Source organism: Protopterus annectens, chromosome 2.part2 (assembly GCF_019279795.1).
Source record: "Protopterus annectens isolate FY-2018-M chromosome 2.part2, PAN1.0, whole genome shotgun sequence".
NCBI classification, from domain to species: Eukaryota; Metazoa; Chordata; order Ceratodontiformes; family Protopteridae; genus Protopterus; species Protopterus annectens.
This window is the reverse complement of record NC_056730.1, coordinates 50,882,635-50,954,723: the sequence shown is the minus strand read 5'-3', so window position 1 is coordinate 50,954,723 and position 72,089 is coordinate 50,882,635.

Below are 72,089 nucleotides of genomic sequence, written 5' to 3'. Positions count from 1 at the left end.
GCTGTAGTGTTTAATAAGGAGTCATACAAAAATCCTTGACTCCCCCTGACACCATGTCTGTGATACAAATAGGGCACTACCTTCAGCAATACCTGTCATGTCTTCACTTCAAAGATCTCGGGAAAAATAGCAGGGAATTGATGCCCAAATCAGATCTCACATGGATTATCCTATTTGCAATGGCATACAACCTAGAGAACTGCATTTGTGAGAAAGAATTAAATGTATGTATTATTTCTCCAATGTTCAATGTAGATGTGAAACATGGGAGCAAGACTTGTACATTTGTGCTGATTATTATATATACGTTCCACAGTGACTCAAGCTCATACTGGTTAATGCTGATATCTTAGTTACATTTTGAATGATAGTCTCCCACCCATGGGCATGCACTCTGAGGTGATTTATAGCATTCATAACATTACCAATGTGGCAAATAAATATGAAATCAGCTGAATAATATTGTTTTTCTCTTTTACCTTATGTGCATTTTGTGTCAGTACTGCACAATGCCTTAGTGTCACATAAAAAGAAAAAATAGTGAGTGATATCAATTTGAAATCAAACTCATGACAAAAAGGAACATGGACTTTTGAATTTGGTGTAGTAACTTTTAATGCCATAGATGAACTGACATTCCACAGGTGTAAGTTGAGGGCTGCAAATTTGTACATGAGTGAACATATACATACTTCTGATAGCCCTATAAATGTTCCCCTATTGGAGTAATAATTTTAGACAAATATGCTTTTATGTGAAAATTTTTCTCTTTGCATTAATTTTTATAATGTCTTCAATGCTTTCTGATGCATGCAGAAGCTAAGCTTATTTGTGCATTAGATGGCAAGGTCTTTGTGTGTGCATTATACTTTTTTGAGTTTTTTAAGTAGTACATGAAATGCCAGGTGTCTACAGTCATTTGTGAACAGTGGCAATTCTCCATGCCAGCTGTTCTACATAGAATAAGAAACACTGGAGTTGTTTTCCATGTTAGTGATGTGCTGATGTTTTAACTGACATCATAATTGTTTTATGGGAGAGAAAATACTGCAAAAAGGGCCACACCGAATGCACAGGAATGGATGTTCTCCCCAGTATATTCCAGGACAATGTACACTTGATCAATGTAAATATATGCCACTGAAGAAGTGTTTACATGTTTTGAAAGCTGTGTAGCTGTGCTCATCATTTTGAAATAAAATACTAGCTTTCTAGTTTTCTTTCCTCATGGTATTGTACACGTACTATTGTGCTCATCATTTTGAAATAAAATACTAGCTTTCTAGTTTTCTTTCCTCATAGTATTGTACACGTACTATTTATTCCACATCATGCACACATAATTGTGTTATTAGTATCATTAGTGATGTGAGCAGTGCAGGTGACACAGGTCATATCATTAAGTTTAGCAGCCATAGTATACAATTCTTTTGGAACATTAACATTAGACATTCCATGTGTATTTCAGATTAAAATAAATAAAAAATGAGCACACAAATTATGCCACATAAAAGTGCACTATCACTAATGTGGATTCAATCCCTGCACCTCTTGTACTGTTATTGAGGACTTACTTTATACATACATGGAACCATTCAGAAAGTTATACCACAGTTATATTTTTTTTCATTTAGTTGCTGTCCAAATTGCTAAATAAGGTATACTCTTTTTTTCCAACTGATAGTGAAGTGCTCGCGCATGCAAAATTAAATTTTGATTTTTTTTTTACCATAAGATGGGAACTGTCATTCAAGAAAGAGCAGCAGTGGTGGTTACCACTGTGCAATGACAACTTTCATGCAAAGAACGAAGAACAAAAATAAAGGTGTTTCTGAGAAATCAGTGTAATAAGTTCTCAAGCATGCTGTCTTATGCATGTAATATGTTTACAGTAAGGATCCTTATTTTCACATACACAGCACTTTTGAAAAGATTTTAACTCTGCAACTTTGCGATTATAATTCGACACTGGCAAAATGAGCATGTTGTACCACCTGAACATTTAAGTGAAAAAGGAGAATGTTCAGCACATGTTCTTACATCCTATTCTAGAATTTACATTTTTGTGCACTATATCCCTGTTATCAATCTGTTGTGATTTTTCCTGTCACAGTACAGTTGTGTGACTGTGATCATTGGAGAAATGAGGATAATAAAAAATATGAGGTGCAAACAACTGTCTGCAAGATAGGAGTTTCTGATAACAGTTGTGCATCACTTCATTGCACTACATCTGCACAAGGAATGCCTTAAAGGTTACCATAAGTATAAACCACTCTTTTTCTGTTGTAAATATGCTGTAGGTTTCATCCATATTGTTAACGATCTTATTTCCTTATGTGAACAGGCATCTCTTCTTCTTAGAAAAATGTTAAAAAAATTGTTTATATGGGTTTATACAAGTAAATATAGCAAACTTTATTTCCAATCATTTTTTCAATGACACATCCTCTCCAAGTGTCCTTCTCATTAGCAGAGGTTCCAAACAAATCATTGTTGAACCAGTACTGATAATGAGGCACACTTGCAGGGCATTACAATTTTAATACCCACTCTCGTACTGCTCATGTATGTTAACGCTCAGGTGTGTTACTGTTCAGGTATGTTACTGTTCAGGTGTGTTACTGCTCCGGTGTGTGCACTTCATTATGTAGGAACCAACACCATATTTATCTGTGCAGCATGTTGAGCAAATTGAGTAATACAAAAATGATAATATGTTTGGAGCTAAATAACATATTCCATGAGCCCAGAGGGTTTAATCCATATCAAATAAGCAGGACATGGGGCTGTGGGCCTTCATCATGCTAGGGAAGACTGCTTGGGTTCCCAAGTGCTGCCAAACAAATTGTTGGCAGTTTTGATTAGCAATACATAGGATACTGTCTAAAATCGTTCAAGGTATGCATTCTTTCAATCAACTACTGCTTCCTAGTGTATGTTAATAAATTATTTGCAATGAGTGCTGTGCAGCCTGGAAGTGTTTTTGAAATAACTTTCTATTCCAGTTATCTTAATTGTCCTTCATTGGTGGTCAGGCGATAAATAACATTCATGTGCTAAGTGTTGTTGATTATTATTGTAACATTCTTAAAAGTTCAGAAACATGCCTGGCTTGTATAAGTGATGTAGGTTTTTCTAACATTAGCTACTATCTCTCTGCTTATTCTGTTTTTTTTTTCTGTTTAGAAGTTTTATATATTCTTGAATGCAGTATTTTATAACATTTATTCAGGGAGGATTAATGGATATGGGATATTAAAGGGCTTGCATTGCTGTTTAAACAATTTTTTATGATTGTAGTCACTGATTACATACTGGCAGCAGTGTGGTGCAGCAGTTAGTGTTGCTGCCTCACAGCAGGAGGTTCTCCGGTTCGATCATTGGCTGGGGTGCCTTCTGTGCAGAGTCTGCATGTTGTCATGTGGGTTTCCTCTGGGTGCTCTGGTTTACTCCCACATCCGAAAGCCATGCTGTAGTTGGATTGGACACTCTAAATTGGCCCTAGGTATGAGTGTGTGCCTTTTGTAGAAGGTTGGGTGCCAGGCTGGCAACTTGACACTGTAAAACTCCACTGCCAACCATGAGTGGACAGGTGATCTGCTGTGGCGACCCCTAACCGGGAAAAGCCAAAAGAAGAATAGTCACTAACTACATACTGATATATGTTGATTCATGAACATAAGAGCCTGAACTACCTTCCCCCATGTGTTGTGTTTATCTAATATAAATGTTTTTCTTCTTTCAATACAAGGGTGTGGTTCCAAAATGCAAAATAAGGGGTCTTCTTCAAGGAAACCTTTCTTCTCATATGTTGTGAATGAGGTCATAATTCAAGCCCTCCATCTCTGTGGTGCACTGCTCCTAAATACACATTCCACTGATAAATGTCTTTCTGTGAATGTGTCTGGTGGCAGGTGGCCCATCATATCAATGCTATGGGTGGCCGTGGCTATGAGTACCATATATTCCAACATGGGGATCCTGACATGATTAGGAAGTTTACATGACAAAATAAAGGTTGTCTAGTGGCAGTGGAGGATTACTGGGGGTGGGTTGTCTACTGAACCACCACTCACAGAGATGGAGGAGTTCCTGTCAGTTGAGAGGAGTGTCAAGGTGTTGTGCAGGATGTAGGGGCAGAGATGGATGAAAACTAAAAGATGCTCACTACTGATGCCCCAGGCATGCCATTCAAATTTATAATATATCTACCTTTACAATTTCTATTAAGTTGTGCACTTATAATACCTCTATCAACTAAAATGGTGTCATGATGCATTTGGTGATGAGGTACAATAGCCATCTGCACATGGTGCAATCATAGTTTTTTGTATTAATTATATAGGTTCATAGGTGTGTACTAGGCTAATGGCCCTGGGGCTTTACAAGCCTAGCCCCTAGGATTACCCTGGCATTGTGCCACTCGACCTTAGTTCCCAGTGCCTCTGTTGAGTAAAGCCACTGGAATGATCCCTGGGATGAATTTTCTATTTCCCATCCACTTATGAAGATTTCTCTTGAAGAGGGCTAGTGAGGTGCTTTGCATGGCATATATGGGAAGTCTATTCCATAGCATGGGCAGTCTCTGGGTTATGAACCTGTCTGTCCAGCATGTTCTGTTGATTGTGGTAATGAGGTTGAGGTCTCTGGAGCATATGGTGTGGAGGGATTGGGATTTCTTTAGATGTAGCATTTCTAACAGAGCTGGGTCAGACATGGATTTGTAAGTCAAGCAGAGAGCGCCTCTAAGTAGGCGATATGAGACAGAGAATAGTTGGAATTTTTTTAGTCTGTCCATATAGGACAGATGCTTAAGGCCTAAGATCCTCTTTGTGAGGTATTTTTGTGGCCTCTCCAGTTCTTGCAGTTGTTTAGTGAGGTACATGCCAAATGGGACATTGTACTTAATGATTGGCCTAATGAGGGAAGAGTAGAGGGAGACAATGACCTCTTTCTTCCTGGATGCAAAACCCCTAGTAATGAGATGTGCCACATAGAAGGGCTTTCTGACCACAGTGGCAATGTGGTAGTCAAAAGAGAGGTTGCTGTCAACCTGTGTTCCCAGATCTCTTATAACGCCCTCTGTGTTCTGTGAGCCACCATCAATGCGGTAATTCATGGGAACTGGATTTTTCCCAAAGGGGATGACGACACATTTTTTAGCATTGATCTTAAGGTCATGGTTCTGACACCAATTGTTGGTCTCAGTGAGACCTTTCTGTAAGATGTCAACATCACTCAGGGAGTTAATAATAGCTCCCAACTTGCAATCATCTGCGAACTTTGTCAGTCAGAGTCCCTTCTTGTTGGCCTGCACTTCAGAGAAGTAGATACCAAACAGGAGAGAACTCAGGACCAAACCCTGTGGGACTCCACTCATGACTGGTTGGCAGTCTAACTTGGAGTCAGCTACTTTCACACTGTGGGTTCTACCTGTGAGCCATAAAGCTGGAACAACAGGAACCAAACCAAAAAACGAAAACAACTGGAACAAGTTCCACCAGGATTTATTAAAACAAGAAAATCTCTTTCTCTGACGTCTCGGCCAAAGCCTTCAAGGAGAATGAAACACTTACATAAAACAGCAGTTTATATACACCAGCAGTAAAGAATAATTAACCAATTAATCAATTGAAACAACAATTCAACAGGCTAATACTCTCCAATTGAGCTCTTCATTTAGCCCAAAAGGAAACATGGTTTTCAATTTTAAAATATATACAGTTTCCTTATGCACTAACACAGTTTTAACATCAGTATTATTGAACATAGAGACACAAACTTGTTCTAAAACAGTTCCTTTTAAACCATCAATACATTTATTATGAGCTTCTAAAAAATGTTTTGCAACTGGGCTGTCTTCTTTCCCATTTTTGATGTCTCTTAAATGCTCTAAAAATCTTACTTTAAAAGCCCTCTACCTGTGAGCCAGTTTGCAACCCACATAGTGTCCTACTTTCTGAGATTATAGCATTTGTATGTGCTACTGCTATCTTATGGCCTAGGCATTACATTATTTATGTTTCTATTTCTTTTATTTTTCTGAATTTCTGGGTGTATTTACAAGGGGAGTATTGTCAGGGAGTAGCGCTCTCTCCCTCTGCCTGATGTTGAAGGAATGCTAGACTCTGATGATGATGACGGTGATGAACAGGAAGAGTCCAGGACTGCTGAGGGTAGGTCTGAAATGGAAATTGTGGCTCCCACATCCTCGCTCCATGGTATGGACACAGACATTATGCCTATGCATATGCATGACACAAACCTAACAGAGAGTGGATAGGTTGACATGGACGAGGTTGACCAAGGTTGTGAGGTTACTACATTTGCTGAGATGGTGGAATCTCCCCCTAACCTTTGTGAGGGTGAAGCACCATAGTGGAATGTTGGTAGAGGTGCTTAATGAAGGTATGCTTATCGCCTTCATCCTGAGATTTGTGTATCATTAGTTGCTACCCAACGTATGTGCAAAGCCATCATTCAGGCACAGATATGTTCCACCAGAGCCTTGGAAGAGATAATTAGACAACTGCTTGTCATGTATTATAACTTATGGCACTGCATAAACCCTCTATGTGATTCTTTGGACAGGATAAATGACACACTAGACCATTCAGCGTCTGTTAAAAAACATCTACTGGGGTTGGGGCATCATCCATGAGGACGGTCTGCTGATACATTGACAGATGTCAGCTGATGTGGATATGGATGTGCCAGATCCTGCTCTCACAGTGGTACAATTTGCACTGCTACATTGGTGATGGATGTGTCCACACTCAGACATGTTGGCTGTTTATGTGGTCATATGAACCTATAGGAAATTCACCCCAGGGATCACGTCAGTCACCCTGCTTGACAGGGGTCCAGGAAAGTAAATAGTGTGGGAAGAAATAGCCAGGGAATTGTTATGGCTAGGCTTGTATAGGCCCTAGGGCCAATAGCCTAGTACCAACCTATGAACCTAGTTACAGATGTAGTTGTGATGACAGCTGATCCAGCAGACATCATTCACATTCAGGTAGCACTCTGACATTGAACCAGAGTTATGGAACTAGCAGTGCAACTATAGGCAGAGTTGGCTCATGCGTTTAGGGGAATGAAAGACGACCATGATCCTCTATCATACACAGCTCGCACCTATCCAGGATGCTAGGGTGTAGTTCTAACACAAATGCTGTGGCTGTGTCCTTGCAGACTCACACACAGTACAGCTCATTTTGACCATGACACCTCACACACACACACACACACACACACACACACACACACACACACACACACACACACACACACACACACACACACACACACACACACACACACACACACACACACACACACACACACACATTTCACAATAGACTTCACTAATTGTGAAGATACTGACCCTGAGAGTACATGATTGGTCTAATCTCTTATACTAACAAGTAATTCCTCTCTGTCAGACTTGGCATCCTGAGACCCCACCACCCTGACTCAGCAAATGATGAGAGCTGTGCCCTTACCTCTGCACAGTCCGTGATTGAGGGTTGGCTGTGTCTGTTGCACAGAGTGTTTGTTTAGTCAGAGGTCATGTTTTCATTTGGATACATACTCATTTTAATTTTGTTTAATCTGCTTTAGTTGTGTAGGACAGCTTGCATACCCCACTTGTGCACCAGATGATGAGTATGGCCTGACCTCTGGAGGCATGACTGACCTGGGTTGCTTATGTCTGATGCAGAAAGTGAACAGGTAATAGATGGTTTAAGAAAAATGCTTCTTTGTACTGTATGACTGCAATTTGTCATCTGTGTCTTTATTTGCTTGCATTCTGTATTCAGAGTTGTATTGATATCTTGATCATCCATCTGTGCAGATGACGCTGAAATTGCTCACCCCCCTGTGGGGTCATTTGACAAGGACTGATTATGCTTGATGCACAGTTTGACAATGAAATGCATAAGAAAGTCATAAGAGTGTTGTGTTTAAATGCATTATCATTGGTGTCTCTATCTGCTGGCTATCTCAGTCATTGTTATGATATTCCTGTAAAAACATAATTTGCTTCCACTTACTGCTAACTTCTGTTCATGTACTGTAGTATCTCTTCATTAAAAGTTCATCACTCACCTTTACTACTGCTCCTGAGAACATCCTAGCCTGGGTTTACTTATGACTGTTGCTCACATTAGGCAGCTATTCCATGGGTAAGCAAAGACTGGTTTGGTTTTATGGCTCAGTGTTACTGTTCGTAGCTTCTTAGCTCCTAATGTTACTAAGTGGTGACAGCATGTGCAATTTGCTGCCTCATAGCCAGTGCTGTGTCATATTATGCACACCTTTGTCTGCCATGATTGTCCTTTGCTGATGGTTCCTCACATCTGACTCCTCATCTGTGTTGGCTACTGCTACATGTGCTGCAGTCTCTATCCTGGGAAACCTTGCTGGAGCTGTTTTCTAAGTATAATATCATAACACAGCACATGCAGTCAATGTTTTGGTGGTGGTGATAGGGTCATATTGCAGGCCACATCTTTATATATCCAGACAGAGGAACCATGCTTTGAGCAGCCCAAATACACAGTGTATGATATTTCCAGTCTGTACATGTGCAGTGTTCTAAACTTGCTCAGTGGGGCTGAGTAGGTTTCAACTGGAGTTATGATACAAGGTTCTAATACAGATCCTGTATCCTACACTAGATGTCCTTATGGGAAGTCACCCCTTGCAAAACTTAGGTATGCCATATGTAAGAGTCATGAAAACTGCTTGGTTGTCCTGCACAGATATTATAGGTGACACCATGTGCATTACATACTACTTAATTGTTGATGGAGTGATGCCCATTTCTGTTCACATACCACCTTCTAGATTACTAGGTGGGTCTTTTTTCAATGTGGGTGAAATCTATGGCTTACAATACTTCAGGAAAATGGAGTACGGCATATAAATTTTGTATTATGGTAGTTTTCTCCTCCAGGGTACATGGAAACTGGACATGCTCCCCCACACACTGAAGCATTGCATTGTGGAACTAGTAGAATAATATTGAGGCAGAAGCCAGTGAAATCCATTCTGTAGCCATTGTAGGTTGCTGAAAGGTTCCTGTAGCTACCTTAGTATCCACTGGGTCAGATTCTCCACAATTCTCCTGGGGTATTTGATGGGGTTAGCAGATGTCTGTAATTTCCTCTGTGGTGTCTCTGTCTACCCTGCAGCTCTCTAATATTTCAGTTTCCTGCAGGCCATGGTAGGTCAGTCATGGTCTAAAAACCCTACACTTTCTACTTTAATGTCTGTAGTAGCAGCCGCAGCACCTTGTTTGAGAGCCTGTTGCAGATGTAGATTTATAATGGCCACAGTAACCTTAGCATTTTTTTAAATTTTCCTGTGGCTGTATGCCGGCATATGCTGGAATTCAGAACTAAAGCGAGTGCAATGTGCTTGTGCTTATTTAATAGATTTCAGTCACTCTATAATGTTTTTTCACTTTATTTGCATACTGCATGTGGGTTATATGGTCATTAGCATATTCTACTGCTAACCTGAGTTCTGTAGCCAGCTGCAACATGCACCACTACTTTTTGAATCACAAACTGCTTACCATGCGCATATGCTTAGCGAGATAAGTGTCATGAGCAAGTGTTTATGAATCCCAGCCTAAATTTTTTCGTTTACTTTAGACAAAAGACAAAACAATTCTGCATTATCACTTATCAATCACAATATAAGTATAATGACTGCAGCCAATAATGATAAGCATTTTGGAACACTGCTAGCCTTTTCACTTATTTGTGTATTCATTACTTCCCACAAAGAATGCACATTAATTGCATTCACATTGCAAACTGAATGTTGAGTAATATAGACATATACTCTTATGAGGTCACATGCTAATGAAATAGCCACCATGCCTAGCAAGGATACTGAAGTTGGATTCACAAAATGTAGTAGTTTTGAACATAAAGTTACTATTTAAGCACTGTGATGAAAGGAAGTGTAACATTGACCGTCACTCACACCCACACAAAGTAATTCTACTGAAAATATGCTATAATCATGATTATTACAAAGTATCAACTATCCTCCAGATTGATTTATATTATTCAATGTTATCTTAAATATCTTTATAGGTAACAAATAATTTAAAATAGAGAAGGCAGGATAGATGATGTAAAACGCCAGACAATGCAGTGATGTGTAACTACTACTTCTTAACCTAGAATGTGAGTTAAAAAGATAAACTGTTTAACTGTATAAAATTTATATTAGATTACATGCTCAGCCTTTTGGTTACTTACACACAGAAAAAAAATCAGTTTAAGAATTCTCATAAGCCACAAAGAACATAGTTACATATAATAATTAAGCCTGGTGCTATATTCTTAAAAAGGCTACATTGTAGTCAACACATGTCTTGCAGATACTTACTCAGTAAAACAGCTAAATAATTACTGGGTACTTGTCACATGACAGCATTTGAAAAGGTATCTGCTATTCATTTTTGTCATGATTTTTCAAGTAGTAATGGAAGCAAATACCATTAGATTAAAAGATTGTTTAATACAAATTTGAACACTCTTAACAAATATTTAACTAGAGCTGATTCAGTACTGTATCAGTTGTCAATTTTGCATTGACATACTTCTACTACTGCTAATAATACTAATGTATTTTACATATTTACATGCACTTCACCACCATTTGGTGCATGTTTTTCTTTTATTGGCATAACTGCTTCTGGAGTTATTACTAATTGAAGCAGATTTAATTAATTGATTAAATTTTTCCATTTATCTATGGAGAATTTCATGGGATACATGGTATCTCTCTGGAGGTATTTCAGTAAGTGCTATTTATTTGTAGTAAAATTCACTGAACACTGCTTCCAATGAATGTAAATGTATTTTTTGCCCAGGTGGGTGGTACCACATGGTATATATCAATTCTATGGTCATGCAACAGTGGGCGAATATGCAAAAATCCATTAACACTGAAATAAGTTTCAGCAGGTTTACTTTGCATAAACATCATTCACCTTAAGACCCTTAATTGAACTCTTAGGATTTGGGTTCATTGCAGCAAAGTACATCTTAGTAGTTTCTAATACTTTTTTTTACTACATTAAGCAATTGCTATAGTCTTTCAGATGAAACCTTTTTTACTATGTTGCTTATCAATTAATTTACAACAAGGTATTCTGACCACCCAAAGTCTTACAACAAGTTGCAATCTTGCATTGCATTAAATACCATCCCTTTTCTGGCATTAGTTTGTACTTAGGAACACCAGAACAATACTATGTAAGAGCTCATGGGGACCAGAGGATACCTAAGCAAATGTACCATTAAGTGTTCAGAATTAAACGTTCTTGCTTCCTTTTTCAAACTGTCCTCCCAAACTAAGCTAGACCCGCCATGATAACCCTGGTGAAACTTTGTATGTACCCATTCACTAATCAAGACCAGTATTAAAGATAACAAAAGTATTGCCTTTTTGACCAGTTGCAAATGCTGGGAATACATTAAATCAGAAACTTGTCACTCTAATGAGTCTTGTTTATTTCTTTGTGTGTAGATGTAGGTCCTTAGTTTGTGTACTGGCAGAGCCACTGGCTTTTTGAAGAAATATGAGGTCAAATATGAATGGGTTTTTCATTACTTTAAATACAATACACACATCACCTTGGACCAACCATATAGTTCAATCAAAACAAGAAATTACCCCCTAAATTTTTTTTGCTTAATGTTAACTGTATAACTGATTATGCAAATCATATTAAAATGTTATTTATATATATATATATATATATATATATATATATATATATATATATATATATAGACAGATAGATATATGGTACAGTTAAGACAATTTTAAGCCCAAGTTGAAAGACCTACTAAACACATGGAAATGATTTGACATTTAATGAATTTAAGGGATTACTATTTTGAATGAAACTGACAACAGCTGTTTATGTGAACAGACACGGTTTGTTACTATTTAATAATAGTCTTAAGCATTTTTATGGGGGGGGTTGTTTAGCTTTTTTTGTCTAGAATGCTATCATTTTATTGGAGGTATTAGCCAAAAGTCACAGTTCTGTTTTTAGTTGGGGAACAGTTTCTGTTGGGTATGTTTTGTCCCTCTGTTCATGATCATAAGATGGCTATTATCCTTTACAAAGGTATGCATTTTCTCATTTAATGGCAATAGACTATATTCGCTATAGGATAATACATTGATTTACAGTATTGAATAAAATTTCATGTATTACAGTTCTTTATAAGACATGCACAAGTCCCAGGAGAAACACCATAAACACAAAGGGCAAGATTACAAGATTTTAGCATACATTTTCAGTTTTTAACTAGACAGCCCCAAGGGTCGTCAGTTCTTATGACTGTTACAGGTCAGGTTTCATGAATTAGTAAAATACGTGACAAAACATCTGGTGCTATTGCTATGACTGTAATTAGATACAGTGACTAAATGGTTTCTCTAAAACATTTGTACCTGTGTTCAGGGGTGAAATTCAGAATAATAAGGACACTACAAACCAAGAATTAGATGTTAAGCAAAGAAATCTAAACTTATGGGGGAATTCCTCCATAATAACCTAGAGAATATAATGTAACTTTATAACCTAGAAATCAACTGATACAAAACAGTTTAAACTACAAGCCAAAAGATAAAATTTATAGTATGTGAGGACATGATATCTTCAGTAATTACTGCAGAAACACAAATCCAAATGAAACAAGAATGAATTGAGACAAGGTGTGAAAGCAAACCAATAACTCTTGAAAACACAACCACCAACACTGCAATGAAAAAAATCTACTGCAAACATGGCACTAATTAGTGTGTATATATATATATATATATATATATATATATATATATATATATATATATGCAGATATCTATCTATCCATCTATCTATCTATCTATCTATCTATCTATCTATTTATCTATCTATCTATGTATCTATCTATCTAATCTATATATCTATCACTGCTAATGTTGACAGCTTTCCTGCCTGCTCTGCCTGCCAAGTTTGACTGACAGGAAAGCTGTTGACAGTAGTGTGACAGTACTACAATGCTGGGTTTGGGGAATTTGTACATTCCCCTGTATTGTGTAACTTTGCTGTTGGTTTATATAATTAGCCTGGGTGTAGGAGGTGCACCCCAATATGGGGCCTCAGAGTGGCTCAACCCCCTCCAAAAACATTGTTTTTAACTGGCATCTCTTAGATTATGGCTTGCTCCCCTCTGAAAACATTGCTTTTAAGTGTTAGGCTCTGAGATTGTATCTTAGCATGCACTGCATGAGATAGATTTTTTTTTATGTGTCACATATTTATTTATTTTGACTTTGATACCAGGTAACTGACTTGGTCCAAAGTGTGTTTTTAGACATGAATCTGACCAAAAGGCAGTAACAATTTATCAGAATAAAATTTACAAAACAGATTACCTTCCATGTTACATGTTTTTCTTCCATGATGATTTACGTAAGTATTTATTTAGTTTGACATTGATAATGGGGAAGCGACCTGGTCCAAAGCCCATTTTCAGACATGAATCTGGGCAAGAGGTAACAACAACTTTTCAGAACAAACATATACAAAACAGATTACCTTTCAAATTACATTTCTAAACATCATTTACTTTCAGGTTGCTTTATAACCAACATATGTAGTGGAATACCTAGTATAGATCTGTGTTTACATGAACATTTACACAAACTACTGCATTCTGTACAGTGATAGCAGTACTAATACAAGTCAATGACTCTTGTAATTGTGATTTTGCTGTATTATATGCAGGAATGCCAGCACTATATATTTATACTTATGTGTCTTACATAGTTGTCTCTGTGATTCACTTTGAATACATGTTAAGTACTATTAGATATTTAGTATGATAGCTTAGTTATCTGTTCCTTAAATCTAACCTGGTTCCCTTTTTAAAAAGTGTGCTTATATTTGGCAGTGTAATATGCCATCTAAAAACTTTCAAAAAAGGCTTATTTTTTTTCTTTTGTTTGGCAGAGTATTTCAGTCACAGGAGCAGTTTTGTTACTGTTACTGTTGGTGTATATGGAATGTTGTTTAAAGGGGGGCTAACATTTTGGAACTTGTAAGTTAGAATATTTAGTAGAAATGTGCTGTTGACTCAAGTGGTAACCATTTGTTTTTCTTAATGGTATTGCAGTGATCTACTCTTACATGATAAATTAATCTGAGTATTTTGTTTTAGGTTGTTTGAGGGTAACAACATTTTATTGGAATTTAGACTCATTAGTGATAGACCATACTCAAGATGTTAAATGGCATCATTTTTGTCTATTGAAGCTGAAGCTTCAGTAATTAATAATAATAATAATAATAATAATAATAATAATAATAATAATAATCATAATAACGTTGTTAATCAGATAGGCCTACTGGACACACAGTCCCTTTTCAGTGGTGACCTGAGAATAATGTCTTGTTAGGTGACTTTCTCAGAGTCACACAGTTGGCAATTAATGGCTGAAGTAATGAAACCCTGAATCACAGCTTTAACCTCTTTTTCAACTGCCATATCAAAACAAAGGTTGGACATTCTGTGAGTTACTTTTATTGATTTAGGAATCTGTCAACCTACTGTTATCTATCATAGTTATGAGATATCATTGTATTCATGCTTGATCCTTAATGTTTAGAGGTTGAGCTTGTAAAAGTCTCATATAAGAACCTAATGTCATGGCTGCAGATTTTGGGGTATTAAGTTAGATAATTAGATTACAATCAGTTCCATATCTGGAATAAATCCTTTTGTAACTATTTTTTAAAATAGTAGATAATTTATGTTCTTATGGGAATACAATATTATCCGAATATACTGTACAGCTGATATGTGGGAGATCCTAAGTTGGACTACTGATAAATAGTGTGAATAGCATAGACCCAGCAATGTGCACTGTGGGTACCCTTTTGGTGAACACCCTTTCACTAAGGTACATTCTCAAGTTGTTCTACAAAGGTCCTGTTGTTGCAGTAGTTTTGGAACCATTGTATAATTTCTTAAACAAATGCAGTTTTGCCATCCATTGATGTAGTAGCTGGTAATCCATTTGCTGAAAGGCACAAATAACATCCAGTAAAATGACACTATTAAACATCTATTTTGCATATAGCCATAGATGTGGTTAGTTAAAGAAGAGCTATGTCTGAATCCATGCTGTTTTTCTGTGTGTCTATCATATTTCTTGGTATAGTCAAAAATCTGCTTTTCCAGAAATTTCACTATAGGAGATGAGATGGTATTTGACTTCTTGTTTTTATTTGCAAAACTACCCTAAATGTAAGTTATATTTTTGCCCTGTCATAGAATATTTCCTCTTCTGGTAAATTACTGATGATTACAATCAGTCAATAATGCCAGACTTTAGAGTTTCATTCTTTGCATTGTTCATAAATGCATGTAAACAAAAAACCTGTTCCTCAATTAACTATTTAAATAAATTGAAGTAATATTTACAGATTTCCATAGTTTTAGATTAGTGTGGCTTTGTCCAGAATGCTTGAGCAAAGAAGCTGAAAGGTATGCAGTAAATACATTATCAGCATTCATAAATGAATACCAGAACTGCATTCTTGCACTGTCCCAACCAGTTTTATTGTGCTACCTGACAGCTTGTGCCCAGGGCAGCTGCCAACTTTGGTCCACCCTAGTAATGGTTTCGCTCAGAGATTCTGATTTCTGTGCTGAACAAATGACACTGTTGTGTTATTCAGCGCAGGAATACTTAGTGGTCTCCTTTGTGATATCATATTGTGTCTCCTCCAAAGAATGGGCTTCCATTTCTCCTTCTCTTCTTTCTTGTAAGAAGTTCAACAAATGATGAGTCATTTGACCTTGATTTACTTTGTATAGATTTCATTGGTGTTACTTATGTGTTCTTCAAGTTTTCTGGCAACACCTACATTTGCCAATATCTAGAATAAGATACTCACAAAACACAGTTCAACAGGCAACTTTATCATTTGGGAGTTCATTTTTTACCATTGAAAATTCATATATTGTGATTGCCAATCACTGAATAGTGACCTATGACATGTTTTCACACTTACCACCAATACCAAAATAATCCATAATGTATCAGAAAATTGAAATGAACTTAAAGCCATCAACTTAGAAGTGCTATGCTAGTTATATATGCCTCAAGTGCCAGATAATTGCTAGAAAACTTTGTAAATCATAATGTGAAAGACAGTTGTTAAAAGTGCTTTTCAGAGGTCTCCCACATAACCACCAAGACTTTCCCTTGGCTGTTCCATTGACCTGCTCCTTCCTTCAGGGTGAAAGCCCTTCATTCCATTCACTGAATACCATACAGGGAACACGGCATTGACATCTGTGTCCAGGAACAGTATTTTCTCTTTTTTTGGCCATACTTTCCACTGCTCATGTTTGTAGGTATCCAGAAGGCAAACGAGCAATGGATCACTACATCGGGGTGTCACCTCCTTTACAAATAGCTTCACCCTCATTAGCACTACCCATATGAGACAAGCAGCTTCTGTGATTTTTGTTTAGTCTCCACCAGAGAATCCAATGCATAGTATGTGACCCACGAATGTGCTCACACTCCCGCACCAGGAGAGAGTCCAGCAGGAATAGTTTTGTCACTCCCATATTCCTGTGTCAGTGCTTGGGACACTAATGATGCATAGGTAACATGGAGAATAGTCAGGGCTTTATCCCTTTACATTAATGGTGCTGCTACTTTGGCATCCAGTGTTGCAGTACTGTGCATAACTGTGTTAGTACACATATTTCCTAACTGCCATTATTCTGGGTATCTGTCTTTCTCTTACAACATTCCTCTCTCTCTCTCATCCCACAACTCTCCTTACATTTGGTTTAATTTACCTGCAGACTACACACCTGTACAGGTGACTTCTCCTTTTGTTTGACTGGTTTTGACTTTGTGTTGTTTCTTCTCTCCAATCTTTGTCATACCATATTTACATTCTGTAGAACTCAAGGGACTGACAATCCCTTTGCCTGTTAAATAGTGAACTGATTTTTTTATCAGCAAATTTAATGTGACTTGTTATCCTCATGTTAACCAAGACAAAGTCTTTAGCTGTGTGCCCATTAGCAATAGTAGTTTGTGCAGTTTCTAATTCAGAACATGTATTTCTAGAAGGTATTCTGTAGCATTATTTATCTCACTTCTAGTTATGTGCAGATATAGTATTGTTTTAATGAAAGCCTTAGCATTGTTTGCTTCCAGTGTACTTCTTAATATGCTAATATTCCCAAAAATAACCACACACTAAACACTTTTTTCTTCTTTGACAGTCTGAAATTCTTTTTATCTTATTAATAACTGCTATTGTTATATCTGAGGTTGTTAAGACATATTCCACTCTTCTGTTATGATTTCTGTTTTAAGGCAGATCTATGATTTTATTTTACTTTAAATTTTTGGCAGGGGGTATTTATAACAGTAATATGATTATTTTCTGACAGCAGCCAGAATATTCTTTATAAACTTCGTCAATGAGTCAGTCTCTAATGTTGCTCTTGTTTTTGCAACTACCACTATGTAGAGCTCCAAAATATAGAATAATCGTTCATCTCTTCTCTAAAAATAACATATTCCTTTAGTCTTCCAGCTGTTATTGTGATATTTTGGAATTTGTTGGGATCTATGCAATCAGTAGACATGAACACGTTTTTCTAGTTTTAACTATCCATCATTCAAATAGCTGATTTCTCCACATTACCAAAAAATGTCGTAGAATAGATGGCAAATTTAGTAATGTGGTTCATAACATTCAAACAATGTGTGTCAATCATTTTACAAAGTATAAAATTACCTGTGAAATCTAGCAAAGTATCTTAACACTTCATTCTACAAATTTGAATTTGACAAATACACGGCAATTAGTGTTGCAGGCAGATTTTTTTTGAACATGTATTCATATGATTTGACACAGGGCTGCTGTATTAAAAATCAACATTCCGAAAAATACTACACTTAATCAGTTATAATGTATTAAAAAATTGATCAAAAACATTTGTTTGTTTCTATGACTAAACAACTTAATGTGATCTAATATGAAGCTTTTCCCAATTTATCATTGCAAAAGCAAAAACCAATGACAAAGCTTCTGTTTAAAAGGCAAATATTTTCTAAGTATGAACCGATGAAAAAATCTTAAAGTTTTGTGCCTCTTGAGGTTAAAATTTTAACTGTGCTTTTCAAGGAGTTGAAGATATTTCCCTTAAATATTTATAAATTGTAGACAGAAGGAGGCATACTCGTGTCTGCCTGTTCATACACCGTCAGACTGCAGATGCCCCACTGCTTCATCCTTCCTCTCCTGCATAGCTACAGGCATTTCATCTCTTCTAGCCCTTCTTAAATGCTACAGTGGATCTGAACTCCAGCACTCGCCTCTTTCAGTATATAATATTTCCTAATATCCAGTCCAAACTTTGATCTATCATTTACTGCCTCCATGGCATAGAGGAACAAAACCATGGCTATGACTCAGTTGATCTGGGTATGATTAATACAATAGGAGTTGAAGAATTGAAACAGTAAGGTTAGGAGTCAGCAAGCAATGCCTGCTCACCCATCTTGTAGGGAAGACATACCCCAGGATTCAGAAAAGTTGATTTTCTGTTCAAGAACAGTCTAAGAGTACCTACACAGAAAATGGTCACCGTGCGATTCAGGATAGTGCCGTTTTTTTGTGCACAAGCAGCCCTACACTGTTCTACCATGGAAAACCATGTAGCATGCAAATTACCTCATTTGCTGTTGAAAATCATGCAAATGAGGTGATTTAGCAATTCACCAAGCTGCCAAGTCTCCATGCTAGAACAGTGTCAGTACAGAAATGTATTTGGAAAATAACTTGAGTACATTTCTGACGAAACGGAGGCATGACAGCTCATGAAAAAGCATGTATTATGTACATTAGACATGTCAATGGGCAAATATAAGGCCATTGGCATTAATGATAGATTAATTATTATGAAAATTAAACTTTTTTTGTTTTTTGGCTTATCTTGGCCATTTAAGCATAGGGCAGCGGAGCGCAAACGGGATTGTGCCGAAAATAAAAAAAAAATAAATTTTAAGTTAAATCTGCATTTTGCCATTATAGTCAATGGCATGCAGAATGTAAGCAATAACAGGAAGCACTGGTTCTCAAGGGGAAAGGGTGCGTTTTAGTGCAGTAACTAATGAACTACACACTGGGATATGCAAATGAGGGGAGTTATACCTAATCACATATTTCTTCAAAGTATCAGCTTGTACCTAACCGTGTAGTTGCAGCAATACAACAGTGCAAGTCTAAGAGCTGGATGACTTCATAAGGGGTGTATCATGCTTGCTATAAACTCATTGGAGCTCTGTCACCTGTGTTTGCCCTTAGCTAAGCACAGCTAAGGAAGATGTGCCTGAGCACTGTGTACATAGCCTAAACACTGTGCGCTCCACGCACCGGGTTTTAAACATAAACAAAAAACAAAGAGGAAATGGCATCACTGTTTAAATTTTAGCACTGGGTATGCGCAGTTCACCTCGGGGCTTAAATAAGGAGGAACTGGGAAGGGGAAACAGCAGTAGGAAGGCAATCATGGAGAACTAGAATAGCTGGCAGGTGGAATTATTAAACTCAGCCAATTATACATGCAGTAGCCCAGCACACTACTATAAACTATACAAACACCTTTCAGACTGTTTTTTCCCACAAACTCTACACCAGTGGTGTACACAGATGGGGGATTTTTAACTGGTAATACTAACTAAAATGTTAGAGGCTGCTGCTGATTTACTCCATCAATATGTGCTAGAGACTGAAGGTGGTGAGGAGGAGAATGCTGACAACTGACCCACAGTGAGGAGGAGGAGAAGAGTGTACAGACCCAGGGTAACCTACAAGGGCCTACATGAGCTGGAGATAGTGGAGCACTATAGGGTGGACAGGGACATTCTACAGCAAATCATTGAGCTGTGCCGGCCATGCCTCACACACAGAACTAACAGAGGAGAATCCATCCCAGTGGATACTAAGGTATGTGTAGGCTTAAGAATACTAGCCACAGGTACCTTCCAAAGACTAACTGGGGATATCATGGGGGTCTCACAGGCATCAGCATCCAGGGTACTCCACCAGTTCCTGGATGCCATGACACAACATGCCAATGAGCACATAGATTTCCCCAATACCCATGAGGCATTGACCAGACATGTGCGTTTCTTCCACCATATAGCAGAATACCCTGAGGTAGTTGGTGCTATAGACTGCATGCACATCCACATCAAATCACCACCCAGTGAGCAGGGTAGAGTCTACATAAACCGCAAGGGCTTCCCCTCCATCAACTTCCAGGTCATGTGAGATGCCCAGGGCATTATCATGAATGTGTGTTCTATCACAACTCCTACATTTGGCATTGCACACACACCCGAACAAGAACTCCATAATGAGGCAGATGCACAAACCAAGATCATTGTAGAGCATGTGTTTAGGATGCTCAAGTCACATTTCCGCTGCCTTAACATATCCAGTGGAGCCTTGCAGTACTCTCTACCTACATGTACACAAATGTTCATAGTATGTGCCATGCTACACAATATGATCCTGTGGAAACAGATGCAGCAGGGACAGCATGGGGCAGGGCCACACAACCCCCCACCATTGCCAAGGCCAGCAGAGGCACAGAGGGACTCGGAGGAGGAATTTCCTGAGCCTGCCCCTGTAGGCAGAAGGAAGCATGTCCAGTATGCCCAGGCCTTGGCAAAGAGGCAACGCATAGCACACACACACTGACACTGTAGGGACCCAGGGATTGATACCTCTCTCTGACTTGCACATACAGAAAAAGGGATGCCAAACATGACACTACCTGTGCTCTACCATGTATAGGGAGTATACTATGTGCATCTGACATAGTCAGCCCTCCAGCATCCTCCTAAGTACTGGCCCAGCAACAAGGTAAGTCACCCTTCCTATAAATTACTGAATGGAATAGCATGTTCTGATACTTGTATGTATGATATGGATACAAGCATGCAAGGGAATTGGGTGGCTGAATGGGATAGCAGCAGACAGCTGACATCTATATGGGACAGCAGGAAATTCATAACAAATACTGGTGTCAACACACTAGGCAGTACTACACAAGGTGACAACACCCGCCACAGTACATGTGATGGCCCAAATAATTATGGGTGTCAATAGGTCACACACATGGATGTCAATGAGGGTCACACACCCACCAACAGCCTCACCCAGCAGGACAGGTGTAGATGACCATGAAGAAAGGCCGGGCTAAGCCCCCCAAATTATGGCAATGGTGAACATTCCCCCACCAGACCTACACAGACATACTACAACAGGTCTGGCAGTTGCATTTTAATTCTGAAGGGTAAGAATTCTGAAACTGAAGTTTATGCCATTAAAATCTGACATGTGTACTCTACTGATATGCTTCCTTTCTGCATGGTAGGTCACAATAAAATATGAAATGGAAGCCAACAGAGTAACCAAAATACCAGTACAGTCATTGCAAATGTTTAAAGTCTTCAGTTGTGCACCCCCCACCCACAATCCCATGCAGAAATATAGTAACATGTAATTTTGAGGAGTAATATCACTGGACCACAGATTGCCAGAGCTGTCCCAATCTAGAATGTTGCATGTGTACAATATGCAGGGGTAAGTGTGGTAAGTTTGTTGTGTTTAATATTGCCTGGAAGTGGTCAGCATGTGGGCCTGGATGGTTGTGTCTCAGGGGCCTAGGTACAGTACAGTGGTCGACAGGGCCATGTTCCAACAACTTCAGAGCCAAGCACACTGCTTCTTAGCTACACCTATGTCAGCAGTTGTACATATTCACTGTCCAGATGTCAATATCTGTCACCGTTGGAAAGCTGGACATGCCATGAATGGGGACACATAACATAGAAACAGTACACAGGTGGAAGTAACCTACACAGAATGCATATAAAATAACTGTCAACTGCACACAACTTTGGAATTATGCATAGAGGTTAGCATCACATTAGTTGTCCCTCTAGTATGGAATACGGGTAGTCTGGCCAATCAGTGGCAGACCACAAAAGGCACAGTTATAAAGTAATGACAGGCTGCCCATGTCCACACACAAGCCAGCATAAGGGGAATGTCCCATATATATTTGTGAGTCAGGTGCCAGTAGATTCCATATCACACATGCACCCAGCTCACCCCGCCATCAGCCACAGGTTTATCACAGGTCATATCCTTGCTGTAGGTAATGAGTACAGCATGAACCCATCTCTGTATGGGAATACATACATGATACTGCATGCTGAATAGGTGTCCCATGCAGGTGTGTCCCTAGCTGTAAGAAGCAAACCAACCACATCCAGATTTGTGGATAAGTATGAACAGGAAGGATTGACAGAAACACCTCAACCACTTACCACTGTCACCCCAGGGTAAAACCCCAGGGTAATCCACTGGCTTGCAGCCTGGGAATGTATGACTGACAGAATGCACTGGCCTGCTACAGATGGCCTACAGCACTCTCAAATGGCCTAGAGTCCTCTGGTAAAGGCCCATGCCTCACCCATAGTGCCAATGTACAGAATGTCAAGGGGTACTAACTAACAACCTAACACAGTAAACAGAAAACAAATGCAATGCCATGCTGACAAATGCCAGTAACATGCCTCCCCATGTCATACTGCAAGAAGTGTGGACCAGGCCATAAATACTACTGGGATAAAGGCCCAGCTATAGGGATACATCAGAGATATTACATTCATAATGTTAGAAAGAGGAGAGAATAATGCGGGGGGGGGGGTATGCAGGAGCATGGATGTCATGGAGTGTGTGAAGTTTGAAACTCCAGTGTCTGCTCATATGGGTCTATATTATAGTACTGAAGTTTTTAAACTTCAAATGCTATAATATCGACCAGTTTTTGTCAAAAACTCAAAATAGCAAAGCCACGGAACTTCAAAATCTAGGATAAGATTTTGGTTATCCGTTCCATGGCGTTACTATTTACTCTAATGTGGGGGGAAGGTTATGGACCCGGGTGAGGTAAGTATGCGAAAGAAGGTTACAGACCGGGTTAAGGTAAGTGTGGGAACAGATCATGGTAAGGTGAGTGTGTGATAGCTAGGGACATTAGGGTTAGGGAGCAGGTAGGTAGGAGTGTAGGGTTAGAATTATGGTTTTGTTAAGTGTATGTGTGTGGTTTATTTATTTTGGTTGTCTGTTTCTGTTTCAGAACAGCAATTTATTTCATTGGGAAAAAATTTGCTGTCCTGTATGTTCGATATTTTGTGGTTTAGATATGATGAAATAGCATTCGCTATTTAAATCATACGATAGGGTAATATAAACATGCCCATACTAACCCCTGACTGCAAACCCAGGAATGAATTGCCACACAACTGCTTGTAAATCATAATGTGAAGGTAAACTGACTAGATATATGAGTCCTGCCTCTGGATAACCTGGATGTATCTGTACAGCTGAGAGGTATGGCCCCAGCAGGATATGGCCATTCCATTAAGCTGAGAAAAGTACAAGAAGGGGATCCCCAGCCAGCATACTACTAAGGTACTGGACCATTTACACAGAACCAGCAGTCTATTGTCTGTAGCTACCCCTCCACAATGGCAGTAGTGTACCAGAATGTGTAGTCTATATACCTGAGAATATTGGTCTCAGCTTCAGTCATCTTGTATTTCCCTGGTAAATAACTGTGCAAAGAATGATATCTGTCAGTAGTTGATGAAATGATACATCACAGTGTAAAACAGTACATATGTCAGAAAATCTATGCCATGATGCCCATGGCCTGGCCCAGCAATCAAGGAGCCTCAATCCTCACCACTAACATGAGTGATGGGTGTTCATATAGGGAAAGGATAATAAATACACACACAGTAAAGTACAATTTCCCTTAAGAGCACACAGCAATCACAGTGAGTCTGGGGATGGTTTCTCCCCTTTCTTTCCAGGTCCCCAATAAGACTCCCCACTGGCACAGCTATAGGGTCCAGATCTCAGTCTAGTGGGCAAGCTGAAACCTCCAGCACCCCCTCTGTCCAACAAGTGCTTCGTGTCCCTGCCCAAGTAGCTGACACACACAAACTTTGAGATGAGTTATATACAACCACACAGACACTTCTGGGGAAGGCTGGCACAGGTTCTCTAGCTGTGCCTCTTTTCTGCCCAGTCTAAAAGGAAGTACCCGCTGCCACCAACCACTAATATCAGCTATTTAAAGGCCCTTCTGAAAGGCTGTCCAATTATTACTGTGCAATATTATTATCCAAATGGTAAGTGTGACTGAACAGTCAAGGCTTATTAGAGTGACTTGGTATAGTATCACTATATACATGCAATGTACTCTAGAGCTTAAATTAACTCTACATAAAACAGCCACAGTTAAAATGTTTAAAAATATTTAATAATAAATTATAAAAACATAAGACAATACTTTTTACTACACAGTGCTAGTCAAGAGTTCAGAGATCAGAGAGAAATACTTAAAATAGTACCATATAAAAGTTCTGACATCAACACAGAAAAACATTTAGTCTAATCTTCCTAATTCCTAGTTATTTCTAAGGGAAAACAAAGTTCTAAAATAAACTTACATAAAGAACAAAGCAGTGCTGGTGATGTTGGATGTTCTCAAGACAAAAATGCTCTGAGCTCTCTGATTCTTTCTCTTTAAATTGGTAACAAAGAGCTGCTTCACACTTCTCTTGTATTGCCAGGCTAACAGAAACTACATTTACATTCTTTACACCTGGTCATTAGCCAGAGCAATAAAGGACATTTATACATGCAAATTCTAACTATTGACTCTGGTCTTAAAACTAAAGGTAGGATGCCCCCTCTAGTCATATTGGCTGCAAATTTTGACATCAAAGACAGTCATGAAATGCTTGACTTAGCTTTCTTACAGCAGAGTGCACTGTTATTACATTTTTGCAGTTCACTATCCAATACAGTCTTTTCACATTTAAGAGAACAAGCCTGTGGCTTACATTAATATTTACAAATGACAGAATTATCTGCAGAATTCTATCTGGCTAGGCTAGCAGCCTTCAGCTATCTTCACATATGTTACAACCAACCATGTCACACAAGCAGCACAGACAGCAATATTTACAGTATCCCACATATGTTACACCCATTGTGTCTCCATATTGGCAACCTATCTACAGATATCCTGCAGAAACAGGTTGCTAGGTGTAGCTGCAGCACACAAAACCCTGAAGTGGAGCCCAACTTTCACTGGAATGGATGCACACACTCAATATAGAAGGTCAGACTGGGCATGCTCCTACACTTAGAACAATGAATCCCATGTCTGACAACACAGTGGACTATAGATATCTGTTATTCACAGATGTCTGCGCACACACACAGACCAAATTGTACACCACTGATACTTCACACGCACACACATTGGATAGGAATACTCACACATATCTAAGGCCAACGTAATATAATATGTCAAAAATACACACAGACGTGGGGAAGAGAGAGACAGACAGCGACAGTGAGAATCCCATTATGAGGCATTTCCCATCCAGTACACATCCCATTGGCCTATATCACAGTCCTGCAAATATCATTCACCTTAGAAGTACCTGCTGGCAACCCTCAACCATGTAAGCTCAGTAGTGCATGTGGTAAATGCATAACATAAACGTCTGAAAACATAGTTAGATAGAGGTTTGAACCTCACTACTGGCAAATGTAAATGTGTGTGTAGGGTAAAGTATTTTATGAAATCACTCACCCACTACATCACCCAATGCCTGTGTTTACAAGGGCTGGTGATGTTCCTCACCTTAGAAGTACCTTGGGACAGCATCCATCCTCTAAGCTTCGTGGCATATGCAATAAATGTGTAATGCTGTAGAAGCAATACATAGATAGGGGTTTGAAACTGAGTACTGGCAAGTGTTTGTGTGTGTCTTTGTCTGTCATCAGTATCCTGTATGGGTATTGGGGTGATTTTGTAATAACAGGATCCATGGAGGGTGGGTTTTGCTAAATTATTATATTGATGATCTAGTATATGTCCTAATGTCCACATTACAAGGCCAACAGTTGTCAAACACCGTAGAGGTTGGTGTATTCCATCCACAGCCCTTAATGTGTAGTGCCATGTGCAATGACTATGTGACAGTATGGAATAGTTAACAATATAGGCAACCTTTCTAATACACAGAGACCACTCTCCACCCAGGAATCATACACAGACTCACTTGGCTAGGCATCAACCACTATATCAGTAGTTCTTTTGCAAGCTGCCTCACAGATAGTACCCATGGTGTGATTGCAGTGAACTCCATGTCAAACCAATGACCAGACATGACTGGTGTCACACAGAGTATGGACACATATCCTCTCATGTTTGGGATCTACCCTTCTGAGGTGCAGGAGAACACAAAGGCACCCTGGCTGAAAATGTTTGCATACAACAGTAAGGTGGATAATAGCATCCCCAATCCATGTGATGTTGACATCATGCACAAAGGCCACTTGACACCTATGACTATTGTTAGAACCCTGGACATTACCTCAATGCCAAGAGATGTGCCACCATTACCTTTGAGAACACCATGGCTCACATGAAGTAATACATTGGTGGTAGTCCACTGAACAGTAACATTGTTATAACAGAATGGGGAGCACAGGTAGACAGTCAGCTGCTTGTTGACCACAACAGCGCCACTGATATCAGAAAGCACATTGATGTGTTACATCTCCTGACTAAGTGTGTGTTATCCAGCAAGTAAAAGAACATGGTCCCCCTGTACCATCCCTCAGTAGCCCAATCAATGTGTACAGTGGTCCTTTTGCCATGTTCTCCACTGGACTCCTGCAACAACTGTAGAATCTGTAAACGTATCCCACAAAGGGAATACCATGCCTTTTACACATGCCCTGTATGGACAGACTCCAATAACTCAAATCATTCCCTGTATCATACTGTCTATGTAGGTGCAATCACTACCTCTTTTACACAGCCATGTCTCACCAAACTAGGTCAGGAATGCTACATCTGAAGATACCAATCTGTCCACACAACATGCCCCAGAGACCTCAAGCACACTTCCACAATTAAAAGAACATGCCTGTGGGACAGGAGGACAACCCAGACACTGTCCATGTTATGGAATACAAATCACATACATTTGAGGCAGTGTACATCACTGGCCACCCACAATAGAAATCTGGATGAGTGGCTGGGGAATACAATACCTACCGCTGGGGACCACTCCAGTGACTATACTCCTGAGCCACACTGGGGACTACTGACATGTGGCCTGATGCCAGGGTATTACCTTAGGCTAGCCTTGTAGAGCCTTCAGGCCCATTTACCTACTACACACCTATGAAGCAACAAACCTATGGATCTCAGTACTGGCAAGTGAGAATGTGTGTGTGTGTGTGTGTGTGTGTGTGTGTGTGTGTGTGTGTGTGTGTGTGTGTGTGTGTGTGTGTGTGTGTGTGTGTGTGTGTGTGTGTGTGTGTGTGACTAGTAAACCCATTGTGTTTGGTTGATGAATATCCCCTGTGGCAGTGGTTATTAGCAATTGGAAGTGTGTCCAAACCACAACATGTACCATTCTCCTCTCTACAACACATGTTGTAAATCAACATATACCTATGTACAACTCTCAGCCCTATAATCTGTTAGGCATATGCAATTACTGTGTTACAGACCTGGGAAACCCATGCAGATACAGCTGTACCCTGCCTAGAACATGATGGATGTATTACCACACTGTCATACCCCTTGGTCGTGCTGCAGGGCCACATCCTGGTGACACACAGATGCCTAGAACAGCAACAGGATACAGCATGTGAGAACACATTCACTCAGCACTTCTCTTGTGGGGGGAAAGAGGGGTAAAGCTAGCACTGAATGTGTTGCCAAGGTAGTGGCAAATATCTGTTGTCTCAGGATAGGTATTACCATTGTGCAGTAACTCACAATACTTGTGTTTAATGCTGTGGAGGTTGCTGATGTAACTATCAAACATTGTTGCGATTGTTGTCAGTGTCTACTGCATGTCTGCCTTCATAGATGGCTGTAGGGGATTCCATGAGGGATCACAAATTGTGTTTGAGGCTAATAAAGGAGTTCAACAGCCATGGGATACCACCTTTCTCTGCAACAGTGTCCTCCTTCTGTTGTACACTTTAGTAATGCCAGGGGACCATCACATTGTCTCTCAGTGTTTGGAAGTCAATGTCTGGGTACTGTTGGCTCTGGCTAGTACTATGCATTCATGTACCTGTTTGTACAGTGTATATGTGTATGATTCAATAGTCATGCCACTATTTCCCATTGCCATGGGTGCAGTGAAGTCATCCACCCATTTTCATGGCTGCAAAGTCAGCTTTGGAGAAGTTATGAAAGGTGGTTACATTTGTGGGGGGTGTCGCTGACATGTTGAGTCCCATGTTGATTACAGCCTGTGTGGATCTCACCATGCAGGAATTGACAACTGTGGATGTGCAACAGTCCCATATTTAATTAGTCAACACAGGTCAAGGTGCATCCTGTACCGGGGTTCAGTATGAGCCAGTCCAGGGCACTGAAAATGATGAATCCCAGGAAGTGCTGGGCCACTGTAATGACACTTGGCTACTTTCCCTAGGTGATGGAGGGGTAGTTGAAGTCTCATACTATGTCAGTGTTGCATTGGACAATCATAGATGGTAAGGTGTTGAGGAATGTGCATTGACAGTCTATGGACACAAATGTGGACCCAGAGCAGGCTATGGTCTGGATTGCACTATTACCCAAAGGTAGTTGTACTGGAAGTATTCCCAATGCATTCTGCTAGGATACAAGTCTGGAGATATTCCTATCCATAATGAATATGGAGACACCACCACCTGTGGAGTTGTGGTCCATGTTTGGGGACTGACAGCTGTGGAATGCATTATAGCCTGATACTGCAGGGCTACTGTCTGCTGCTGTGAACCACCTCTCCATTACTGCAGACATGTTAATGTCCTCCACTCTGAGTGCTTTGAGTGACTGCATCCTGACAGTTAGATGTCTACTGTTGAGCAGCATGACCCTCAGATTGCATACATGTCTTGCTGTTATGGTGGTAATTACATTAGGAACACTGCCTAATAAAGCATCATAGGGGTGGCAAGATACTTAACCAGTACCTTGAAACCCAGAGCTGACAGATGTAGGACATCTTTGGCAAGTCCTTGGGTTCTGTCAATCATGTCATCCCAAGCAGAGAGGTAATGGATCCCCTGAGAATGACACAAAACATGTAAGCCAATGTTGCAGTTAATCATCTGTTGATAGTACTGCAGCATCATTCTGCTCGACGGCGAAACACTGCTCAGGGCTACTTTCACACCTGCCTGGACCACATAATCAGAGAGTTCAACCATGTCTCTTGTCATGTAGTCCAGGGAGATGTGTCCAAGTCATTCACACCCACATGGATACAGAATGAAACTTGTAGTTGTGGAGTGCCATGCCTGGCTGTGTCATCTGTTGGATGCTGGCATGTGATAGATATTTGACTGTTACCTGCTCCATATTCAACTTAGAGAGTGGGATATGTGTGTGCCTCAGTACTGATTTACCCATGATCACTGTATTGTGCAAGGTGGTTAGCCTTAGGAGCTTAGGTTGAGGGTCACACTGTGTAGATTAAATATGCGTCCCTTGGCATGTGCCATGGTGTGGTGTCTGAGTGGGTGTCGATCTTGCTGGTCTGTTCTGTTTGGATAAATGTCCATTGAGTGCCTCTGTGAAGGTGGGTGTGTGGCTTTTCACTGTATGTCATTGCTGTCAAAGTGGGTGTCATGGTGAGTTATGTGTTCCACATGGTGTGGTGCAGGTGTTGATCTTATCATCTTGACCCACTTGTCCAGTCCTTGCAGGAGAGGGCATATGTCCATATTGGGTGATATGCGGGTAACTCTCACAGGTCTGAGTGTTTGGAGTTTAGAGGGGAGGGTTGTCTGTGTATATGAGGCAGTTGCAACTGTGCTTCTGAATGGACAAGTGCACCAAGTAAATGGCTGAAAGCACAGAACACTGCCCTTCAATCACGCCAGGAGAAGTGGACATAACTAGGAAGTACTGGGGCTACTTCAGTGATGAACAAGTACGGCTGACACCTCCCAGGTGTGCTACACTTCTTGATAGAATAACCTGGTGAAATGCAAGCCATAATGCTATTTGAAGTGCAAGACAAAAAGAATTAGCACAATGTAAGGGTGGAACTGAAGGCAGACATTCTGTCACCTGTAATACTTTACCCTAGCTGTGCAGTTATCAGCAGCTTTGGCAATGTGAAACTTCAGTAAGCTCTGTAGCGCATGCTGTAACTGCATAACACTATAGTAAACATAGCTAGATAGGCAGGAGCTCTAATCCCATTACTGTGTGTGTGTGTGTGTGTGTGTGTGTGTGTGTGTGTGTGTGTGTGTGTGTGTGTGTGTGTGTGTGTGTGTGTGTGTGTGTGTGTGTGTGTGTGTGTGTGTGTGTGTGTGTGTGTGTGTGTGTGTGTGTGTGTGTCTGTGATCTGCACAGTTATCAGCAGCTTTGGCCATGTGAAAGTTCAGTAAGCTCTGTAGCATGTCTGGTAACTGCATAACACTATAGCAGACATAACTAGATAGGCAGGAGTTCTTATCTCGATACTTTTGTGTGAGTGTGTGTGTGTGTGTGTGTGTGTGTGTGTGTGTGTGTGTGTGTGTGTGTGTGCATCTGTGCAGTTATCAGCAGCTTTGGCCATGTGAAAGTTCAGTAAGCTCTGTAGCATGTCTGGTAACTGCATAACACTATAGCAGACATAACTAGATAGGCAGGAGTTCCAATCTTGATACTTTTGTGTGTGTGTGTGTGTGTGTGTGTGTGTGTGTGTGTGTGTGTGTGTGTGTGTGTGTGTGTGTGCGTGTATGTGCGTGTGTGTGTGTGTGTGTGTGTGTGTGTGTGTGTGTGTGTGTGTGTGTGTGTGTGTGTGTGTGTGTGTTTGTGTGAATCATGTACTGTCTGGCCTATGCCATTTTTGACTTGTGTACTAACCTTCACACATTCCCTTGCCCCAATCTAGTAGTCCTGCTGATGTCATCCACCTTACAAGTACCTTTGAATGAGGTGAAAATGTATAAGCCCTGTGGCGTATCTGCTAACTGCATAGCACTATAGTAGCAATAACTAGATAGGCAGGAATTCTAAATTCCCTACTGGATGTGTGTTGTGTGTTTGTGTGAGAATCATATAGTGCGTGCGTTACACCATTTTTGACCTGTGTTCTACCCTTTACACTTCCCATCACTCCAATTTAGTAGTCCTGTTGATGTCATCCACCTTAGAAGTACCTTTTGACTAAATGAAGATGCATAAGCTCTGTGGTGCATCTGATAACTGCATAGCACTATAATAACAATACGTAGACAGGCAGGAGTTCTAATCTTCCTACTGGCAACTGTTTGGATGTGTGTTTGTGTGAGAATCATGTAGTGTGGCGGTTGTACCATTTTTGACCTGTGTACTACCCTTTACACTTCCCCTCAGTCCAGTTTAGTAGTCCTGTTGATGTCATCCACCTTAGAAGTACCTTTGGAAAAAGTGAAAATGTATAAGCTCTGTGACGTGTCTGAGAACTGCATAGTACTATTATCAAAATACCTAGACAGACAGGAGTTCTAATCTCAATGCTGGCAACTGTATGTGTGTCTGTGTGTGTGTGTGAAGATCATGCTTTCTGTGGCTTATACTATTTTGATGTGTGTACCATACATGGCTGGTAACCACCTCCTGCTGCCATTACTTTATTTAGTGTGGTAACAGCATCTGCCTCACATGCAGCAAGTTAAACCATTGTATAGTGTGCTGTACAGATATGTCTGGAATATCCAGATGTTTGCAACCTATACGTGGTCAGAAGTGGTCTGTGTGCCTTAATGATGCCCATGTATGTGATATTGTAGCCAGACAGGCCACAGTGAGTGTACTGACACATATGGAAGATTGAGGTATTATACCTGACTGAAACATCATGCTGAAATGACATCTCCCACCCTCACAGGTGGCCAGCTTTGTAGGTGCAATACATGAGTCTGGATGCTTGGTTTTACAAGTGAATTGGTCATGTTATGGGTCACATTAAAAGCTGGAAGAGGTGTGGATTGACATACTGTGGTCCTAATGTGTATGTAACAGGAACATCTTGCATCTTAATGGGGTGTGCACGCAATTTATATCCACTATATACCACTAATGTGTCACACATGTCCCTACCTTAGGCCATTTGTCCAGCCCATTTTGCTGGCCTCTGTCCAAACATCTTGGAACTGACTATTTGTGGGGTATGCTACAGGAATGTTGAATTCATGTCAGATAGGCCCCAGTGGTGATCACTGTGATGCAATGCAGTTAACCCCACCACAAGTGAACATGCACATAAAGCAATATAGCAATTGCATAGAGCAACATAGCTATTGCTGATAGGTGTGTGCATGGTAAATTGCATGCCCTTCACTTGCCTGGGCTGTTGCCAGGCAACAATAGGACAATGTCATACTCACCAGCTTCAGACTACTGTCCCATATGCAGACTAGAGGGTCCTAGGTAGTTGTGAGAGGGAGTTATTGTAAGCAGACTCACATGTGGCCTTGGTACAAGATGGATGCAGCATGACTGCATATTTACAGTACTAACCCCAATAATACAAAATGTTCTGTCCTCACCATAGATCTGCACCTCTGTGCATTAGAAAACCCCATCCACAACTGCAGTTGGACCTGACACATGGATGTAGATACAATACAGATACATGTATGTGTGATACATTAATGTACTAATCCCCACTGTGCCTTTACCTGCATGGTCCTTGTCCAGTGTGTGTGTGCAACCCACCTCCACAATTCTTTTCTCAGCTTCATGGCTTGTGCATTGGGCGGGTGCCTCAAGGTTTGCAAGAAGCTCCTTGGTGTGTGTCAGTGGGGGCTGGATGGCTGAGCCCCCACCTGTTGCTAGCCAGTCTCTCTCTACAGCAGCAGCCATTGATGGGCATGGTGGATGAGATTTGTGGCCTGATGCTGCACCTGCTTATAAGGTCTGCTGTGCAGCCCAACATCATTTACCCTCTGGAACAGATTGTCACACAGGGTGGTCCTCTCCCGCACATCTTCTGTTCTCCATTCATATAACAGGGCATAATGTTCAATCACGTATTGGGTGATGATGTCAGGTTCCCTAAGAGAGAATGCTGGTAGGTGAGCCCTCTGCATGTTACTTGGAAGACATAAACAGGAAAAAGGTCACAGGACCTCATACAGTTGTCAAATTGCACATCAACAGTGGACATTACTTGCAAATAATCCAAACTACACCATAACCCTCGAATCCTGGCCCTGAGCTATCTTATTTCCCCCCCTCCCCAATGTTGGACACTTAATTATATAATCCTCTATTCTCCATTCATTTCTGTGAGGAGGGTTGACAGTGGCCATCTTCCATGTGGATGGTGTGTTGATGGTGATTGGCCTGTGTTTCACTGTGGTGTGTGATGGAGCTGTGAGCATATGCCTGAGTTCATGTAGACAGTGAAGTTATTATGCCCCATGGAGATTTGCCATTGTGGCCATCAGTAGTCAATATGTACATGCTCACCATTGCTGAGGGGAGGAGTGTGGTTGATGTGCATATCCCCCAATACAACTTGGGTGGACACCGTGCAATGTTACCACCTAACCTGTCTGATGCAGGTTGCCTATATCAATGGCATGTGTGTATGAGGTGTTCTTACCCCCAGTACAGGGTAAATTGTGTTGTTTCCTCCGAGACTGACAACATATGTGGAGACACTATTGCAATTGTCCTTGGTGGTGTGGATATGTCTGATTTGTAGTCATAGTCAGCCTTACAGGAAGTCACCTGTGAACTTACATGCTTGCTCAGATAGAGGTGGACTTGCTTCCAAATTGTTGCCTGCACCTATGTGTCCCTGTACAGCCAATATAGCAACCTATTATGTGGTTTGTGTATTGCTGCTGTCCACCAAATGGGATTACTCGACCTTGGTGGGGGCTAGTTATACAGGTCAGGCACTGCTGAGTCCATATAGCTACAGTGGATATAAATGGTACACACCCCTGTTACAATGCCTGGTATTTGTGAAATTGAAACATGACACTACAATAACTCATTTCAAAACAATTCCCACCTTTAATGTGATGTATAACATGTACAATTCAATTAAAAACATAACAATCTGGTCTGTGAAAACATATGGAAATAATAATCAGTACAATAAGCCAGTTGAATGAGTGTGCACACTCTTAAACTAATATGTTGTGTATGCACCTCTTGAGATGGTTAAAGCATTCTTTTGTCTTTGTTTGGACTCTAACATCATAGCACATCTTCACTTGGCAATAGCTGCTCACACTCCTAGAAACAACTTTGATTGTTTTTCAATGGAATTGTACAGGTTAGGGGTCACATTCAAGATGAGAAACATTATGAAATGATTTTTGTGGTCTCATTGTCATACAGCACACAAACCTTTCATTCCAACAGGTATGTGTACACTTGCGATATCCACTGTATATAGGTGTTGATATAGCTGTTAGTGGTAGGCATGGACAGAGGGTCATAACACAGTTGGACAGTTTTCAGAGTACTACCTGATAATCATGCCTACTCTAGTACCCATATCAGTGTCAGGGCAATGCAACAACCAGTAGATGAACACATGTATGTCTGTTGTATTCACTGACACTGATATTACACACATGTGCAACATGCACAACCTATGTACCTGACTGCTTGAAACCCATGTGATTAGTTTTGTGCCTTCCAGCTGAATATAAGCATACATACATGGGCTCAGGGGATACCTGGTATACATTTTTGTTCTATGTTGGTTTGGCACACTGTATTTACAGTCTTGTTGCTCAATTATGCTTCTCAACCTATTATAGCAGTACGTCTGGACAATGACACACATAAATGGGTGACAAAAGGGATGTCATTATTGATACTGTGTTAATATAGCTGCACCATACATTAGTAAGTTGATTGCACATTAGGTTTTGACATCACTGTAATTACCTGGATGATGTCCAACAGTCATAAGTAGGATATTATGTTACATTGTCATTGTTTACAGACTTGCCAATGGTTTGGCTGACATAACACAGGTATACGTGTATGTGCCTACAGATATCAGTCACAAATATGCTTATTGACCAGCAGAACACTGTACAGTTGAATGTTATTAATTCAATATATCACATGCAGTTCAACACGTCTGCAACAGTACTTTATTATGCACATGCCCATTATAGGTCTCTTAGCTTTACAAGACAAACGTGTATCATACTCATATTCACAGGTAACATAGGGATATGGACAACATCGCATTAAATGGCCTAGCAGTGGCTCAGTCACAAATGTTTGACAGACACCCCAGAGGTTGTCATATGTGAGCTGTCCTTTCCCAGGGTGAGTCAGGCTCCTGAACTGTGATCCTACATCACAATCTGTTAAAGCATGGACAAAGCCTGAAATGATGGAGGGATAAATAGGGACAGACTTTAAATATTCCTGTTACAAACTTAGGAAGTTTTTAGAATGATACATTTTGCATTACCATTAATATTCTTAAGGATGTGGAGTCTTAAACTCAAGTGTTTGTCATTACTTGATGACTTCAATCTTCATCTATTTGCCAGAAAAGTACATATTTCAGGAGGAACAGACAAAAAACTATGATGGGAAAATCTGGACATTCTGTGAAGATCTGTACAGTTGAGAGGTATGGCTGTGATCTCTCTCACTGCAGAGAGGGCCAGATGCTATGGCCATAGCAGCTATTCAGCAGGACATTAGTACAGCAAGTCTTGTTAGGACATACATTCTTCCAAATCATATTTCCCATTATTACAGACCAAGTACTAGATTCAATTACATGCATACATATTCCACTTACCTTTTCTTTTTTTTCGTCTCTTTTCCAGTTTATGTTTTATTTGTTTTCTCTCTCTCTGTGTGCACTACAGAGATAGAGCTGGTTTGAATAGGTGGCAGCATAGCTTTTGTAGATGATACTCATGACCAGGTGGTGGCCTGTGCACCTATTGGTGTTCCCCACTTGCTTATTGCATGCAAAACAGCTGTGTAGTTCTTCCAATAGCCAACGATATGGCAACACACTCCTGTAATTGAATACTCCATGTGGGCATTGGTCCTTTTCCTTACTTGTGGGGAAGACATCCTGGAGTTATGTAGGCTACTACCTCTTACAGCAAGACTTGTGGAGACAAACCAACTAGATGGTGGAGAAGGTTCAGAATGTGAGTATTGCTGTTATATGTCTGGAATACTGCAATGTTAACAGGGTTTGTCTGCACATGCTACTTCTGCATGGCTTTCAGTCTGACAAAGTTCTGTCTCTGCATAGCTCTCAACTGCAGGGCTATCCACATAATGGCCACAGGTTAGCCTGTTATGTTTGGTCTATTCCCCAGACAGGTGTTGTCCTTGGCAAATTAGTAGCATACTCTGGTTATTGCAGTCTGTAAATGCTAACATCCATTTGTTTTTCTGACGTTATATCCCTCAGAAAAGATATGTTACAACAAACCCTGTAAAACCAGCAACTTTCTCAGTGTATAACAGCAATATTTCAAGTATGGCCATTTATTTGGGCCTCTGTCCACCAATTATGTCAGGCTTTGTCCATATGTGATACAGTAGGAGGTTGATAGGTATAATGGTCTATCATTATTTAGTGCTGTCATTCCTACTGAGGGGAAAGGCTAGAAAACATGTTGAAGTCTGTACATTCAAGAGGTTGGTGTATAGGGAATGCCTTAGATGCCCTTGTAACATATTTTATGTGGGGGAGAGTATCACATTTTTTAAAGCTAGGCTGTTAGAACATGTGAGATATATTACTGATAAGAAAAATGACAGTTCTATAGCATACATTTGAATAAATCTCACCATGTGGACAGTAGTGGGTTCCACTGTACTATTTTGGAAACGTTCTGTTCCTCAGTTTGAGGAAACATTCATAAAAGAACAATTGTCATGTACAGACTCAATGTATTAATATTAAATGTGATAATTTATCCCTTGGGGGATTAAAAGAGGAGTGTAATTGAAGGCTGTGTATTTAATTATGTAATTAAGTGTTAATTGCTTCTTGTAATCCTTCCTAATTGCACAGTGTCTATTCCCTATTGTAAACTTGCTGTAAAAAAGGATATGTTTGAGAACACATCCTATAACCATGCATCTGAGGTGACTTATTGGTAAATTACTTTGACTATGGTGTGCAGGGGCCTGAGTTCAAGTGCTGTAAAAATGATATGTTTGAGAAAACATCTTACAACCATGCACCTGAGGTGACTTATTTGTAAATTGCTTTGACTATGGTGTGCAGGGACTTGAGTTCAAGACCTGCAAGGGCTGTTTAATTTGTTCCTAGGCAGAGCAAGGATTGTTGGATACAGAGTGATTAAGGCAGCTTTAAGCATGTTTGCGCAGGTGTGCACAGTAGTAATGTATGGTTAAACAAATAGGTGCTTACACCATGTAGGCATTGCTTACCAGTGTGCAAATCTGCTTAGCATTTATATTTAAGCAATGCTTAAACCTGCTAAGCATATCTCACCCCTAGTGACCAGTGATCACATTCTAGTCTGATAAAATAGTGCGGTAATGACATCTTTAATAAGTGTATTTAATTTCCTGTACATAACATGCTTCTATGCGCTGTCATTACAATAGCAAGGGGTGTGACTATACTGTATGGGACACCTGGGTATACATGGGTAGTACCACAATCTTTTTTTTCTTTGTATTTGTTTTATACATGGGTAGTATCCCAGGTTATATGCAGTCACACCTGCATATTACACCAACTGCATTGCACTGGTTGACCAAAATAGTTTAACACATATGGTATCATTACATTAGTACTTTTAACAGTGCTTTTCCAAGTAAAAGTGGATTGCAGATTGTAGTACTAGAACCAAACACCCTTGCATGTAAAGCTGGGACTCTGAGTACTGCCTATCTTGTTCTTGCTGTTTGAGCTGTATGTTTTATTTATCTCCTATTGGAAATTGATCTGATATTTTGATATAAACTGTAGACTACTATGTTTTCCTGACATGTCATTGAGGACTGCTGTCATGTAGTAATGGCATACCTTTCAGTTTAAGACTTCTATCTTTCAAAACATTCATCCTAATGCATAACCTGTTGGCTATCTACTTTCTGTCTGTCCTCTGTACAGATGTGGGCCTGGACACTGCTGCTAGTTCCGACATATGGGACATTCCTTAATGTGGGCCTTGTCCCTTTTCCTTGCCTGTATGAGGGACATTACAGAGGTGGTGGGCTACAGATTCACATATATTAGGTTGCAATATGTCACAGGACAGGACATGTGGAGACAGCCAAACAAAATGGGGGACATATCCCCAGATTTGTGAACATTTTCTATGTCATCAGTGCTGTTATACACATGGTGGATTGATAGAATGACAGGGTTTGTGTGGACATGCATTTAGTGAGTGACTTCATGACTCACAGTGATATGTCTCTGACCTACCTCTCCAATGGCACACTGTCCACAGACTGGCCACATGCTTGCCTGTTTTGTTTTGTCTGTTCCCCAGACAGTTGGTGTCCTTGGTAAATCAGTCGTGGACTCTGGGGAATGCAGTCAGTAAATAATCACATCTATTGGTATTACTGACGTCATATTCCTCATAAAGGATGTTATAACAAACCCAGTAACATCTGCAACTGTCTCAATGTATGACAGCAATATGTCCATATATATATATATATATATATATATATATATATATATATATATATATATATATATATATATATATATATATATATATATATATATATATATATATATATATATATATATATATATATATATATATATATATATATATATATATATATATATATATATATATATATATATATACACATATATATATATATATATGTGTGTGTGTGTGTGTGTGTGTGTGTGTGTGTGTGTGTGCATCTCCATACACATATACAATTATAGATATGTACAAAACTTGACTAATGTTAACAAAACTTTTCCCTACTGTTTAATGACTGTGCCAAATGATATGTTTGAAAAAACATCAGAGCTGTTTAGAGACTGGATGGCTTAGTGGTTAATTACTGTGGCCTTGGTATGCAGGGTTCTGGGATCAAGACTTACAAGAGCTGGTTATTTTGTTGCTGGGAAGACCAAGGGGTGTTGGATACAGAGTGATTAAGGCACCTTTAAGAAGTTGTAAGCAGGTTTGTGCTGGTTTGCATGGCGGTAAGCAATGCTAACTTCCAGTTAACTATGCTGAGACAGTTAGCCTTAAAAGTGCTTAACCTGTGTAGGCAACCCTTAACACTGCACAAACAGGCTTAGTCCCACTTACTACTGTTTACTTCCACTTACCCCTGCACTAATTTATTTAAAAGTAAAGAAAAAAGGGGTGATAGGAAAGTGGTAAAAAAGGGAGCATGAAGTGAAACAAACAATATGGAAGATAGCTAGGGATGTGCAGGATGGGTGTAGGGAAGGTCCATAGCTGTACATTTCTTCTACAGCAACAGCTGTGCATATATACTGAATTTGGAGGTATATTTGGACACTCAAACCCCTGAGAGAGGGGTGAGGACAACAATAATACAGTGTATAACCTGTTGTATCTCCTATCATTCTTTGTTAGTAACTTCTGCTTAAACTAATCTCTTAATCCCTGAGCTGTACTACTACAGCCCTACTATAGCCCCCTCCCATTCTCCACACTATCTCCCCCCACTTCTTATCAACGTCTATACATTGTCTTTCTTTTGAACAATGATTATCTTTTTGTTTTCACTCTCATATGTAATAAATTGTAGTCCACTACTATCAGTGCAACCCTTAATGTTCATATTTTTTTTCTTTTATTTTTCTCTTTATAATTAATTTCGTATTTGCAATATTGTTTTTAATAGTTTTAGTCCTGTATGTTTATCTTTGCTTATGTTTGCTGGGGCTCTTTCCCCTTGAGTCTCCACTGAAAATGGGTTGCTTACTATCAATGCAATGCAAATAGTTAATAACCTTTTCTTTTTTACAATTATTTTCTGTTGTGATTATTATTTAATATTTGTATATTGTCACTTTATTTTTACTTATGTTTGCTAGGGCTTTTCCCCTCGGGTCTCCATTGAAAATGGGTTTGTTTGTAAACTCTGTTTGATTAACCCAGTTAACAAATATGCAATAAATAAATAACAAATAAATAATGTGTTGTGAAGCCAATTAGACCAGATTACATGTGTCCAGTGGACACGTGTGCGAAATGGACAGCTATGTATGGGGCGACATTTTTTTTTTTTTTTGGGAACAGATTGCCCTTTTTTCAAGGTGAGAGTGGGATGTTGGGGAAGGATAGTAGGTATATTTGGGGAGGTAGGTTGGGTAGGGAGACAGACAAGACAGCATAAAGGGGCAGTATGTGACACATGTGGGGGGTAAACACCTTGGATGGGGAGGGGTGTTTGATAATCAGAAGCCCACAATCCCTTAAATATATATAGTGGGATTGAAGTCCCCACCCAGGGACAGTCACCACTGCATCTTCACGGCCCTAAAGGTGGCTGTGCTGGGGGCTGAGCAGAAAAGGCAGGCTGACCCTCTAAATGCACCATGCGGCCCTCAAGCTGGCATAGATCTTCCAATTCTCTGTGGAGCTCGCTACACACCAGTCCCCAGACCTGGCTTCTGGTGACAGTATTTTGTCCATGCCTGTGCCCGGGGGGGATGAGCCCTATCCCCTGAGGCAGTTCCACCCAAAGGTGGGGCAGGATCAGTGGACGAGGAGGCCCCAGGGTGGGTCCCAGACAAGTTGGGGCCCGGTGCCATGGCCAGATGAGGCAGGAGAGGTGGATCCGCTGGGATCGGCCTTCCCAGATGTGCTATGGTGTTGCAATTTTAGAACATATGTTGGTTAGTAATGGTAAACACATTCCAGGATTAGTTATAACAGCATGCATGAGTATTGCCATTAACCCAAATCAACAGATTTGGAACATTTGCATAGCAAACGGAACACATGTATATATATGGAACTACATTGGGCACTACACCGGCATGCAGGTTACAATGATTGCAACAGGCCACCAGCAATAGTATTTGAACAGGGAACATTAATTGGAATACATTTCAACATTTGTAGAACAATAGGACACATGCCCCAAAGGTAGGTTTGGTGGAAAAGATACCCATTCATTTATGTGCTTAGATTATTGATGAAGATAAGGTGGGGGAGAGAGAGAGAGAGACAGATGTCAATTATCAAATGTAGATTATTGCAGTGGTCACAGATTTAATGATCATTGCTGTAATCATTACTCCACAGGTATTATTACAACAACATATGGCCTTGGCTTGAGCAATGGTATGTTTGTACACAGTGTATAATTACAGCCTGCCTTCTTATAGCTACATTATACCTTCTCTTACCTGGTTGACCTGTGGAGGGAATTTTTGTTAACACTACTTGACTGTTTCTACCCATATTCACATAGTCGGGGCTATATATGTGCACTCATAGTGTGCTTGTGTGTGTGTGTGTGTGTGTGCGTGTGTGTGTGCGTGTGTGTGTGTGTGTGTGTGTGTGTGTGTGTGTGTGTGTGTGTGTGTGTGTGTGTGTGTGTGTGTGTGTGTGTGTGTGTGTGTGTGTGTGTGTGTGTGTGTGTGTGTGTGTGTGTGTGTGTGTGTGCTACTGACATACTCTGCCTTGATTTCTATGTAACCTATGTAACCACCCTGCTGTACGTCTTTCATTTATTACAGTTTACACCTAACACATTTGTTTGTTTACCAATTAGATTGCACAGGTAATATGTCATATTTAAGGTGGGAAATGTTTTGAAATGAATTATTGCAGTCTCATTTGATATATTACAAGAACGTGGCATGTTAACAGGGGTGTGTACACTTATCATATTCACTGTAAGCTTAGAAAGTTGTAGGTGTAACAGGATTTGTTTTAACATACATTTACTCCAGGTTTTGGGGTCTGGCACTCAAATGTATGTCATTAATTAGTGATGTCAATCCTCAGATCATCCCAGTAATGTGTCAGACAAAAGCAGGAGTTGTGAGGAACAGGGCAAACATATGAGCCAGACATCTACACATTCTGCAAAGATTTTTACAGTTGTGAGGTATGTTCTGTAGGAGTTACCACTGTGTTATACAGGTGAACAGCAATAATGTGTACATGGGTGCAGTGTGTGCTAGGTGAAGGACCATCACCTACTAACACTAATCACGTATCCCAGAGGTGTATATTGTTAGTAACATGGAGTGAAAATGGCTGCACTGCATAATGTTGAGGGTCTTTCCAGAGTGTGTATGCTGTGGTCTGACAGTGTGTCATACATGTCACCATTTGGGTATTGTGATGTCTGTGTAATCCCTTTGTCCCACCTCACCTGTATGTGTCCTTGTTTGTGTGTGTATGTGTGTGTGTGTGTGTGTGTGTGTGTGTGTGTGTGTGTGTGTGTGTGTGTGTGTGTGTGTGTGTGTGTGTGTGTGTGTGTGTGTGTGTGTGCTACTGACATACTCTGCTTTTATTTCTATCGGTCACCCTGGTTGTTGGCAACAAGGACCAGTAGCTGTGACAGCATGACACTTTTGAACATTTCTTGGGGGAATCGCTTGGTGTATGTACTTATCTTGCTGTCATTTGCAGCCTTGGGGTTGGGTCTTGGGTGTTGGATACAGTATAACTACAGCCTTCTTATAACTATGGGTTCAGGCACGTAGGCAGCGAGATATTTCCCCTGTGGTACATTTGACTGGGGACAAATGGCTGAAATGACATTCAGCTGCAGAGAAATATGGCTGTTTGCAAATTCCCTGTGGGCAAAGAGAAGAATGTGTTGCTATACCTACAACTTCAATAGCCAAATGTACAGGGGGGAAACAATGTTCATGGTCCCCAAGGGAACATGAGACAGCAGGCAATATGGCAGGCATAAGCAGCAGGCTGGCCAGAGGGCATGTCAGTGGCAGTAAAAATGTAGTGCACAATGGGCAGTGCCTTTATAATCAGTGTGTGTGGACCACTACCCTCTTCACAGTGTCTAGGGAACATTACCTAAAATGCATACTGGAGCATAAATGTGACTACAGAACCAGGCAGGATTTCCCTTATGCTGTAGCACACTTCTACATGACTTAGTTACACAAGTATGTACTGTACACTAAGCACAACAATCATTAATTCTTCTGCCTCCATGCAGTTTGGTTATTAAAGCTGTGGGCATGACAGTATGTGCTTCTCTTTGCCCACATTGAATTTACAAACAGCCATATTTATCTGCAGCTGAACGTCACTTCAGCCATGTGTCCCCAGCCTAAATGTACTACAGGGAAATGTCTCGCTGCCTAGGCGCCTGAACCCAACTATGGGTTCAGGCACGTAGGCAGCGAGATATTTCCCCTGTGGTACATTTGACTGGGGACAAATGGCTGAAATGACATTCAGCTGCAGAGAAATATGGCTGTTTGCAAATTCCCTGTGGGCAAAGAGAAGAATGTGTTGCTATACCTACAACTTCAATAGCCAAATGTACAGGGGGGAAACAATGTTCATGGTCCCCAAGGGAACATGAGACAGCAGGCAATATGGCAGGCATAAGCAGCAGGCTGGCCAGAGGGCATGTCAGTGGCAGTAAAAATGTAGTGCACAATGGGCAGTGCCTTTATAATCAGTGTGTGTGGACCACTACCCTCTTCACAGTGTCTAGGGAACATTACCTAAAATGCATACTGGAGCATAAATGTGACTACAGAACCAGGCAGGATTTCCTGCATGCTGTAGCACACTTCTACATGACTTAGTTACACAAGTATGTACTGTACACTAAGCACAACAATCATTAATTCTTCTGCCTCCATGCAGTTTGGTTATTAAAGCTGTGGGCATGACAGTATGTGCTTCTCTTTGCCCACATTGAATTTACAAACAGCCATATTTATCTGCAGCTGAACGTCACTTCAGCCATGTGTCCCCAGCCTAAATGTACTACAGGGAAATGTCTCGCTGCCTAGGCGCCTGAACCCTATAACTGCTTTAGACCTTCTCTTACCTGGAAGACCTGTGGAGGAAATTTGTGTTAACACTACCTGACTGTTTCTACATATATTCACAAAATCCTAGTTGAAATTATGCATACAGCTTACTGCCACTCTCAGGATTCAAACTGTGGCTATTTCTGCTAAAAATAAAACAAATTTGCGTTTTATCAGAATGAACTATTGAGAAACTGCTGTGCTTACCTTGAATGTTTTTTATTTCATTCTCTATCGATTGTACAATCTGACCTTGTAATTACAACATTCTTATACATACATTTCTATACATACCTTTTGACACAGCACAGTGTGGAAAACAGTGGTTAACACAACAGTACTATTCAGATATCAAATGTTGGTGCATGAAACATTTCATATCAGTTAATCTTGTGTCTTACAGAGGCACTAACATTGTCAGATGAGGCTTGATTGTTTAATGCTTTCAGAGCTATAGCTGCTGTGCATAACCTGTACATGTTTCAATTCATACAATACGAGAGTAAACACAACCAGTCCAGGATTCTGAATTTTATTGACAAGCAGTTACAGTTTTATTTATATATAACATGTATGAGGCTTTGCTGTAATATTGTCTGGTTTATTCAGTACAAACCATACCCATTTTTAATACTGCAAGGTGACATGCTACTCCTTTATATTTATTTGGTATGAATACTACAAGCTAGATTGTTACTCACCAGCCTCGCGACACAGCCTTTGCAACCTGCTGGCATGGGCTTCCTGGTTCACAGCCCACACAGCTGGAATTGAAAAGACGATAGAGAAACATTTATGCATACCTATCCGTCACATACACAGACTGGATTTTGTTAAACAGTTATTGATATGAATACTTGCACATGCCTGGGACATCACCCCTCTGCCATGCTTGTTGGACCCTATGGTCCAAGAGCGCCTTCTTCCTCCACTTCAAGTCGGCATAGTGGTGCCGGACCTGCTTACCAGTCCGAGGGATGCCAGTAGCAATGTTGATATCACCAGTGACAATTTCACAGGCCTCCACTTTGTATTGGGAGCCCTGGTACTAGTTCTGCAGCAGTTTTACGTCATGGTTTTTAACAAGGAGTCCTTCCATGACCTTGGACTCCTGTATGCCTCAGCGCTTAGCTCGAAAGCACACACCATCTCCAACATCAGCCATACTGCCTACAGTGGGGAGCTACAACCGGTTAGAGTTGTATTCCCACCTGGGAGGTTTAAATATGGCTTATTTTCCACCCTTTGCCATGATCAGACTGTTTTGAATATGCTGAGCTATGCTAAGTGTTGGGCAAACCTTCTTAGCTAAGCTTGGCAGTGCTTAAAGGGGCAGGTTCAGCACTGCTTACCAATGGGCAAATCCACTTAGCTGGGCTAGTCATTGCTTACCATTCATATTTAAGCAATGCTCACACCCTGTGCAATGCTTAGCATTGCTTATATTTTATTTTATAGACTATCAACTGTATGGAACTGATTCATCATTCCTGACATATTATAATTTTGTTTACCTTCCCTGACATCCCCCTATGTGCTTTCATTACATTTATTCTTGTATGACTATACTGTTTTGGGCACTTATGTTTATATGGGGGTTTCACAACTTTATTACACTAACACCTCACATCTGGACCTACTACACTACTCTATTTAACAAATATATGTTATTTACTACCTAATTATTAAAACAAAAAAGATATGTACTGCTTTCACATGTAAAATGCAAATTGGTTTCAGTGGGATCAAACCAGGAACAACTACTTACAAAGTAAATGTTCTAACCACTTTGCCATTTCCACATTGCAATGTTTTGAAGGATATTCCTATTTAGCTCCTTGTAGTGTGTAAGCTAGGCTGAGCAGAGCTGAGTGATGTGCACACCCGCTCAGCTACGCTTAAACTTTATTACTGACTGACAAAAAACAAATTAAACTGTTGTGTTTTATTTTTGTAATGTGGGGGTATGCACATTGATTTCTGCAACATTATCTGTGGGGGGTTGTGCTTTTAAAACGGTGATGACATGACAGGCTTTGCATTTAAGAGGTATGCTTCGCGGACATTAACAGTGTCCGCCCTACCTGTCAACTGTACTGATTTTCACAGAATGTCCAGATTTTCGCCTTATATTTTTGGTCCATTTTTCATACAATTGTGGCTTTCTGGCAGATCAGTGGCAAAGCATTAAAGATTGCAGTTAATATATAATGACAGACATTTGAGTTTTACACTTCATACCCTTTGGAAAATTCATGCTAATACAAAGCCTATCATTCTGTCAACTTTAAGTTTGTGAGAGCAATCTCTTACATTTGTCCCTATTTGTCCCTTGTTTTTTATGGCTTTGTCCAGATTTCTTGTGAAGTCGAGATGTAATGGTGCCCGCAGTCACTCTCACTACCTTTACATTGCCGTACGGCAATAATGGAGTGCAGGGGGCATGTGTATTGTGAGAGCACTGCTCTCAGACACACCCCCTGCCTCGTACACAGAATCATGTCCGTATTAGAGCATGACAGCATGCCTTCGTGAATATGCATGGCGTGCTGCCATGCTGCATGGGAACAGTCCCATCCATGCAAAAATAAGCTATTCTTGCTCAGAAGTTTGCTGAATCCTGGGGATACTGTCATACTTGCAATAAAGACTCTTCTGATGAAGTGGGAATACATTGTACAGCAATGGAAAGGGAAATGTGCTTGTGTCTACCAAGCTACAATATGCCTTAGTCTTGTAGGGGTTGTGTACCCCCAATGCACAGCAATGGAAAGGGAAGTGTACTTGTGTCTACCTAGCTACAATATAACTTAGTCTTGTAGGGGTTGTGTACCCCCAATGCACAGCAATGGAAAGAGAAGTGCACTTGTGTCTACCTAGCTACAATATGCCTTAGTCTTGTAGGGGTTGTGTACCCCCAATGCACAGCAATAGAAAGGGAAGTGTACTTGTGTCTATCAAGCTACAATATGCCTTAGTCTTGTAGGGGTTGTGCACCCACCCAATGGAAAGGGAGGTGTAGAGTGTCTACCAAGCTACAATAAGCCTTAGTCTTGTAGGGGCTGTGTACCCCCACTGCACAGCAATAGTAAGGGAAGTGTACTTGTGTCTACCAAGCTACAATAAGCCCTAGTCTAGTAGGGGATGTGTACGCCCAATGCACAGCAATGGAAAGGGAAGTGTACTTGTGTCTACCAAGCTACAATAAGCCTTAGTCTTCTAGAGGTTGTGTAACCCCAAATGTGCAGCAACCGAGCAGGTACATGTGCTTGTGTCTACTATGCTACACAAAACCATAGTCTTTTTGGGGTTGTTTAACCTCTAAAAAAATTAATTGAATGTGTAGATCACCTGCAGATGTGGACATAGGTCATTAAAGGGAAATTGTTATCTGAAAAACATGATCTCCTGTGGCCACCTCTCACATCACAAAGGTACATGAAGAGTGATTGATCACAATATAGCTGATAAGTAGCAGGCAGTGGGTATAAAGTATATGCAAATGTGTGTGAATATTATTCCAATAGTCTGTAAGCCATAGCCATATGTTTCCTTTTCTTCTGTCTCACAATATTCCATCACTCACCTTTTCACTGCCTTTTGCATCCATTCCCACAATTTCACTGACTTCAACAAACGTAAACCTTTTTATAACCTGTGCTGCCATTCTCCCCATACTTTCTGGAATGCCCTTTGCACATATATCATGTTCACACAATATCTTTTGACTCCAAGAGAAGGGATACCTTTTACCATGGATACTAAGATATGTACCTCTTCTACTATTTAATATATATTTATCTCTAGTTGCATAGCCAGTAACTATTAATAATCATTATTATTAAGTAGCGATTAGCTAAGTTACCAGAAACCATTAGCAAGGACCTGGCATTAAAATTGCAACACAGTATATATTAGACAAGGGAAAAGTGAACTATAATTTATACTGAAGTACAGTTTATGTGGATTATAATTTAAGAATATGTGAGTTAATAAAAATAAATATGCATGCAACTTATTGGTCATTTCTGCAGAATTAGTGCATGTGTGTGGAGGTATTTAATGTGTTACATGAGACCTCATCTGTCAGGGCTTCAGGCATGAGCAATATAATTTATTCTGGGCAAATCATTAGTGTAGGCCAGAGGGGAATAAATTGTATTTGTCTTCCCTAATCAAACCTCTTATAGATGCAGGCTAAAATACTGGTACAAAAATTTTATTTATTTTTATTTATTTTACATTTGTTGACCGGGCTAGTCCAACTGGATATATTTCCATTTTCAGCAGAGGCCCGGGGAGAAAAGCTCCACATTTAAACAAAAAGGAAATACATTTTAAGCACAAAAAAATAAATCATAATACACATTATTACCTATTTCTAAAACAAGAATAGTAAGAGTAAGAGCAGGGCAAGAGAAATGAAAGAAAGTTGTCAAAAGAAAGAAGAGGAAGTTGACAATCTAGGGAAAAAGTAACATCCAGATGAACATACTAGCATGTTTTAATACCAAGAAGAGAGATCAAAGATCAAGGAGAGAGAAGCAGCGAAAAATGAGAGAGCAAAAATAAAGAGAAATACTAGTGTGGAAGAGATTTGTAGCCATAAGGAGGAAAGATGAAGAGGAGGAGTTTGAAGAGGTAGAGATAGAAAGAACAAGAGAGAACGCAGGATGGAGTGAAAAGTAGGGAGAGAGAGATGGAATAGATGGAGCAAATTACTTTAGTCAGGATTAGAGCAGGGACACATCCAGTGGCTTTTAAGGTAAATTCTGAGTTTTTGTTTAAACAGAACAGTAGATGCAATGGAAGTAAGTTCAGTAGGTAATTGATTCCAGTGTTTTCCAATAGTGTTAGAGAAAAGGGAATCACCTGCTAGGTTATTGGATTTGGTTAAGGTAACTAGCAGCTTACTTGATGAACGGAGGGAGTTCAGATTAGAGTAGGGGGTTATGAGGTTGGAGAGTATAGGTGTGTTTTGAGGTTGGTAGAATGCTTTTTGGACAAATGTTAGTTGGGACTGAAGCAACATGTTTGATAATTCAAGTCAGTTAAGTTGCTGCAGATTCAGACAGTGGTGAGTTCTGAAGGGTTGACCAGTGACAAATCTAGCTATATTATTGTACGTGGAAGATAATTTTGAGAGATTATTTTTCTTAAGGTTTGTATAGATTGGTGAGGCATAGAGAAGAGTCGAGATAAGATGAGAGTGGGCAAGAGTAGCTTTGGCTTGGGAGGTTAAGAAAGTTTTAATTCTATAAAGAGAGCCGAGTTTCCTGTTTACAGATTTAATGGTGTTGTTGATATGACAATCAAAGGTAAGGTTGTTGTCAATCGTGACACCTAGAAAGAACACCTAAAAATGTTTTCAAGGAGTTGAGTAGCACACTATTTGTGAAGAAAGAAACACTAGCTGATCAGTAATTGATGTTTTGATCCCACTGCCTTGGTGCCACAGATGAAATCTGTTTGACTAGTGGCATAGGTGCATAAGGGGCCATGGTGGGAAGGATGGGAGAGGATACCTGACAATAGCTTACCCATCTTGGAGGAGATGGAGGGAGGAGGGGGGCACAGCCAGAGCTCACTGCAATAGCAGCATTAAGAGCTCCATGCTGCAAGTGGTATAATGCTTGCTGTGTATGAGAAGAAGCATGCATGCACCTCCTGAAGGAAGTGATCATGGAGCCCCTATGCCTACCATTGTATGTTGGGAGTTAGGACATATTCACCAACCACAGTATCATGCTGCACTAATGTCTTTGATCTTCTCACTGGCTTGGACGTGGACTGGGTTGAGCCAGGGGGAGATTAAGCTTGGGTCAGTACACTCAGTCAATAAGGAGAAGAACATGTGGCAGCCAGTGGCTAATTGCAATGAGATAACAACAAAAATGGTTTAGATAGACTTTGTGGTAGTTAGCTAGCAGCATGTTTTTTTTCTTTTTAATGAAGGACTGGGAGCTAGAAAGAGGAATTAAAATAAATAAAAAACAGTCTAAGTACTTGTGTGAGTGTGTGTGTGTGTGTGTGTGTGTGTGTGTGTGTGTGTGTGTGTGTGTGTGTGTGTGTGTGTGTGTGTGTGTGTGTGTGTGTGTGTGTGTAATTGATGGAAGAGTTGGCAGGTAGAGTGTTATTGACACATTTTATTTTATGCTTAAACATAGTGATGAATGCAGCATAGAAAGAGTGGTAGAATTTTAGTGATATAGCTTTATAACTGCATTGGTTATGTTTATAAAAGTTTTTTTTTTCATTAACTGCAGCTGCCTACAGAGTTTTATGGATTTCTTTGTTCTTGAAGTGTGGTCACCCTTTTGGTTGATGTATGACATTACATGGGGGTGCAAGGTCACAGTCTTGGAGATGGCTATAAAAAGCATTTAAGAGCTTCCATTTAGGAAGCATATGTTTAATGAATGTGTACTGTACTTTAAGTGGCTATATTGCTGATGCTCTCTCACAAGGGCAAATGCCAGATTACCATGCTGTGACTGGCAAGCATAAAAATAAATATTTTTAAAATTTTTGTTATTTAACTTTTTGTTGACTGGATTAGTTCCACTAGGTTATTGGCCTCTTTTCAGCAGAGATCCAAAGTGGAAATTATACTATTAGGGGAAAGGTGGCCAGAGAACTTCCCCTCTTCTTTTTGATATAAAAATAACTAAATAACTAAATAAACTGTAAATAAATAATGTAGTAATAATATGAAATAAGACAAAACTGGAAATCAGGACTAATAGTGGCTAATTAATTAACTTAGGCAACTTAGATAAGAGGAGAAGTTCAGATGCAGACTATAAGTGTCAGATGGTAATAACTGCATTCTCAGTATAAAGAAACATTTCCTTCAGAGCACTGGAATTTGGTTGTATTAATATTGCCATTATTTTGCACTGATTACAAGTTGTTTCTCATTGCAAGTATAAAGGGGAAATATAAACAGTATCATGGATTAGATAGCACATTATTAGCAAATCATTCTATTAGAATTCATAAAAAAGAGTCCCAAATGGGTAATTCTGCTATTGGGAAGTTATGATGCACTAAAACAGAAGATGAGGATTTGGTTCTCCTTGTCAACAGGAGCAAGCAACAAATGTCATACACTGGGCACAGGCAGGAGTACACCTTTAGATCATTAGGAATATGCCTTAGACAAGGAATGAAGCATCTGCAGACAGGGATGGTCCATCACGGTGTGATTCTGAGCTCTCTCATGTTTTGCCTCCCTCTCCCTGTCTGATTGCACTCTTCTCTCTCTCTGTCCTCTCTCTCTCTCTCTATCTCTCTCTCTTTCTCACTCTCTCTGTCTCTCTCTCTCTCTCTCTCTCTCTCTTTCTCTCTCTCTCTCTCTCTCTGTCTCTCTCTCTCTCTCTCTCTCTCTCTCTCTCACTCTCTCTGTCCCTCTCTCTGTCTCTCTCTCTCTCTCTCTCTCTCTCTCTCTCTCTCTCTCTCTCTCTCTCTCTGTCTCTCTCTCTCTTCTCTCTCTCTCTGTCTCTCTCTCTCTCTTCTCTCTCTCTCTCTCTGTCTCTCTCTCTCTCTCTGTCTCTCTCTCTCTCTCTGTCTCTCTCTCTCTCTCACACCTGTGATGCTGGCTGTTTTGGCTTCTAACATTTCTGGGGCCAGTTACCCCAAAGGGAAGGCATATAGAACAAATGCAGCAGTTGTTAAAGATACAGCACACACAGTTAAACAAAAGATCAGCAATAACTGCTAAGTATTATTGACAGATTAAGAATCATGAAATTATGGCATTATTTGGATTGATGAGTTTTGTTCACAAGGCTGGACACTTTCTATATCACTAGACACAAGAACAACAAAGATACTCAGTTGATCTTTGCATTAAACAACATGAGTTTTACTAATGCATGTTTGAATGCTATTATCACCACAAAATCAGGGGACTTCTCAATATATCATATACACGATTTGACAAGTTTGCTCTGCCATCATAACAGCTTTGTATTTTGAGGTTTTTGGATCACTCACTTGCTTATTAGAATGGCAATAACACAGGTATCAAAGAGTGAGAATCCTGAAGCCTGTAATCGAATATAAACGTATCTGGAAAAGTTTTTTTTACAGAAGTTTAACTGGGTGATCTTATATCAGCAAGTGTGGGTTGGGGACAATGTCTCACCCCAATGTATTAGGGCATTAGGAATGGGAGAGCACCTGAGGGGTAAATGGTGTGCTTGCCTTTGACATGTTCACTGGGTGCACTCAGAAATCTAGTAGGAAACCACATTTTGGGACTTGATGTCAATTTGGGTAATCAGAAGGGATTAGACAGTAGAGGTGGTTAACAGGAAGATATTTTATGAAAATAATCAGAGTAGTGGTGGTCGTCAATAGGAGGGACTTAAAGTCAGACAGAGGTACTGACATTGTGTTTTTATAGACATTTAACTGCACAGTTTAAAGAAACTCCAGAAAGTCTCTCCTAATGCAGCAGCATGGGGACTGCTCCTTGGTAATGAGTCATGTTCTATGCTGCTGTTGTTGTGGGGCAGCATTGTTTGAACACCACTGTTTAGTCTGTGTACTTCTGTACATGTGACTTGTTATGACTCAAAGGTATGTGTCAGATGCTACCATGTTGTCTGAGCTACGACATATGAGCACATCCTCTGTCACCCATATCTAGTTCTTCTCACCTCTGTGTCCTCCTGATCATTCTGTGACAGGTCTGAAAGCTCCACATCTGATATATGTGGTTCTTGGGGTAAGTCACCCTTGCCTCCAGGTATTAGGCCACTATGTTTTGATCTTATCATGTTGTGCAATATTGCACAAATGGTGAACATATGTGATGCCTTTTCTGGTATGTATTGGAGAGCACCCCCAGATGTAGCCAGACATCTGAATCTTTCTTTCAGCATGCCAAATACATCTCAGTGGTGTTCTGTGTCACAGTGTGTGCTCAGTTGTATGAGTCCTCATTAGGCATTGATGTCATAAGCCAAGGCTCCAGTGGATAACTGCAGTTACTTGTTTTTAAGGGGATGTGAAGGAATATTTGTCCAGCTTGCTTCCTGTTGCAATGTATGGTTGCTGCTTACAGTTGGTGATGTGCTTACCTAGTAGGAGCACCCTCTGATATTTCACCATTTTGGAAAGAAGCCCTCAGAGCACTTTCCCCTAAACTGCTGAATCATGCATACTATCAGGATGTGTTGCCATGATATTGGTAATGAGGCAGCTAGCAGAGCACAGCATCTGACAATTGGCCACCCCTTTCTGTTGATGTATCATTCAGCATTGGGTACCACAGGGGTTTTGATCGGAGCATGGGTGCATTCAGTTGCACTGAGGACACAGGTGAAGTTAGCAGCAGCATGAAACTGCTGCAGGACATTTCTGTATTCCATGGCTGTTGTTGGGAGGTGGATGCATTCATCCACTTTGGTGTACATTACTGACAAGAACTGTGTGAGAATGTGACTGGTGGCTGTCTGGGACACTCCTAGAGCATTGCACACATGCTGCTGAAATGTTCCAGAAAACAATGCACCTAGACTCAGACGTACTTTTGTTTGTACTTAGACTGAGATACTTCACAGACTGACAGCCTACATCTAGGGTGCACACATCCTACACAATGCATGCACCAACTCTCTGTCTAATCTGTATATATCTATTAGTTCCTGTTCAGAGAGCTGGCTTAACTCCAACCTGGTTAGGAGCTTTGGTGGCTGCTTTCTTAGATGCATTTACTGATTGTCCTCTACTATAGCTTGCAGTACCCCAGCCTGCTGTAGTGCACTATATGCCACTTGCTCATTTTTTGGTTAAATTTTGTGGAATTTGTAGGATTGCTTAAGAATTTATATAATGAAGCAGCATTAAGTGTAAGCACAAATGACCTGCACCAAGCATTTTCATGAAATTGCGGAACAGTAGTCTATCACATTTTATTTGCATTGGTACACCTATTGTGTTGTGGGATCTAGTGGATATACATGGATCCACATCTAATTTCCACCAAACAAACTATTACTTGCTCCTTTTGTACCATCTGGTATGGAATCCATCAACTGCTGATCTGTTGAAATCTGCCTTTGGTGCGTTGCACTACCCTCACATTTCCCTTGGAATCTGCCCTTCAATATCCAATTGATTTCATGTATATGATGTAGTGTGTGTATATTTGGTGTTCAAGTGATACTTAATGACTTATTATCTGGTAATTTATGCTTCACTGTACAGATACTCATGACTCCACTGGATCTCTACAATATACATTTGCAGGTGGCTGACACTGTCATGTAGGGAAACTTATTAAAATTATGCAGACAGCTTTTTTAGTACACACTATACAACAACTCATTGAGACAAGCTGAGACTCTTACACTATGTTTTCCTTAACAGGAGTTGACAGGTCAACACTAGTAGAACCTTTGAGAGGGTTTGCAACTAATAATACAGCCATATAAGGCAACAGATACATTAACACATGCAAAACTTGAAAGCTGGTTATTATAGTTGAGATAACTGTGTGGCCAGGACTACAAATGCACTGTAATAATTTACTGTCATGTCACATTAGAGGGCTGTAACTTTACTAACAATAAACACTTTTTGTAATATAAAAGTCAATCAATGCTCAGTGCTTCAGCCAAAGTCAGCCAGTCCACAAATAGTATCCAAAAATAAAGAATAAACTGGCTTGACACAGCTTTGGTGGAAAAATATATTTATAAAACAGCAAATACGATACAGAAACGATACAGTACCAACACAGTTATGGCTTGCGGTTCACCAACCCTTCATCAGACAATAAAACAAACACCATTTCTCATTTAAAAAAGATGTAGTAACCAATCAATGATTAGTATTTTACCCGCCTATTTTGTAGTGCAGGTTTTAAAGGTATCCTGTCATTTAACCCTGGATATCTATGTGAACTCAATGTAATAATCCACTTAGATTCAAGAGTTTCAGTAAGTTGTTTGATGTCACCACCCCTTACACCCAATTTAACATTTACAATAGCTTTAAACATAAAAACATGAGATGGATTCTTATCCACATGTTTAAACAGTGCATTTTGTTCTACTCTGTTTCTAATACATGTAAGATGCTGCAGTATTCTTATTTTCAACATATTATTTGTCATACCCACATAGTAACATGTACATTGTTGGCATTCTGCTATATATACCACATGCGATGTCCTACAGGTTGCCCTGGCTTTAAAGCTGAACAATCTCCCATCTATAGGATGTTTAAAAGTGGGGTTCTTATTAATACTTGTACAGGCTTTACAATTACCACAAGGTGATGTACCTGTTTTGCTTAGCCCAACACCATTCCCAAGAAGACTCTTTTCTTTACACAATAGATCTTTCAAGTTGGTATTTCGTCTGTAACCAAACCTCGTGTATCCCACTATTTCATTGAGCTTGTCATCTGTACTGAGTATATTCCAATTCCTTCGTACTATAGTCTGAATGTCTTTGATATTACTACTATATGTAAAATACATCCTAATATCACCACAATCATTTGATCTTGGACTAGAGTTCCTTGTATATAAATTGTTGGATAGCCAGGGTTTATATTCTCTAGTTCTCTTTTGTGCATTCTGCTCTACTTTTTTCTGCACCAAACTGTGATCATACCCCCTATTCCTAAAACATGTCTTTAGTTGCTCTACTTCTGCCACATATCTTTCTTCTTCCAAACATAATCTGGAGGCTCTACATAGCTGGCCCTGTACAATATTAGGAAACACATGCCGAGGATGCATGCTGTCAAAGGGTAGTAAATGGTTAGTCCAGCATGCTTTTCTGTAAAGAGAAGATGAATAACCATCCGGACCCTGGGTGATCCTAGTATCTAGGAAGTCTATGCTATTTCTGGAATGTACTACAGTGAATTTGAAAAAGGTTGTTGTTGTATGTAAATAATCAACAAATTCTGCTAGCTCACTTTCATCCCTCTCCAAAGAAAAAGACATCATCCACAAATCTAGCATAGCCTCCCACAAAATCTTTCCAATGGTCATTGTTAATAATGGTATCAGTCTCCCAATAATGTAAGACTAGGTTAGCATATGTGTTGGCACAGGGGGTGCCTGCCCACCCCCCTGTGCCTGCCTATATCTGTTGTTCTCCTACAAAAACATTGTTCTCAAGTACTAGAGATAGTAGTGTACATATCAAAGAAATTCTATGTTCAGCTTCTCCCATTCTACTTAACACATGTCTAATAGCTCTTAGACCATAGCCATTGCCTATAACCGTAAATAGGCTTTGCACATCCATAGTGACCATGATAATATTCTCTTGTAAAGTTTCCTGTTGAAAATCCTTTACCATCTCAGAAATTGTTTGGTATCTTTCAGAATGCTATTTAATTTATCTACATATGGTCTTAAAGTATGCTCCAACCAAATAGATATATTCTCAGTGACCCACCTGCCGAAACTATGGGTCTTAAGGGTGGGTCCTCCAAGATTTGTGTATCTTGGTAGAGCCTTGAATTCTGGAGTCCTTGGTTTAGCAATTAACAGAAAACTTAGCAGGTCATCATCTATTAACATGTCAAAATGTAGCTTTTTTAGGACTGAATGTACACCTTCTATGACCCTGTAAACTGCTATGGGGTTAATAGGTATATAAGTCAAGTTATCAGATAAAAGTAACTTAATCTTGTTACTATAAAATGCTGTGTCAAGGACAACTACTGCCCCTCCTTTATCAGCTGTTTTAATTACTATATTATCATTTTTACACAGCCCCCTCAATGCAGCTTGTTGTTGATTAGTGAGATTGTAATATTTATTTTGTTGTTTACTTCCAAAATACTGTATTAAATCCCTCTCACAACTCTTTAGGAACATGTTTAATGCTGGTGAAAAAGGTGGTGTATATGTACTAGGTTGTCTTAAAACATTAGCTTGATTTCCCAAATCTCTGTCTGAAGCATCATTGAAAATAGTTTTTAAAGCTAAATTTCTGCAAAACAATGCTATATCAGTTACTACTTCATTAAAACACTTTTCTTAGCAGGAACATAGGTTAAACCTTTGTTTAAAACGCTGATCTCTTCATCATTTAACCTATAAGATGATAAATTAAACACCATACCATCAGTAATATTAACAGTCATTCGTGAGTCCTTCTTTTCTTGTTGGGGTCTCTCACTGACCGCTTCCACGGGCCTCGTTTCCTCACTGGTACCGGGAATTGTTCCAAAAAACATTGTCGCCCTCTCATGGTTTTCGGCCTTGCCCCCGAATCTGAAAAAGATGAAACACTGGTGCTGTGCAAAGAACTTTCACCTTCAAATTGTTCTGTTGAACGCTCAAAAGGCGTTCAATGGTTGAAATGAATCTATCTTCTCCTAAACTGTTGTGTACAGCTCCCACATGATTGTCGCTCTTGCTGTGACATTCTCCAACCACATTATGTGAGGAATTGTCCATGTTCAACTTCTCAGGGGGAGCAGATCCGGTATTTGTATTCTTCGGCAAATCTCCCTGCACTGCTGATAGCTGATCTGCTTCAAGTCTACTCTCATCTCGCTGTGGCTCCTGCGTGATGCTTGTTGGTGGAGGCAGATGGTAAGGACCCATTATGCCTCGGCCAGACAAAAATATTGCCTGTTTGAAAATCCTGATGGTCGCGTTTAAGTTTATTGATCTTTTGAGCTTTCAATTTCTCATTGTTTAAAGATATATCTTTTTGTAAATTGATCAGTCGATTGTTGTGAGCCATTGTTCTAAAATCTCCTTTTAATTTTGAATATAAGGTATCCACTTCTTTCTGCAGCTTCTGTACCTCCGGAGCAAAAAAATTACTTAACAAGTCCATATACTTAAAGCTGGTTTCTATATTCAAGGACTGCCACTGTGCCAACAATTCAGGATACTTGTCTCCCTGTGTTGGCATGCATAAAATACGCATGCCACGAGGCACACAATGTGGTTGGAGAATGCCACAGCAAGAGCGACAATCATGTGGGAGACGAATGACTGTTAATATTACTGATGGTATGGTGTTTAATTTATCATCTTATAGGTTAAATGATGAAGAGATCAGCGTTTTAAACAAAGGTTTAACCTATGTTCCTGCTAAGAAAAGTGTTTTTAATGAAGTAGTAACTGATATAGCATTGTTTTGCAGAAATTTAGCTTTAAAAACTATTTTCAATGATGCTTCAGACAGAGATTTGGGAAATCAAGCTAATGTTTTAAGACAACCTAGTACATATACACCACCTTTTTCACCAGCATTAAACATGTTCCTAAAGAGTTGTGAGAGGGATTTAATACAGTATTTTGGAAGTAAACAACAAAATAAATATTACAACCCCACTAACCAACAACAAGCTGCATTGAGGGGGCTGTGTAAAAATGATAATATAGTAATTAAAACAGCTGATAAAGGAGGGGCAGTAGTTGTCCTTGACACAGCATTTTATAGTAACAAGATTAAGTTACTTTTATCTGATAACTTGACTTATATACCTATTAACCCCATAGCAGTTTACAGGGTCATAGAAGGTGTACATTCAGTCCTAAAAAAGCTACATTTTGACATGTTAATAGATGATGACCTGCTAAGTTTTCTGTTAATTGCTAAACCAAGGACTCAGAATTCAAGGCTCTACCGAAGATACAAATCTTTGGAGGACCCACCCTTAAGACCCATAGTTTCGGGCAGGGGGTGGGTCACTGAGAATATATCTATTTGGTTGGAGCATACTTTAAGACCATATGTAGATAAATTAAATAGCATTCTGAAAGATACCAAACAATTTCTGGAGATGGTAAAGGATTTTCAACAGGAAACTTTACAAGAGAATATTATCATGGTCACTATGGATGTGCAAAGCCTATTTACGGTTATAGGCAATGGCTATGGTCTAAGAGCTATTAGACATGTGTTAAGTAGAATGGGAGAAGCTGAACATAGAATTTCTTTGATATGTACACTACTATCTCTAGTACTTGAGAACAATGTTTTTGTAGGAGAACAACAGATATACAGGCAGGCACAGGGGGTTGCCATGGGCACCCCCTGTGCCAACACATATGCTAACCTAGTCTTACATTATTGGGAGACTGATACCATTATTAACAATGACCATTGGAAAGATTTTGTGGGAGGCTATGCTAGATTTGTGGATGATGTCTTTTTCTTTGGAGAGGGATGAAAGTGAGCTAGCAGAATTTGTTGATTATTTACATACAACAACAACCTTTTTCAAATTCACTGTAGTACATTCCAGAAACAGCATAGACTTCCTAGACACTAGGATCACCCAGGGTCCGGATGGTTATTCATCTTCTCTTTACAGAAAAGAATGCTGGACCAACCATTTACTACCCTTTGACAGCATGCATCCTCGGCATGTGTTTCCTAATATTGTACAGGGCCAGCTATGTAGAGCCTCCAGATTATGTTTGGAGGAAGAAAGATATGTGGCAGAAGTAGAGCAACTAAAGACATGTTTTAGGAATAGGGGGTATGATCAAAGTTTGGTGCAGAAAAAAGTAGAGCAGAATGCACAAAAGAGAACCAGAGAATACAAACCCTGGTTATCCAACAATTTATGTACAAGGGACTCTAGTCCAAGATCAAATGATTGTGGTGATATTAGGATGTATTTTACATATAGTAGCAATATCAAAGACATTCAGACTATAGTACGAAGGAATTGGAATATACTCAGTACAGATGACAAGCTCAATGAAATAGTGGGATACACTCCGAGGTTTGGTTACAGACGAAATACCAACTTGAAAGATCTATTGTGTAAAGAAAAGAGTCTTCTTGGGAATGGTGTTGGGCTAAGCAAAACAGGTACATCACCTTGTGGTAATTGTAAAGCCTGTACAAGTATTAATAAGAACCCCACTTTTAAACATCCTATAGATGGGAGATTGTTCAGCTTTAAAGCCAGGGCAACCTGTAGGACATCGCATGTGGTATATATAGCAGAATGCCAACAATGTACATGTTACTATGTGGGTATGACAAATAATATGTTGAAAATAAGAATACTGCAGCATCTTACATGTATTAGAAACAGAGTAGAACAAAATGCACTGTTTAAACATGTGGACAAGAATCCATCTCATGTTTTTATGTTTAAAGCTATTGTAAATGTTAAATTGGGTATAAGGGGTGGTGATATCAAACAACTTACTGAAACTCTTGAATCTAAGTGGATTATTACATTGAGTTCACATAGGTATCCAGGGTTAAATGACAGGATACCTTTAAAACCTGCACTACAAAATAGGCGGGTAAAATACTAATCATTGATTGGTTACTACATCTTTTTAAATGAGAAATGGTGTTTGTTTCATTGTCTGATGAAGGGTTGGTGAACCCGAAAGCGCTTACAACTGTGTTGGTACTGTATCGTTTCTGTATCGTATTTGCTGTTTTATAAATATATTTTTCCACCAAAGCTGTGTCAAGCCAGTTTATTCTTTATTTTTGGATACTTTTTGTAATATGTGCCAAAACAACATGGAATCTGCCTACAACCCAATTTGCATTCCAGGAGTCTTGCATGAGGTATAGTTTCTCACACTGTGAGTAGGTGAGTGGGAAGTTGGGGTGGGGTGGGGTGGGGGTTGACTCCTCTTCTACAGATGCTTCATTACAGGACTCAAGTCACTTGCTCCTATTTTACAGCAAGAAGTGAACAATCACTGTACTCTACTTACAGAAATGCTTCTACATTTTTATGTTTATTAAAATAATTGGCTATATTTACTGTGAATTTGAGTGACACACTACCTCCCAGGCATTCCATTTCACACATAAAAGGCATATTCAGGACAAACAAGAGTTACCATTAAATATCTCACGCAGATAAACATAATATTATATTATGTTTGTATTTTCCACTTAGATTACAGTCTTGGTGTTAATCATTAGTTCAAAATAAATTTCTTGTACTCCATAAAATAGATGTAGTAATGGTTAAAAGAAGGTAAACAGAACAATCTTGACATAGACCATACTTATTCAGTGCATTATACAGTCCTTATGACATATAAGTTCTTCTGAATTATTTTCAGTTTATGTTTTGAGATGTTAGAACAGGTCCATTGCTGATCAAATCCATTCCTTAGCTGTAAAAGAGTCCTTCCCTTTAAGAAATCATAGACTGCTAGATGTAGTCCTCAGGTAAAATTGTGTTTCTGCTATATTTCCATTCTTTCAACTTTTATGAATCATCCCTGTTATATTCAATTTGCTATAGATGTATAAATAATATTTTCTACACTGCATTCTATTTTTTTCAGTGTATTATTTTTATAAAACAGTATTAATTAGCTCACAGACTTGCCACAGAAGGAATATCTAAAAACAGAATAAACCAAAAGCCAAGAAAAGCAATACCACCCCATGAAGACAGTACATGTAATACTCAAGTTTCACAGCTGTTGCACTGTTTTCCAGATATATTAAACATCAATGCAATCATTATCAAAAATTCTAATTTAACCTGTTCTGGAGCACCCCCACTAGGATACATAACCACAAAAACACCAGACTAACAGACATGTACAATCAACTTATTTATGCTATGTTAATGTCAACATTTGTGGCTACCACTTTCTGCTGCCTGGATTTCATAGGGTGCCTTTTCCCATTCACCTGTCAACATGTCTTAATACTAAAATAGCATGTTGCTTTGAAATACAAAAGAAGGATCTGCTACTGCCCTTAAAAAAAAAAAAAACATACCTGCAGAGTTGTAAAATATGATAGTGGTTTCATAAATGTTTAACTATACATTCTCACCAAATGAATAACATTGTAACATAATAGTGTGAAACACCAAACGTTGAAATAACACAGCATTCTGCTCAAATCTGCAAGCAAACACTAACAGTTGCGTAATTTACCTAATGGCATTTATGCCAGCAAGATTAGAGATCTGCATTACTTCCTGTCTTTTTAGTACATAGCTTTTCATACTACAAAGATTTGTTCTGGACCTTTTTGCCTAGCTAGTTTTTCTTTCAAAGCAGAACATCTGTGTTCACTATCTGACATACTATTTTCATCCTAATTTTTTCTGTCATGCAGTCCTTATTGCTATGCCATTCCTGGGCTCTTTACATGGCCAGTATGGGGCAAGAACTCACAATATTTTGACCTTTCATCTCTAAATGTGATGTTAATGAGACAAGTGTAAGCTCTGCGTATATATTTATAAAATACAATCCTTAGTTTGTTATGCTGAAAATCTGAGGCACAAATCGTATGTGTGTGCAATAAATTAAATAAGCACAGGTTTTAAACTCTTGTCACTTTTTAATGACATGACCAAAACATAAGGCCTATATAATACTTTATGGGGTGTTATGTCTATGCTGAGTACCATTTTCAAAAGTAGTAAGAAGTGTTTTCTTAAATGTATAAACAGTTATAAACTATGTATGTACTTAGTATGTGAATATAGCTTTATAAAACAATGAGCAAATGACTGTGCTGTGAATTCTAATACTGTTAGTCCCATCAGAGAGAGAGTCTCTTATTTCTGCTAGTTAAAGTGGTGTTATCAGGACTAATCCTTTATACTCTGTTTCTTGTTAGTTCTGTCACCCTCTGGGTCAAAGGTGGGATACCAGACTCCACTCGAGCCCTCTAGATTACCTCTGTTTATAATTAGTGTTTAGAGTAAACATAGCAGTAACTGCTATAGTCAGAGACATGAAATGAATAGGTAGAACAGGGGTTCACAGCAGGCCTAGGGATATATCTATCACAAATAAAAACATAAGTACAATATTTTTAAATCTAGCTGGGGAATATAAAGATTAGGGCTATATGAAAAAAATCGGAAAAGTGTAAGTTATAGTTGTGACAACTGTTGGCATTTTGTCTTTCCCACTTACTGGCTCCCTCACCTTTGGTTCCCCACCTTGCCTCCATGGACACCTGTATGCCACATGGCCCCACTGGTTGCATTCAAAACATTTAACCCTAGCTCCTGGATTTATACCTAGACTAGTGGCTTCCCCTGCTACTGGCGGGTTCTGTTGGGGCAGTCTGTGCTGCCCACTGTGGGTTCCTTTAGACCCATGAGCAGTACTGGGGGGTCCCCTTCCTGTGCAGGGCTGCCCTGCTGGCCAGGTATAGGTATCACTTCTTCCCCATCTCATTTGAAGTAGCACATTGTCTATCAGCTAACCAGATCCTCATGTCCTCAGGCAAAATGCTAAGGGCTTGTTCCCTCACCAAAAGGTCTGCCAGCCCTTTGAAAGTGGTGACCTGACATCCACTCACCCAGCTATGAAAATAAGTGTTCAGTTCAACAACATGTTCACATAAATTTTCATCTGCCTTGCGTCTATGCTCACGAAACATTTTCCTATACATTTCATGTGTTAGCTTAAAACATTGTAACATACATTTCTTTACAGAAGTATAATCAAAACAGACAGAGTCAGGCATTTGTGATATACAAGTTACAGCTTTCCCATGGAGTAAGGGGATCAGGAACTATACCCAAAGCCTTTGGTCAATACTATACTGTTTGCATACTATTTCAAACATGTGAATGAAACTATCAAAATTATCCCCCTCTTTAAATTGCAGAGAAATTTACTGACCTGTTGTGCTTCTGGGGTCCAGTTACTCCCTTCCCCATTACCTCCATGACTCTGCCGAAGAGTCAGAATTTCCCTCTCATGCTCCCTCTGACACTCCTTTTCTTCGGCTTCTATCTCCAAATGCCTGGCCTCCAACTCAAGTCCCTTTAACTCCAGCTGGATTTTTAAGTCCACTGCAGAAAGGTTGAGCTGTCCATTCTCCGAGGATATTGTATCTCCACTGCCAGTCTGATTGTCCTCCTGGATGCTGTTTTCTGATGCAGCTGTAACCAAGGCTGCAATCAAGTCTGCCTCAGTCAGGTTTCCATGCACCAGTCCCCTAGCCTGGCACATCTCCACCAGCTGGCTCCTTGTCAGCCTTCCATACTCCTGTGCTGACATGCTGCCTGCTCACCCTGACTAACTAAGCTAATAAAAAAAAAATAAAACAATTGTGATCTGAACTCTGAGTATACACTGTGTGGTTGATTTAGAGCACAAAACACTTTCAGAGATCACTGTACATAAGCTACAGGATTCACTCTACCCACACCACTACAAGCCAATCAGTATGTGAAGTAGATCCCACCGCTGCCAAACACTTGTGAGGATATCTTATCCCAAACACTGCAACCACTTGTGACAACCGTACCCTGGCCCAGCAATCAAGGAGCCTCAATCCTCACCACTAACTCCAGGGAGGTCGTCTCATAGAAGAGGAAAGGATAACTAATACACACAGTAAAGTACAATTTCCCTTAAGTGCACACAGAGATCACAGTCAGTCTGGGGCTGGTTGCACCCTTGCTCTCCAGGTCCCCAATAAGACTCCCCACTGGCACAGCTATAGGGTCCAGATCTCAGCCTAGCTGGCAAGCTAACCTGCAGTACCCTCTCTGTCCCACCAGTGCTTCGTGCCCTGGCCCAGGTAGTTGACATACCACACATACTTTGAGATAAGTATTTATACAACTTCACAGACACTCCTGGAAAAGGCTGACATAGATTCTCCAGCTGTGCCCCTTTACACAGACTATACAGTAGTAATTTCTGCCACCACCAGCTAACAATTATCAGCTACCCAAAGGCCCTTGAAAGGGTGTCCAATTATTACTGTGCAATATTATTATCCAATTGGTAAGGTGACTATTCAGTCTAAGGCTTATTAGAGTGGCCTATTACAATGAACTCTATAAATATGCAATGTACGCTAGAGCCTGCTATCTCTTACACATACCAGCCACAGGTAAAGGTTTTTAAAATATTTAATAATAAATAATTAAAACACAAGACAATACTACTACACCACAGAGATATCTAAGAGTTCAGAGATCACACAGAAACATAAAATAATACAGTAGGACAGGTCTGATGTCAAAGAAAAACACTTAATCTAACTTTCTAATCTTTAGCTAATCTTAAGAGAAAACACAGTGCTATCATCCTACTTACATACATAAAGAGCATAAGCAGTGCTGGGGTTGATGGTCCAAGATAAAAATGCTTTTTAGTCTCTCACTGAACAATAGTTTTTAAAACACTAACAAACAGCTCTGCTAAGGCCCTCCCAAATTACATCATTTTGACACTTAGGTTTTCCCAGTATTCTCATTACATCATTTTGACACTTAGTCTGGAGTTTCCCAGCAAACAAACTGCATTATTTAGCAATCTAACAACTGCTCAGCAAACTACAACAATAAAAGACATTTCACATGTACACTCTATTATTCCTTAAGTTAAGACAATAGGAATAATGTGTTTCAGCCAGCCACTTCGGCACTGCTTTTTAGATAATTGTAACTTCAAAGAACATTTGAAATGCTTGGCTTGGTTTTCCTTACAGGAGATGGCAATGTTGTAACAATCTTGAAGTTCACATTTTACAGTGTTTTCTTTCATTTAAGAACACAAGCCTGTATTTTACATTTATTTATATAACTGACAGAATTACATATCAAATTCTATTTGACTAGGCTGGCAGCCTTCGCCCATCTTTCCCCAATCTTCACAATAGTATCTAAATGTTATGAAAGTTTTGTTGGGGAGAAAGGTTTAGAAAAAAAAAGAGTGGGGTCTGAAAATGGTCCAGTGTGATCAGTGCTCTACCCAAGTCAATGAATGAAAAATAAATAAATAAAATAATGTAAAATAAAATAAAATCATTGCAGTGACATTTGAAGGATGGCCTCTGTTTTTTTTTTATTTTATTTTATCTGAAAACATAGCAGAGTCCTGGAATTGCCTCCCACAAAGATTGGTAGTAAGGAGTACATTTAAATGATTTAGTGAAGTCCGGGAAAAGTAGAAAATGGAGCTGTGAGAAAGGAAAGGCTTTACATAGTACATGGTTAAACACTTATATTAACTTAATAGATATCAGGGTGCCTTCCATCAGCTTCTTTATTTGTACCAATGTTCCAGTAAGAAGAGCAAGGAAATGTGGAGGCAGACAGTAATGCCCAAAGTAACACCCCCACATAACCTCTAGAAAATTCCTAACATGTGTGTGATAGAGGCAGAGAGTAATGCCCAAGCTACCACCCCTCCCTGCAGAACATTAAGAAACATCCTTTTATCATACTCCTGCTAATAAAGGCCCATGATACAAAGGGACACAATTAGGTTGGGTTGCACGGCTATGCTTATAAAGTTCCTGGTGGTCATTAGCCTAGTATATACCTATGAACATATGAACCTGCTATGCTGCTTTGACATTTACCTCTTTGTTTTCCTGTCTTTTGCAGGTTGAGATTATCTGTGGTGATGTATGATGTCACAAGGAACAAAACACAGGTTGGGTGGCAGCAAAAGTTCCATGTGCATAATCTGATTATGCAACTAGACTTCCACAGTCAGTGTAAGATCTATGGTTTATGAATCTGCTAGTGCAAGAAGTATTTTGCCTGACTGCCATCTGGGACTTACCAAATATATTAAAAAAGTACAATTACCAGAAAAAGAAGACCCCTGTTAAAATCACATCCTAATAGTATTATTTATATCTGCTATATGTAATATTACAATGGATTCTAACTATTTAATTCATCAGTTTTATGAATACACTTCAATCTGACGAAGTCTTTTAGATGAATGCAAATAACATACTTTTTTATTAAATAACTCAAGGTATTCTTTTTTCTTGCCCCAGTCACCAAAGCCTAGTTAGTGTCAGGTGTAGTGTATGACAGAAGAATGCCAAAAAAAACTGAAAGGTAAGGTGTTCAAAACAGAGGTGCAACCATTACTACTATATGGTACAGAAACCTGGGTAGTAAAAGCAGAGCAGATGAGGAAGCTAGAGGTGATGGAAATGAAGTGCCTGAGACAGGTCATAGGATGCATGCTGTGGGAGAGATGAAGAAATGAGGATATAAGAGTAGAAGCCAAAGTATCTACAATTGCAGAAAAGATGAAAGAGAACAGATTAAGATGATGTGGGTACATGTGCAGAAAAGCAGAAGACAATCTAGTGAAGAAAATTTGTGACAGATAGGAAGAAGGTAAGAGGAAATGAGGGTGTCCACAAAGAGGTAGATGGATTATGTGAGAGAAGATCTTCAGCAGTCAGGCATGAGTGTCAAAGAAGGCAGGATTGTAACATTAAATCAAGAGAGATGGTGACAGGTAATACAAGACCATGACAGCATGTAGACTATGGGAAAAAGGCAGTTGAGTATGATGGTGATTCTTATTTATATTCGTGAATTTTTTATTTTAATTATTATATATGTATGCTTGTTTTAGTCTACATTGACCTTTCCTTGTTTTGGACTTGAGTATATGCCAAAACTGATTTTTGCTACATGCTCACTTTGAACATTAATATCTTTTGGACAAGGCCATGTCCATTGGCAGTGTGGTAGCCTGTGCCACATTTGAAATGCTCAGCACTGCTTTGCATTGGACGTGAGAGTAGCTGGTCCAGCCAGGAAAGCCTTTCATTACTTTGATAATTTTCTTATTACTAGGGAGGGTAAAGATGCTAGGAAATATAGTATCTTGTTTTAATAAGTATTATAATAGATATTGTGTGAACCACTGCCAGCTGATAAATTGCAGGGCACTTCCAGGACATTAATACTTTTGAATATTGACATTGATATTCTGCCTGGTGAGAAGCACAGATCCTTTCATGAGAAGACTGACTTCATGCTAGGAAGAAAAAAAAGCTAGGGTAGGAAAACACGGGTCTATATTAGTTCATCAACAGCTTAGGTTGTCGAATCTGTAATGACTGACACCTAAGCCTCGAACTTGCAAAATCGTGAATGGTCATTTAAGCAAATTCTTCCCTCGGGAAAGAAGTCGATTGGCCGTTATCGGGGATTTGCCCTTTCGGGAATGTGGAGTGATCTCAGAGTTGGTACAGTAGGCTGCCTCCCAGATGACTTAAGTGATCATCTCCCCACCTTCCTACTCAGAAACACCCCAATCACCCCAAACCAGTAGTCTACAAATTTGTACGAGATGACCGTAACCTTACCCCACGATACCTAAATACTGTCCTAAGCCACTGCAACTGGGAAACACTGTGGACACTCGGGTTAGACCAGGCGGTAGACTACTTTAATACTACCTTCTCTAACATCCTTAATAGTCTAGCTCCCAGCAGAAAGTTCAGAGTTAAAGCCAACTACGCACCCTGGCTAAATAGGGACACCAGAGCCTTACTAAAAGCTAGAGATAAAGCCCGGAAAATCTGGAAAACTGACAAACCCCCTATCTCCAGACAATACTATCAACAGCTTAGAAACAAGGCCAAGGCTGAATCCAAAATAAACAAACAAAACTATTTTCTTAGCGCCCAAAGGAAATATTCAAATAGTCCACAAAAAGTCTGGCATGCCATTAACTCCCCACTAAAGCCAGGCAAAACCACAACCCCAGCACCCATCTCTACTAACAATACCCTAGACATAGCTTCTCAATTTAATAACCATGTTACTAAATCCATCTTGGCCCTGTCCAGTCAAATAACCAAAAACAGTCTACCTCAGTCACAACATAACCTATTCCACACCACCCCCTCTTTCAGCCTATCACCAGTGCCCACCTCAACTATCAAAAACTCCTCCTAAAACTAAAGCCAACCACACTAGCAGCTGATAACATACCTGCTGCATACCTAAAAATGGCTAGTGACTCCTTATCATATCCTGTCTCCATCCTTATCAACCGCTCCATACTAGAATCCTACATACACAAACTCTGGAAAGTATCTCGCATCATTCCTCTCCATAAAGGAGGTAATTCTTATGAATTCTCCAACTACCGACCTATTGCCATCCTTTGCCCCTTATCCAAAATTCTTGAGAAATGCATCCACTTGCAAGTGATGACATTTCTTAACACACACAATCTACTATCTACCACACAACACAGTTTCCATCCACATCACAGCACTACCACAGCCCTTCTATCTTTCACTAATATAATAACCCTTCACAGGAATGATAACAAATATGTATCAGCCATTTTTCCTAGACCTCTCAAGCATTTGATATGGTCTCCCACTCCATTCTACTAGACTCACTAACATCTATTATCCTCCTCCTCCTCTCTACTATAGCCTGGTTCAGAGCTGTACTGACAGGCAACAATCAGTCAGTGGAAGGGAAAGGAACTCTGTCTACACAACACCACCCATGAGAGGAGGTCCCAACTGATCTATACTGGGCCAGTTGTTGTTCTTCACAAATAACAAAAAATGCTCTAAACAACATACACATACCACACACATACTACAGATATGCAGACTCTTCTGCTCTGCCTCATCTCCACTCACCTACATACACTTACTCTTACTCTCCTCAGTAGAAAAATGGAATGGATAATGGATATCTGGGATCCAACTAAAAATAAAACCCAAAAAGACAACCTAATAGATAAAAAAAAACCTCTCCTTTACCATAACATCTAAGGACGGCACCACCATCTCCCCTTCTAACCACACCAAACTTCTGGGCATTGAAATAGACAATAATCTCCACTTTGATGTTCACATCTCACATACCATAAAACTAGTACACAAAATCTAGGCTCCCTATACAGGCATAAGTCCTTTCTCTCACAAAAAGCAAGAGTCACTCTTGCACAAAGCCACCTCCTCTCAACTCTATTATACGCAGCACCAATCTTTACCCAAATCAGACAATGTGACCTAGACAAACTAGAATCATGCTACAATAAAATAGCCAAGTTTGCTACTAACTCAACCTATAGAACCCATCACTGTGCTGCACTAAAAGAACTAAAATGGCTTGAGCTACCACAGCTACGTAACTATCACCAGCTGGGCACAGCCTACAATATTCTCAAATAACCTGAAAAAAACCCTCATTATCCAACCTACTTACTATCTATACTACAAACCGATACCTAAGATCCAGTGAAAAATCTCTCCTCTCCATCACCAAGGCTAACAATAATGCAGGGAAAGCGCTCTACTCCCATACGGTTGCCAGAAAGTGGAACTCTCTTTCCCTATCTGTGTCCACTGCCCCCTCCACATCCATATTAAAAAACTCCCTCAAATCACACCTTCTTAGTACATGGTTATGCCCTTGTATCACATAACCCTACCCATACTACTATTAACTCCCCAAATTCCTCTCTGATCACATGCTGGAGCTCTGATCCCCTGTAGGCTTGGTCATCTGAAAGGGTACTTTTAACTGTAGAATCTTACTTGATATATTTTCTTTTCTTACCAAAGTATGACTGACATTGTCTTTTTACCCATGTTCTATATCTTTTATCTGGAGTGTTTTTATTAATTCTTGTTATATTACTATGCTCAGCATACATGATGTAACCTGTTTTGTGTATTATGCTGGATGTACTGTATTTGTATAACTTGATGATGGAGCTTTTCTCCCCGGGCCTCCGCTGAAAATGGACCTGGTCCAGTCGGAATTTCCCAGTTAACAAATGTAAAATAAAATAAATAAATAAATAAAATTTTTAGTTAGAAGGTGTGGAGGGCACAGACCCCCACATCAGGGGGTGTGGGGGGTGAAGCCCTCCACTTTATTTAAGTTGAAAAGTTAATTTTGTTTGCAGACGGCCTACTGAATTCTTTCCTGAGGAAAGAATTTGCTTAAGTGGCCATTCGCGATTTTGGAATTTCGACGCTTAGGTGTCGATCATTACAGATTCGACAACCTAAGCTGTCAATGAACTAATATAGACTCAGACAACATATATCTCTGTTAGAGATCTCAGTTTTGCAGTAGTCACAAGTAGATTATTCACAAAGACTTTGTCCTCATTATTAAAAGGAAAACAATGTAAGCATTGGTGATTAAGAATCATGAGGATGGCAAAACAGGACTTTTCTATTTTCACTAAGAGTTCTTAAAGAGTACAATATTAGCTAATTCTGGCAGAATGATCTGGTGAAGAGCAATGGAATGCCCTGTACCTTTACAGCAATGCAGTGGGCTCCACAGTCATTACAGAGTGCTGCTTGAGCAATGCCCTGTACCTTTACAGCAATGCAGTGGGCTCCACATTCATTACAGAGTGCTGCTTGAGCAATGCCCTGAACCTTTATAGCAATGCAATGGGCTCCACAGTCATTACAGAGTGCTGTTTGAGCAATGCCCTGTACCTTTACAGCAATGCAATGGGCTCCAAAGTCATTACAGAGCACTGTCTGAGCAATGCCCTGAACCTTTATAGCAATGCATTGGGCTCCACAGACATTAGAAAGGGCTGTTTGAGCAATAACCTGAACCTTTATAGCAATGCAGTGGGCTCCAAAAACATTAGAGAGGGCTGTCTGAGCAATGACCTGTACCTTTACAGCAATGCAGTAGGCTCCACAAACATTAGAGAGGGCTGTTATAAAGAAATAAAAAAATATGCTTTTTGTCAAAAACACTGGAAGCTCTGTCTGATTCTGGACATTACCTTTTTAGAATGTGTGTCCATTTGGGTAGCAGTATTTGTTTGTGACCTAAAGTTAACCAACAGAAGAACAAAATTTAAACTAGGCAATGAAATGGTTTGAATAAGATGTCCTAATATGACACAATTCAGATGCTGTTGAGGTAAACCAGCAAGTTGTACAATGGAATTTGTAACACAATTAGGTCTTTTGGATAGTCATTGCTGTGCCCATCTCTGGGACTGGTACTGATATACTTAGCACAGAGGTGACAAGAGTGAGACACAGTAAGGTTACAGTAAATTTGGTATCCATTAGAGGATCTGGTTGATTACACCAAACTCTGGGTAATATCTAGAGTGTAAAAGTGACAGAGCTGGA